General features: G+C 48.2%; 1 protein-coding gene and 2 long non-coding RNA genes across 3 annotated transcripts; 1 reads left to right on the top strand and 2 right to left on the bottom strand.

Moving 5' to 3' along the window:
* The first annotated feature begins 30086 nt into the window (after positions 1–30086).
* Positions 30087–31324, top strand: LOC125548119 (zinc finger CCCH domain-containing protein 1-like). Its single transcript, XM_048711799.1, has 3 exons — positions 30087–30251; positions 30346–30774; positions 30896–31324. Exons 2-3 carry the CDS (start codon positions 30363–30365, stop codon positions 31156–31158), a joined length of 675 nt encoding a protein of 224 aa, XP_048567756.1. The 5' UTR covers positions 30087–30251; positions 30346–30362; the 3' UTR covers positions 31159–31324.
* A 12071-nt stretch (positions 31325–43395) lies between these two features.
* LOC125548121 lies at positions 43396–44677 on the bottom strand. The gene is made up of 2 exons (XR_007300906.1): positions 44601–44677; positions 43396–44038 (listed from the first exon to the last, which is right to left on the bottom strand). It is a non-coding gene; the product is annotated as an uncharacterized LOC125548121 (long non-coding RNA).
* Positions 44678–46645: 1968 nt separating this feature from the next.
* LOC125548122 lies at positions 46646–48761 on the bottom strand. The gene is made up of 2 exons (XR_007300907.1): positions 47172–48761; positions 46646–47015 (listed from the first exon to the last, which is right to left on the bottom strand). It is a non-coding gene; the product is annotated as an uncharacterized LOC125548122 (long non-coding RNA).
* Between the last annotated feature and the right edge of the window lie 23328 nt (positions 48762–72089).

Genomic DNA, 72089 nt, shown 5'->3' on the forward strand with positions numbered 1-72089 from the left:
ACCTCCGATCAAATAATACTAACATCAACACTAAGTTTTAAGACAACAGGTGCATGATCCCATGCCTATGCACAACATCAGGGGTGAACTCTCTCGGTCAAAATATATACATTTTTCAGCAAACACAGTAGTAACATAACTGCTACTTAGGTCACAAGGCCTTCCACCACCTAGCCATGCTTAACCCAGTGGTATTGCTTAATAATAGAGTTGTTGCCGTTGAAGCCGCAGGTCGTCAGCTTGAAGACAATGATGTCGCCAGGCGCCACTTGATGCTTTTGCCATAACTCACTCCAGTTTCGCCCCAACACCACTCGACCGCCAAACTTTGAGAACTGCATCCATTGCGCACACTACCAACAGGCGGCCACCAGAATGGAATGAGGAAGGGGCTGTTAAGACAATCCCTAAGGGGCTTCTCGGACGCCTTTGGGATGACAAGCATGACAACGTCATTCTTGTCCATCTGGACATATACCTATCATGGGTCGTCCTCCATGCTTGGGCAGAGGCATCATCCCCACCTCCTTCGCCACTGGCACATCGGGCTTCCGTGCCCACCGGTCGAACGTGAGCACATCCTCTAAGCCACCTAGATGTCAGCCACCCCCAACACACACACACACACGACGCCCCATTCAGTGTTTATTGCCTTGTTAGTTAAGCATACGTAGGTGAGTTTACACACGACAGTGCATGATGCGCACAAGACTATTGGTAAGTATATCAAGGAATTTGTACAATCATGGACATGAAAGGCTTAGATGGTGAACAACCAATGCATTAGCATTACCACTGCACATTGGCATGAATGCATGAACGAGTTAGCCAGTGAACAATTGATGCATAAGCATAAGACAAAGCAGTGCACATTGCTATGATCATACACAAGGCAGTGCACAATGCATCATGCACAATTGTATTATCCAATACAAAGTAGTGCACACTGCTTTGATCATACACAAGATAGTGTGCAATGCACCATGCACATTTGTATGATCCAACACAAAGTAGTGCACATTGTTGTGATGTAGCATAAGGCAGTGCACATTGCTATTATCTTACACGAATTAGAGCACATTGCTATGAACTAATACGAGGCAGTGAAAAACCTAGCATTTGGTAATTACAAATTTGACTTTGGGTTGACATTAATCCATGAATACCATAAATCTAAGCTTCGGATGTACAATGTAATCTAATCTGCGAATCAATCTAAGCTATGTATCTAAAATACCATAACCTCATACCCAATTCTTGCCGCTAGAGGTGGAGAAGAAACTGCCATGAACTCTAGGGACGAAGATACCACAACTATCAACAAGTCTCCAACAATTATAGGTCCAATCACAAGAAATATGGCCAAACTAAGAAGCCACCAGGTGAACACTAACTTAAGTTTATCTTGTAACCTTTATGACACAATATGCTTTCATCCCCATTGTTTTTGGTTGAATTTAGGTATCACATGGAAGAGATCCAACAACCTATGATCTCTTGAAGAAACAAAGTTGGTAAAAACAAGTTTCGAGTGAAGTTCATGCTCTCAGTTTTTAAATCCGATCTTTGATGTCTCACTCATTTGAAGGAGAGACGATGCCATAGGGTACATCAACAGAAGCTACATCAAATTTACTTTCCAACCCAAAAATGGTGCATCTTTTATCAGCTGGAATTGTGAGATAAAAGTTCTATTCATTCTCGTGGAAGGTGTCTAGGCTGTCAAGGATTTGCGAATTTCTGAGGAGCTCTCCAACAACTCCCAATGTGGACTGCTTATTCCCCCGAGGAAGCCATGCAAAGCTAGTTACTTTTGAAACCTTTTCACACCTAGCTAAGGGGGATTGTCCTTGCTATAAAACCCCATCTCCCCATCCTTTTAGAAACCTTTTGTCAAACCATTCAGCTACAAGCTTATGCAACAAGACTGCTAGAGATCCAAGGGATCCTTACTACCTTTTCTCTTATGAGTTCATTCGAATTCTCGAGAAGGAGCCTCTGGTTCCCCCTAATTCTTGATCTACAGTTCTAGCTTTTTTGTGTGCGTTAGTACTGGTTTGTGGTTATGCGATTTTTGGACCATGGTTTGGAGTTCTTGCAGCTTCAGTTAGCCATCCCCAAGGTACGAGTCACATCCAACCTTGGAAGGTATAAAGCTAATTATCCCTCCCAATTTGATCCTACGACCTAAAGATCGGTCCACCCTCGGGCGTGAACTCATTCAATGGGTTTGCCCCTATCACCTCCTAAAAACCCTCACCTCCTATGCAACCTCCACCCCCATCCCATAATCTACATCTAGGAAGCAGTTGCAGACGGAAAACATTGTTTGTCGCCTCGAGTAGAGTGGGTGCCACCAGAGCCAAAGAAGACACTCTTTTTTTGTAGGAACCGTGATGCCCTGGCAATCCCCACCCCCATAGCTTGGGAAGTACCGCCCGCTGTCGTGGAGGTCTCCTTCACAACGGAACTCCCATCGACATCGACTGAGGTCACTGCCATCGATTGCGCCACCGATGGCCACTCAATACATGTAGATGGGGGATGGGTACCTCAACTTCCTCTCCAACTAACTAGATAGAGACCTACTCAAGGGGGGCATAGATTCGGGTGGTGCGGTGTTGGAGCTTGGTCGACCATTGATGGCAACAAAGCGTTGGGGAGAACAATGGTGATTTTGGCAGTGAGGGGAGTGGCGTGGGGACCTAAAGAGGATACGTCACGTCTCCCATGCTTTCCAAGGCATGCAATGCGTGCCACGAAGCACCTGTTGGAGCTCGGCTCTAGGAAAGCAACAGATTAAGCTGTTCCTCCTTAGCCAGACCCAGTGTTAACAGGAGCAAAAAAATCAATGTAGCTTAGGCTAAAAAAACATGTCTATTTGCATCCCTAGGGCATATATCAGCTACATGCAACTAAACAAACTTAACCTAGTCGTTGATAACTTAATTTATCATTCTGGTTGAGTCATGCACATGTGTAGAATTGATACTGAATTTAGTATGGTACAAGAGATGGAGCATTCCAACTGCTACTTGAAGATGTGCAATATAATAAAATAGATCTAAATGGAAAAATGCTCCAGTTGCTTAACTTAATGTTATGACCGAATGATTCTAGTATGCCACTTGTCGATGTGTAGAACTAACATCTTGTGCACATGCAAAATTACAAATTGAACTGAATAGCAAATGTTCCGCACAACTCAATTGAATGGCAACTATTTCCCATAACTGAACTTGAGTAGAACCAAAGGGCAACTAGTTTCCATAGCTGAACTACATTGAATGAAAAAAATGCCAAAATTATACTTGTTTACACCTTAATTCAAGTTAGAGCACATGATCCCACCACAACCCAGTAGAATATCATCTGTGATTGGTCCTTTAAATAAAATCATCATCGCTAGATTTTAAGCTAACTGTATGAGCCAGATTACCGTCGTCAGTTGAGTGAAGCTGCCTATTGCCCCTAGAAACTCTATCATTTGCAACTTGTGTGTGCTTGTGTACTGCCATGATTTTTCACTTCTAGAACCTCTTGCATGTTGAAAAAAAATTAGGATTTGAGGGCCCGAGAAATGATGAAGTGGATGACAGTACTGGAATACAATTTTTATTTAGCAATGGGCCACTAGAATATGTGCTACTTATATATGCATTTGCACCCTCATTACCTATCTCTTCCCTAAACAACAATGTAGCTTTGTTTTTGTTTCTTTTTCTTAGCCTTGTACTCTTTTTTGAGATAGATTAATTTCTGTTTTGAAAATTTTGTTTGGAACTCCAATATTTTTAGGCATGCATTAGTGAACAGGCAATTTATGGAATACCGTTTGTGTGAATTGTACATGGATACTCATAGGTGCTTGTAGATGCACCAATTTTGGCTTCAGTTTGCTTACCAAGGATGTCAAGAGTGTTGTCTTATATGCATTCTGGAAAGTTTGTGTTTGATGTGCTAAGTTGAGAAATTTGTGAGACACAAATTTTTTAGCGAAGCATGGCATCCATATTTTGATTTTCAATTATTTTTCTCACTGGTTGTCCATTATATTTCCACTACATGCTTCTCTAGTCCATCACTTTAACACACATTGTAGCCGTAGTGACTTGATATTTGTTAAATCATGAACTTAATGCCACATAATATCCCGGTTCTACCAAAGTGTCACCGACCGCCACAAATGCTTCAAATGGTCATTGATAATTTTCTACTCCTCCTCAAAAATAATATCTCCTAATAGGTATCCATTATTATCATCCAATGCCTTGTTGCAAGTTGCGAAGGATAATCCGTATTCACCTTGAAACACTTCAAATATAGCAAGCATGACCCATGTCTGGTGCGCCACGGTCGGTGTCGGAGTAATGGGCCATGGGTAGGCTAACCCCGGCCCAGAACCTTTCAAGACATTGAGGCAGACTGCGCCCCTCGAGACCCCAGGACGAAGAGCCGCCTTCTGAGAGTCGGCGGCGAGGCGGCCGACTGCCCACTCGCGGCCGAGTCCCAGGGACGACTTCAGGATAAGCTGACTCCTGACTGGCGACTTCCAGAGAAACCGGCCTTGGGGAGTCGGCCCGCGACGCCAACAACCCCCATGCCCTCATAAAGAGGGACGGGACGGGGAGTGGCCATAGTAAGGTCCACTCCCACCCCTTTTCCAAGGGCAGGCGTGGCTACAGTACGCCGTACCCGCAGAGATCTCCGCGCGACGCGACACTATTGCCATGCCGGCCTAACGTCAGCCCTAGAGGGTGGAGTCCTGTGCCCATGATGGCCGGTCGGTACGACCCAGGGATGATGGGTCCCACCAGTCGGCGGGCGTACGAAAGACAGCGAGAGCGCCACCAGTCGGCCCGGATGGGAGTCGGCCCCCAGGAGTCGGCCGGCCCCTCCCACGGGCCCCACGCGCCATTAATCAGATGCGACAGGGAGTGGCCACAGTGATCGCCCGCCAGACGGCGGAGCTGTCGCCACGACCTCATGACCGAGCCCGCGTCATTAGAGGCACGGCTACAGTAATCTACAGCCGGCAAGACCCGCCCGCGGCGGACGCGGCCTGTCGGCTCCGTACCGAGCCTGTCAGCGGGGCCCACCAGTCGGCGGGCCCCAGGAGTCGGCAGATAGGACGGCGGCCAGAGAGACTGATGGTTGGGCCCGCGCCCAGCCGGATTACTATTGTACCCCTGGGGGGTAGGCCTATATAAACCCCCCAGGGCATCCATGCAAGGGGTTGGAATCCATTAGCACTAGACCAGGTCATATAGGAAGGAGAGAGCTAGCCTTGCCTTCTCCTACCTCCAGGAAACAGCTCAAGGAGCAACCGTGTAAACACTTTGCCATAGTGATCATGCGGAGACCCCGCAGAGCAGCAGTAGGGGTATTATCTCCCCGGAGAGCCCCGAAGCTGGGTAAGATTCGCCAGCGTGCATGCCTTCGCCTTATCCCGTTTCCAGGCACCAGCGACGTTCTACTTGCCCCCACCATGATAAGCCATCCTTTGGCATATGTCGCACCCAACCCCCGACATTTGGCGCCCACCGTGGGGCCTGGTGCACCGTCGTCCGGAGACCTGCTCTGGACGGGAACCCATTTCCTCCCTGGCGAGCGCAGCCAGCCCGGCACGCCAGACGGAGTTTGCACTGACGCGCTGCACGACGCTGAGATCGCCTGTGTTGCTAGCTGCCTCGCCGATCTTGTCGGCGAGGTTCGCCTCTCCGACGAGCCTGCATCCGACGCAGGCACGGGCAGCCCCGAGAGCCTCCTCGCGGGCCTCCTCGGCCAACTCCACGTCGCCGGCGAGCCTGCCGTGGACTTGGAGTCTGTAGGCTCCACCGACCCGATGCTGGTCGACTCCGACACCGCGTCGCTCGACGCGTTCCCCACCAACGTGGTGGTCTACGATGCGCCGCTCCCTCGCGCGGAGAGCGACGGAAGCACCGTCACTGAGGTGCTCGTCATCGGTCATGACGAGCCTCCCGACGGAGGAGCGCATGACCCACTTGGCGCGGCACTGCAAGACCTGACTGCGCCCATTCCGGAAGACGCTGACGCGGAGACGTTGGAGGCGCACCGCCTTCAGCTCGTCCAAGGCGCGAAGAAGCTGGCTAGCATGAGACGCTTGTCAGAAGCCTACCAGCGTGAGATGGATCGTGCTGTGGGTGGCTCGCCAGCCCCAGCTGGGCCCAGCCGCCTAAGCGTGGTCCAGCAGCGCGGCGTGGCCATCGCCAACCTGTTCGGGGCAAATCACCCTATGTACGCCACACCTGCGGAGAACATTCGAGCCGCCCAGGCGGCGACGGACGAGCTAGACAACTTCGAGGGCGAAGAGCGCCGCCTGATGACGGAGCGAGTCCAGCAGCTCCTCGACGCGGCTGCCGCACAGAACGAGGCCGGCTGCCGCACAGAGGCGCCGCGGCGGCAAAACGACAACCCGCCTCCACACCGAGACCAAGGCACGACGTCTCGGACGCCGACTGGCGGTGCCCGAGGAAGGAAAGACAAGGATCCAGCTGTCAGCTGTAGTCGGACTCGCGTTACCATAGAGCGCGACCAAGACGGCCGCCTGAGAGCAGTGGAACGACGGACAACTGTCCGCCTCCTCCTCGCAAGGAAAGGCGAGTCTCCCCGCCGCCTGTTGACCAACCGACTCTCGGCGACCGCCTCGGCCGCCGAGAGGGAGTCGGAGAAAACCACGCCCGCCACCGGATCGACCGACTTCACCGATCCCTGGCGCTGGAAGAAGAAGACGAGTTGGGTCCGCCTTGTTTCGGGCCCCGTATTTGAGACGAGCCCTTTCCCAAAGGGTTCACGCTCCCAAGAGACACGCCCAAGTACACCGGCTCCGTGAAGCCGGAGGACTGGCTGGTTGACTACTCCACGGCCGTCGACATAGCGAACGGCAACAAGCGTGTCGCCGTAAAATACGTTCCGCTCATGCTCCAGGGCACGGCCCGGACATGGCTGAACAGCCTGAAGCCCCGCAGCATCAACAGCTGGGTCGACTTCACCGATGCATTCGTCCGCAACTTCACAAGAACGTACAAGCGTCCTCCCAAGCCTCGTCAGCTTTCCTTGTGCGTGCAAGGCCCCAATGAGTCGACTCGCGACTACCTCACGCGTTGGGCCGAGCTTCGGAACTCCTGCGAGGGCGTGCACGAGGTGCAGGCTATCGAGTACTTCACCGCCGGGTGCAGAGAAGGCACCCTCCTCAAGCACAAGCTCCTCTGCGACGAGCCAGAAACCCTCGACGAGCTGCTGATCATAGCAAACAAGTATGCCACGACCGACTCCTCCATGAAGGCGGAGATTCAAGTTAGTGCGACTTGCAAAGTGGCCCCTCAGGCTCCTAGAACTCCGGCTGGAGACGCCAGTCGGTGGCAACAGCAGAACGACCACAAGTGCAAGGCCCCGCAGCCGGCTTCCAGCAGCCGGCAGGTGGCGACAGTTGAAGACCAGTAGCCGGAAGGGCAGCCTCCACCCAAGCGACAGAAAGGCGGCAAGCCCAACTGGTTGCCGGCTTTCTCATATGAGCAGACTCTGGATGGTCCTTGCAAATTCCATAGCGGCACGAAGCCGTCGAGTCACACCACCCAGAAGTGCCACTTGCTTACCAAGATCGCCAAAGGAGACGGCCTCCTACCTCCCCCGCCTATTTGGCAGCAGCCTCTGCCTCCGCCCCAGCAGCCGGCTGTCAGGCCAGTCGGCGCAGTACAAGACGAGTACCCCAAAGAGCACTGAGCCTATGTGATATTTACCAGCGTGGCTGATGATCGACGCAGCAGGCGGCAGCAGCAGCAAGAGGTGAATGCAGTAGCATCAGAGACACCAGAGTTCATGCACTGGTCCGAGAAGCCTATCAGCTGGAGCAGAGCTGATCACCCAGAGGTGATGCCGAGTCCGGGCTCTTATGCCTTGGTCTTGGGTGCCACCTTTGCCACGGATAGACGAGCTGCTCGTTTCTCGTGAGTTCTGATAGACGGAGGCAGCAGCATCAACATCCTGTACAAGGACACCATGGAGAAGTTAGGAATCAAGCAAAGACAGCTTTAGAACAGCCGGACTGTGTTCCACGGCATTGTTCATGGTCTTTCCTGCTCACCAATCGGCAAGATCCTGATGGACGTCCTCTTTGGAGACAAAGATCACTTCCGCCGAGAGTCAGTTTGGTTTGAGGTGGTGGATCTCGAGAGTCCATACCATGCATTACTTGGCCGACCCGCCCTGGGCAAGTTCATGGCGGCCCCCCAGTACGCCTACCTCAAAATGAAGATGCCCAGTTCCAAGGGGATTCTAACCGTAGCCGGCGACTACCGGAAGTCGTCTGCCTATGCGGCTGAGAGTAGTCGGCTGGCCGAGTCCCTGGTGATCACGGCCGAGAAGCGGCTCCTTGACCGGGTTGTGGCGATGGCTGGCAAGCAGCTAGAGGTGTCGCCTAACCCCAAGGAGTCGGAGGTTGAGGGTTCGTTCAAGCTGGCCAAAGAGACAAATAAGATACCCTTGGATCCGGAGCACCCAGAGAGGTACGATGTCGTAGGCGCAAATCTCGACAGCAAATAGGAAGGTGAGCTCGTCGATTTCCTCCGTGAGAATCGGGACATCTTCGCATGGTCCCCCAAAGACGCCAGGTGTACCGACGGAATTTGCCGAGCACAAGTTACATGTCCGATCTGATACAAAGCCGGTCAGGCAGCCCTTGCGCCGCTTATCAGAAGAAAAGAGAAGGGTTGTCGGAGAAGAGATAGCCCGACTCCTAGCAGCCGGCTTCATTATGGAAGTGTTCTTTCCAGAGTGGCTAGCCAATCCGGTCCTGGTACTGGAGAAGAACAAGCAGTGGCGAATGTGTATTGACTACACAAGCCTCAACAAGGCTTGCCCCAAGGACCCGTTTGCTTTGCCAAGAATTGATCAGGTGATAGACTCCACAGCCGGATGCGAGCTGTTGAGCTTTTTGGATGCATATTCAGGATATCACCAGATCAAGCTGAACCCGGCTGACAGACTGAAGACCGCCTTCATCACACCGTTTGGAGCCTTCTGCTACCTCACCATGATGTTCGGCTTGAGGAATGCCGGCGCCACCTTTCAACGTTGCATGCAGAAGTGCCTCCTCAAGCAACTCGGCAGAAACGCCCACATCTACGTGGACGATGTGGTGGTGAAGACAGAGAAGCGTGGAACACTGCTGGAAGACCTCAAGGAGACCTTTGAGAGCCTGCGCCGATTCCAGTTCAAGCTCAACCCTGAGAAGTGCGTCTTCGGAGTACCAGCCAACCAACTACCTGGCTTCCTGGTCTCTGAACGCGGCATAGAGTGCAACCCTGTAAAGATCAAGTCCATTGAGAGGATGGAGGTACCCAGCCGACTGCTGGATGTGCAAAAGTTCACTGAATGCTTGGCGTCCATCAGCCGATTCATTAGTCGGGTGGGCGAGAAAGCTCTCCCCTTATACCAGCTCATGAAGAAGACCACTTTTTTCGAGTGGAACCACAAGGCGGACGAAGCTTTTCTCCAGTTGAAGAAGATTTTGACTACTCCACCCGTTCTGGCGGCTCCGACTCCTAAGGAGCCTATGCTCCTGTACATCGCCGCCACCAGCCGGGTAGTCAGCATAGTCATTGTAGTGGAAGGCAAGGAGGAAGGCAAGGCACTACCTGTCCAGAGACCGATATATTACCTGAGCGAAGTGCTGTCGACCTCCAAGCAGAACTACCCCCACTACCAGAAGATGTGCTATGGCGTGCACTTTGCCGCCAAGAAATTGAAGCCTTACTTTTAGGAGCATCCAATCACTATGGTCTGCACGGCCCCACTTGTCGAGATCATCGGAAGCCGAGATGCTTCTGGCTGAGTGGCCAAATGGGCCATAGAGCTGGCTCCCTACACCATCCACTACCAGCCCCGCACCGCCATCAAGTCACAAGCACTGGCCGACTTCCTCGTCGACTGGGCTGAGACCCAGTACCTACCTCCAGCGCCCGACTCCACCCATTGGTGGATGCATTTCGACGGCTCCAAGATGCGCACCGACTTGGGAGCCGGCGTTGTCCTCACTTCTACTAAAGGCGGCAAGCTCAAATACGCACTGCAAATCCACTTTGCCGCCACCAACAACGTCGCCGAGTAAGAGGCGCTCATTCACGGGCTCTGGCTTGCCAAAGAGCTTGGCATTCGCCGGATCCTGTGTTATGGCGACTCGGACTTAGTGGTCCAGCAGTCGTCTGGCGACTGGGACGCCAAAGATGCAAACATGGCGAGTTACCGTTTCCTCGTGCAGCAACTCAGTGGATATTTCGAGGGGTGCGAGTTCCTCCACGTGCCAAGAAATGACAACGACCAAGCAGACACCCTGGCACGAATTGGATCTACCCGCTAAGCAATACCATCCAGCGTCGCCCTTCAACGCCTCCTCAAGCCATTTGTCAAGCCTTCACCAGAATCAGACTCCATATTTGTGCCGGCTCCTCCCGAAGAAGTCGGATCGGACTCTAGAGCCCCGGCAGACGGTACGAGGATTTTGGCAGATGGCTCCAAAGCCGCCACAGTCGAAGCCGACCCAGGGACTGCAGAACCGGCCCGGGGACTGCGGCGGCCAGCCCGAAGACTCCAGAACTCGGCCCGAGGGCTGCACCAGTCGGCCCGGGGACTTCATTAATCCAGCAAGCGATTGCTGACTCTGGCTCGCCGCCTCCCAGCCCAGCCGCCCTCGTCCAGGTCGCAGTTCTGGCAGTTGAAGAAATAGCAGCACCCTCATGGGCCCATCCCATCCTCAAATACCTGGTGAGCAAAGAGCTGCCGACTGATGAGACCTGAGCTCGGCAAGTACAACGCCGAGCGGCCGCCTACACCATAGTCAACAGAGAGCTGGTCAGGCGCAGCGTCACTGGTGTCTACCAGCGCTGCGTAGAGCCAGAGCAAGGCCAAGCAATTCTCAAAGACATACATCAAGGCGAGTGCGGCCACCATGCGGCTTCAAGAGCACTCGTTGCCAAAGCCTTCCGACATGGTTTCTTTTGGCCAACGGCCTTAGAAGAGGCCAAGGAATTGGTCCAAAAATGCAAAGGGTGCCAGAAGTTCCGCTCCGAGCCACATCAGCCGGCTTCTGCACTCAAGACCATCCCCATTGCCTGGCCCTTCGTAGTTTGGGGCCTAGACATGGTGGGACCATTCAAGATGGCACGAGGTGGCTTAACTCACTTACTTGTCGCGATGGACAAGTTCACCAAGTGGATAGAAGCGAAGCCAATCAAGAAACTAAATGGTCCGACTGCCGTGACTTTCATCTCCGACATCACAATTCGGTACGGCGTACCACACAGCATCATCACCGACAACGGCACAAATTTTGCCAAAGGCGCCTTGGCCCGTTTCTGTGCAACACAGGGCATCCGACTAGACCTAGCGTCCGTCGCCCATCCACAGTCAAACGGCCAGGTGGAGCGAGCAAACGGCCTCATCCTGTCCGGCATCAAACCCCGACTGGTCGAGCCTCTGGAGCGCTCGGCTGGCTGCTGGCTCGACGAGTTGCCAGCCATCCTCTGGAGTCTGCGCATGACTCCAAACAAGTCAACCAGCTTCATGCCTTTCTTCCTCAACTACGGTGCTGAAGCCGTCATCCCAACGAACATAGAGTTTGATTCCCCGCGAGTCACCATGTACACCAAGGAAGAAGCAGAAGAAGCACGACAAGACAGCGTCGATCTGCTGGAAGAGGGCCGGCTGTTGGCACTCAGCCGGTCCAGCATCTACCAGCAGAGCCTGCGCAGATACTACAACAGGAAGGTCAGGCCAAGATCTTTCCAAGAGGGCGACCTCGTGCTTCGACTAATCCAGCGAACAGCCGGCCAGCACAAGCTGTCGGCGCCTTGGGAAGGCCCCTTCATCATTAGCAAAGTGCTGGGCAACGACTCCTACTACCTGATCGACGCTCAGAAGCCCCGAGCACGCAAGAGGGATGACTCCGGCAAAGAGACAGAGCGGCCATGGAACGCAAATCTCCTCCGAAAATTTTACAGTTAAACGCAGTATGTACCACGCTACCTTTTGTATTAAAAGTACCAAGACTTCGGGCCCCCGAGACGAGCTCGGGGACTGCCCTCTTTTATCTATATGATAAGAATTATGCCTACGAGTATGTTACTCTTTGTTATGCCGCTTGGCACCGGGTTCGACTAGTCGGCCTGGGGACTTGCCACCTTGCACTATGAAATGCTTCCTGCAGTCGGACAAGTAGTGTGTGGCGCCTAAGCCATCTCCTGTCAGAAGCTGCAGCTCGTAGAGCGACTGTTCGGTGGGCATGAGTAAGGTAGAATGGGCGTTCACACGAAAAATGGCTAAGGACTCAAAGCATAAAACATAGCTTAAGCCGGCTTCCAGCCTTTTTTCGCAAACCGACTATTGAGCAGTCAGCTCGCCACCTTCTATTCAACTTGCTAAAAAACTCTAAAACGGCTAAGTACTTGTCTTCCCAAAAGTAGCCAAGCATTTGATCCAGCGGCAGTCTGCAGAGCGGCTGTCCGACTGGCAAGACGGCAACTAAGGGAAGGCGGCAAAGGAAAAAGCCAAAGGAGCAATGAGCAAGAAAAGATAGAAGTCGGATGAATATTTACATAACAAAGGCCCTTGGCCGAATCTTCGAGCAGAATTTCAAAATACACCCCGTGGGTGGAATTGTGCGAATTAACAAGTTCTTCAAAGACTATTAGAATAGATAAAACAAAGACAAGGTGGCAGCCTAGGGGGCAGCAGACGGGTTTGGAGGATCGGAGGAGATGGCGGTGTTGGATGTTGGGGCGGCCGGCTGGGCGGTCTCGGTTTGATCACCTCTGGCGGCAGTCGGCTCGGGCGGGCATGGCTCGTTGCTGGAGGCGCGGTCGAGCTAAGGCTGGCCGTCCGCTCCGTCTTCCGGTGCCTCCGTCTCGCTTCCGTCCTCCACCTCGTCTTCCTCCTCGACGCTGGAGCCGATCACCTCTGCCGAGTCCTCGTCGTAGTCGGGGTTGAGCACAAACCACTCCGGCGGTACCTCCCCGCCGTCTTCAGCCCGCTCGGGGACAAAGATGCTGGTGTCGGTGTACTCGGCGATTGCCGCCGCACGCTTGACAAGGGCGTCTTCCGCGGCTGCCAGCTCCGGCTGGGCCTCTGACCGGAGTGTGGCCAGCCGGTCTAGGTCCAGCCCCGGATACCACGCCTTGACGAATTCCAAGGCTCGGCGTGCTCCGGCCCGGGCCGAGGAACCCTTCCAGGCCTCAAGACGGCCAGCCGCGACCTCTAGCCAGTCGGCAGTCCGACTGGGGGTGCGCGGAGCCTGCACGTCTGGCCACAGGGCGGTGATCACTTAGGCGCCGACACGTTGAAGCCAGCGCAGCATCTGGTGGGCCGGCTGCAGGCGAGCCCCAATGCTCAGAATATGCTCGTCAAGGGTCCGAGGGGCATCAGCGGCGATCTCCGCGCCATCCGCCCTCCGCTACTCGCGGTCAGCCTCAATAGCTTGAATGGCGGCCTGCGAGTGGCCGGGGAAGAGGTCTGCCAAGACGGAAAGAATGAAGAACAAGTCAAAAACCAGGAGTCAGCTCGAACTATAGTCGGCGGCTCAAAGAAGGAAAGCAAAGAAGCTTACCGTCGACAAGGTCCTGGATCTCGTGGAAGCCGGAGGCCAGCATTGCCTCCTTGTCAGTCTAGGAGGAGCGCTCGCTCGCGAACTCGGCCAGGGGGGCGGCCTCTGCCTCTTCCGCCTCCTTCTGCGTCTTCTTAAGCATCTCCTTTTGCTCTGCCAATTGTGCGGCCAGCATATCGCGCTCTACGGCGAGCTTGCTGCACTCCTCCCCCTTGGCGCGCAACGCAGAGTTGGCTTCGCTCAGCTGCTGTTGAAGAGTGGCGTTGGCCTCTGAAGAGAAAGAAGAAAGAAGGCGTTAAGTCATCAACAAAGAAGGTCGTCGGGGAGATCCAGCCCGACTGCTCAGCAGTCGGCCTGAATCTCGGGGACTACAGCCCGCGGGTGCGCCAGCGCGCCCCCGCGAAGAAGAAAAAGGACTCACTCCGGCTCTCCGACAAGTCAGCGGTCCGCTTGCCCAACTCTTCAACGTTGCGGTTGAAGGCTGTGACACGGAGGTTGTGATAGTCCTGCAACAAGTATTTCAGACAAAAGTTAGTACCTGGAACTCACCAATTGGAGTTCCGGGCCGCCTGCTCAGCAGCCGGCCCGAAACTCGGGGACTACACCCAGTGGGTGCGCTGGCGCGCCCCCACAGAGAGAAACAAGAAAATGGGGACAAAGGAGAAAGCATACCCGGATGGCTGCCCGCGACGCCAGGTGCGCCTTGGTGCAGTTTTGGATGGCGTCGCTCTCAGCTCGCAACTTCGTCTGGACATCCAGAAGCGCCTGGTTCAGCGGGCCCGTGCCACCTCCTCGCACCCACCCAATGGGCGCGGCGCTCGTCGCTTCGGCGTCTGGAATCATCGAGATGGCGGTGCCGGTCTCCAAGGGGCATGGCGCCGAAGTCGCCTTCTCAAGACGGCGGCGTGTTGGTGAGCCGACTTGAAGGAGTAGCCTTGCCACGGCCTCGTCTTCAGTCGGCAGCAAGGGCGGATCCGTCGGGTGTTTGCCTTGCGCGCTCCTAGACGGCGGCGGGGGCGGCAGTGGCGGCACGACCGTGTCCGGCATGGAGGCGTCCCCGCCGCCTCTCTCCACGATCGGGAACTCGCCGCCGGCTTCCCCTGACTGCCCTGTGAACTCCGGGGGGGCGGCGCAGAGTTCAGAGGGGTGACGAACACCGCCGACCGCCGGGGCGCGACTTCCTTAGCCGGCCGCTTTGCCGCAGCGGCGGCCTCGGCCGCCTCCAGCTTCTTCAGGGGAAGGCCTCCGCCTTCTCGGCCCCCGCTTTCTCCCAGCGGGCGGCCTCTTCCTCCTCGCGCTTCTCCTGCGCGTTCCGCTCCATCGCCTCCCGAAGGTCGGCGGCGGGGTCAATCCGCCGAGTAGTGGTAGACGTCTCCGCCGACCCCATAACAGAGGCGGCGGCAACCCTCTCAAGAGTGAGGGGAGCCCTGAAGCGAGGGAAGCATATGAAAGACTCAGACAAGATCAACAAAGTGGAAATAATGATAAGGTACGGAGGCGCTTACGCAGACACCAGTGGCGGCTTCTTCACTTCCTTGCAGAAGCGGTTGGCTTTCGCGGCCGCCTCTTCCCGCTTGGTCGCGGCGGCCGCTCCCTTGAACTTATTCACGCGGCCACCAAGCGTACTCGGCCCGGCCCGGCGCTTCTTCGCGCCGCCTTGAGCGTCCAGGTCGGCAGAGGAACTCGCGCTTGGCTGGCCAGCCTTTGGCTGGTGGCGCGGGGCGACTTCTCCCTCGGCCTCGTCGTCAGGCCAGTCGGCGAAAGTGGCCGAAGGCCTGGAGCCGCCTGCTTCTCCTCCTCCACCCTCGGCATCGGCCTCCATGGCCGCCGCCCCCAAGTCAGGATCGTCGACGTCGCTCTCCGCCCGATCGGTGACAAACTGACGAGCCGGCCCCGCGGTGCTGGCCGAAGGAGGGACGAGAGGGTTCTGATTCAAAACAAAAATGGTCAGACTTGACAAGTCGGACTCGGCAACAAAAGAAACATAAGAAGAAGGAAGACGACTTACAATAGGCGGAGGGTTGGCGCGCGAATATGGCTCCTTGCCGAACCGCCAGTCCATCGAGAGACCGCAGTTCGCGATGTAGTTCACCGTGTTCGCCACCTCCGCGTGAGGCATGTCCTTGGACCACATCCAACTCGGGTCCCGATGACCGCTCATCTGGCAGATCAGGTGAGGTCGGCCTTGGAGTGGGAGGACTCGGCGCGCCACGAAGGCGGCCAGCAAGTCGGCCCCGGTCAAGCCCTCCGACTGCGTCAGCACTTGGAGTCGCGCAACAGCGGCGACACCAGTAGGAGACAACATCTTGCCTCGGTGTGACCAGCTGGGGAGCCTTCCAGCCGGCGCGCCGGCTTCGTAAGCCGGCAGGATGACCCAGTCGCCTTTTGGGGCGACGTTCTTCACATAAAAATAGGACCGCTGCCACATCTTCACCGACTTAATCAGTGCGATGGTGGGAAACGGATTGCCGACCACTGATCTTTGCATCGCGATAAATGCACCGCACTGGGCCGGCACACCGGCGACGTGTGTGCCGAGCTTGGACTGGAAGAACTCACCCTAGAGCTTGATGGTGGGGAGAACACCGAGGAAGCCTTCGCACAGGGTGGCGAAGGCAGCCAGCAGAACCACCGTGTTCGGAGTAAGGTGGTGCGGCTGGAGCCCGTGGAACTCCAAGAAGGGGCGGAAGAAGCCGCTCGCCGGCAGCCCCAGGCCGCGTATAAGGTGCGAGCGGAATATGACCTCCTCGCCCTCCTCCGGCGCCGGCGATATTTCCCCCTCCGGCGCGAGGCGGACCCGCACTAAGCCCCTGCCGGGCAGCCTCCGTGTCTGGCGGAGGATCTCGATGTCGTCGTCATCAACCTCGGAGCCATCCCACACTCCGGAGCGTATAGCAGGAGGCACGGCGGCGGAGGAAGAGCTCATCGCTGCGGGTGCGGCGTGGTTTGGAGCAGCAGCGGCGAGAGGAAGAATAAGCAAGAAGGAGCGAAAGGGAGTGGGGAGAATGGGCGCGCGTGCTTCGCCGCCCCCCTCCCCCCGCCTACTTGTAGGCTTGTGGGCTGAGAAGCCGAGGGGGCGGTCGTGGGATTAACTGCGCCCGAGACCCCACGACCCCCACGATTTACCACACGAAGTTACCATGTGCAATAACCACGCGGGAACCCCAACCGTCCGCACGGCCACAACGGATCCGTTCACATACTGAGGCGTTGTAGTGGCGGGCCCCGCCTGTAGGCTTGTCCCGTCGCGCACGTGGGTGAGCAGACTAGCTCAGCCACATGGCGCCTCGCGACGGGTCCACCACGGACGGCAACCCGGAAGCTTATCAGGCACGCCGCCTGGACTCCGCCACAACGTTCAAACTTTTTTAGGGGCAAGTCGGCCTTGAGCAAGTCCGACTCCAACTAGTCGGCTTGACAGAAGACGGCTAGCGAGGCCCATAATCCAACCACCGGAAAGAAGAAACTGTTGAGGCTCCTCGACATGTCGCCCTCGGTGCCTCACCAGCTTCGGGGACTACCGTCGGAGTAATGGGCCCTGGGTAGGCTAACCCCGGCCCAGAACCTTTCAAGACATTGAGGCAGACTGCGCCCCTCGAGACCCCAGGACGAAGAGCCGCCTTCTGAGAGTTGGCGGCGAGGCGGCCGACTGTCCACTCACGGCCGAGTCCCAGGGACGACTTCAGGATAAGCCGACTCCTGACTGGCGACTTCCAGAGAAACCGGCCGTGGGGAGTCGGCCCGCGACGCCAACAACCCCCATGCCCTCATAAAGAGGGACGGGACGGGGAGTGGCCATAGTAAGGTCCACTCCCACCCCTTTTCCAAGGGCAGGCGTGGCTACAGTACGCCGTACCCGCAGAGATCTCCGCGCGGCGCGACACTATTGCCATGCCGGCCCCGACGTCAGCCCCAGAGGGCGGAGTCCTGTGCCCACGACGGCCTGCCGGTACGACCCAGGGATGATGGGTCCCACCAGTCGGCGGGCGTACGAAAGACGGCGAGAGCGCCACCAGTCGGCCCGGATGGGAGTCGGCCCCCAGGAGTCGGCCGGCCCCTCCCACGGGCCCCACGCGCCATTAATCAAACGCGATAGGGAGTGGCCACAGTGATCACCCGCCAGACGGCGGAGCTGTCGCCAAGACCTCATGACCTAGCCCGCGTCATTAGAGGCATGGCTATAGTAATCTACAGCCGGCAAGACCCGCCCGCGGCGGACGCGGCCTGTCGGCTCCGTACCGAGCCTGTCAGCGGGGCCCACCAGTCGGCGGGCCCCAGGAGTCGGCGGATAGGACGACGGCCAGAGAGACTGACGGCTGGGCCCGCGCCCAGCCGGATTACCATTGTACCCCTGGGGGGGTTGGCCTATATAAACCCCCAGGGCATCCATGCAAGGGTTGGAATCCATTAGCACTAGACCGGGTCATATAGGAAGGAGAGAGCTAGCCTTGCCTTCTCCTACCTCCAGGAAACAGCTCAAGGAGCAACTGTGTAAACACTTTGCCATAGTGATCATGCGGAGACCCCGTAGAGCAGTAGTAGGGGTATTATCTCCCCGGAGATCCCCAAAGCTGGGTAAGATTCGCCGGCGTGCATGCCTTCGCCTTATCCCGTTTCCAGGCACCGGCGACGTTCTACTCGCCCCCACCATGATAAGCCATCCTTTGGCATATGTCGCACCCAACCCCCGACAGTCGGTATAGATTCCAGCAGACCCTTCAATACGATACCGTGACTAGTCAAAAAGTCCAGAGGGGAAATATGAAGCAAGATTACCTAAGTTCAGGCCTTCGTGTCAGAGGTGAAGCCCTACTCACGCTCCTTTTGTATTGATTGGATGGGGAACAAAGAGCACACGGGAGGTTGTAATGATGATTGGTATACCGTAGGGTGTAAATTGATGTGTTCATTGAGTAGCCCCACCCTGGCTTCTAAAGGATGTCAGGCATGCAACATACGATAATGAATTCCAGTCTTCTGTATATACCCATACTTTCATCAATAGGTTCATGGACGATATTCACAATGTCGAGGAGAAGTCGCCAGATACGAGAGCAAGTAGTCCAAAGATAAAAACCCTACCCCTCTCTTCTCCTCTTTCCTTCCCCTTCTGTTTCGGCCTATATCGGGGGCGCAGCAGCCCATGATGGCTGCCGCGTTTCCCCACTTGTCCCATTAGGCCCATATCTTTGACGGGGGTGCCCTAAACCCCTTTCCGGTGATCCGATATGTACCCGGTACCCCCGGAACACTTCTGGTGTCCGAATACTATCATCCTATATATATATATATCAATATTTACCTCTCGACCATTTCAAGACTCCTCGTCATGTCCGTGATCTCATCCAGAACTTCGAACAACATTCAGTCACCAAATCACATAACTCATATAATACAAAATCGTCATCGAACGTTAAGCGTGCGGACCCTGCGGGTTCGAGAACTATGTAGACATGACCGAGACACCTCTCTGGTCAATAACCAATAGCGGAACCTGGATGCTCATATTGGTTCCTACATATTCTACGAAGATCTTTATCGGTCGAACCATAATGACAACATACGTTATTCCCTTTGTCCATCGGTGCGTTACTTGCCCGAGATTCGATCGTCGGTATCTTCATACCTAGTTCCATATTGTTACTGGCAAGTCTCTTTACTCGTTTTGTAATACATCATCCCCTAACTAACTCATTAGTCACTTTGCTTGCAAGGCTTCTTATGATGTGTATTACCGAGAGGGCCTAGAGACACCTCTCTGATACTCGGAGCGAAAAATCCTAAATCTCGATCTATGCCAACCCAACAAACACCTTCGGAGATACCTATAGAGCATCTTTATAATCATCCAGTTATGTTGTGACGTTTGATAGCACACAAGGTATTCCTCCGGTATCCGGGAGTTGCATAATCTCATAGTCGAAGGAATATGTATTTGACATGAAGAAAGCAATAGCAATAAAACTAAACTATCAATATGCTAAGCTAACGGATGGGTCTTGTCCATCACATCATTCTCCTAATGATGTGATCCCATTCATCAAATGACAACACATGTCTATGTTTAGGAAACTTAACCATCTTTTATTAACGAGCTAGTCTAGTAGAGGCTTACTAGGGACACGGTGTTTTGTCTATGTATCCACACACGTTTCAAGTTTCCGGTTAATACAATTCTAGCATGACTAATAAACATTTATCATGATATAAGGAAATATAAAATAACAACTTCATTATTGCCTCTAGGGCATATTTGCTTCAGTCTCCCACTTGCACTAGAGTCAATAATCTAGTTCACATGGCCATGTGATTTAACACCAATAGTTCACATCTTTATGTGATTAACACCCATAGTTCACATTGCCATGTGACCAACACCCAAAGGGTTTACTAGAGTCAGTAATCTAGTTCACATCGCTATGTGATTAATACCCAAAGAGTACTAAGGTGTGATTATGTTTTGCTTGTGAGAGAAGTTTAGTCAACGGGTCTGCCACATTCAGATCCGTATGTATTTTGCAAATTTCTATGTCTACAATGCTCTGCATGGTGCTAATCTAGATAATTGCTCCCACTTCCAATACGTATCCAAATTGAGACTCAGAGTCATCTGGATCAGTGTAAAAGCTTGCATCGACATAAATCTTTACGACGAACTCTTTATCACCTCCATAATCGAGAAATTTTTCTTAGTCCTCTCTAGATAATTTTGACCACTGTCTAGTGATCTACTCCTAGATCACTATTGGTACCTCCCTGCCAGACTTATGGCAAGGTACACAATAGTTTTGGTACACATCATGGCATACTTTATAGAACCTATGCCTGAGGCATAGGGAATGACTTTCATTCTCTCTATATATTCTACCGTGGTCGGGTTTTAAGTCTTACTCAACTTCACACCTTGTAACATAGGCAAGAACCCTTTATTTGACTAATCCATTTTGAACTCCTTCAAAATCTTGTCAAGGTATGTGCTTTGTGAAAGTCCTATCAAGCGTCTTGATCTATCTCTATAGATCTTGATGCTCAATATATAAGCAGCTTCACCGAGGTCTTTTATTGAAAAAAATCTTATTCAAGTATCCTTTTATGCTATCCAGAATATATCATTCCCGATCAATAATATGTCATCCACATATAATATCAGAAATGCTACAGAGCTCCCACTCACTTTTTTTTTGTAAATATAGGCTTCACCATAAGTTTGTATAAAACCATATGCTTTGATCACCTCATCAAAGCAGATATTCCGACTCCGAGATGCTTGCACCAGTCCATAGACGAATTGCTGGAGTTTGCACACTTTGTTAGCATCTTTAGGATCCACAAAACCTTCTGGTTGCATCATATACGACTCGTTTTTAAGATATCCATTAAGGAATGCAGTTTTGACATCCATTTTCCAGATTTCATAATTATAAAATGTGGCAATTGCTAACATGATTTGGACAGACTTAAGCATCGCTACAGGTGATAAAGTCTCATCGTAGTCAACTCCTTGAACTTGTCAAAAACCATTTGTGACAAGTCGAGCTTTGTAGATAGTAACACTACCATCAGTGTCTGTCTTCCTCTTGAAGATCCATTTATTCTCAATGGCTTCCCGATCATTGGGCAAGTCCACCAAAGTCCACACTTTGTTCTCATACATGGATTCTATCTAAGATTTCATGGCCTCAAGCCATCTGTCACAATCTGGGCTCATCATAGCTTCTTCACAGTTCGTACGTTCGCCATGGTCAAATAACATGACTTCCATGACAAGATTACCGTACCACTCTGGTGCAGAATGTGCTCTGTTTGACCTACGAGATCCAGTAGTAACTTGATCTGAAGTTTCATGATCATCATGATTAGCTTCCTCTCTAGTTGGTGTAGGCATCACGAGAACGGATTTCACTGATGTGCTACTTTCCAATTCGAGAGAAGGTACAATTACCTCATCAAGTTCTACTTTCCTCCCACTCACTTCTTTCGAGAGAAACTCCTTCTCTAGAAAGGATCCATTCTTAGCAATAAAGATCTTGCCTTCGGATCTGTGGTAGAAGGTGTACCCAACAGTTTCTTTTGCGTATCTTATGAAGACACACTTCTCCGATTTGGGTTCGAGCTTATCAGTTTGAAGCTTTTTCACATAAGCATCGCAACCCCAAACTTTAAGAAATGACGGCTTTGGTTTCTTGCCAAACCACAGTTCATACGTGTCGTCTCAACGGATTAAGATGGTGCCCTATTTAACATGAATGCAACTGTCTCTAATGCATACTCCCAAAACGATAGTGGTAAATCGGTAAGAGACATCATAGATCGCACCATATCTAATAAAGTACGGTTACAACGTTCGGACACACCATTACGCTGTGGTGTTAAAGGTGGCATGAGTTGTGAAAATATTCCACATTGTTTTAAATGAAGGCCAAACTCGTAACTCAAATATTCGCCTCCGCGACCAGATTGTGGAAACTTTATTTTCTTGTTACGATGATTCTCCACTTCACCCTGAAATTCTTTGAACTTTTCAAATGTTTCAGACTTGTGTTTCATTAAGTAGATATACCCATATCTGCTCAAATCATCTGCGAAGGTCAGAAAATAACGATACCCTCCACGAGCTTCAACACTCATCGGACCGCATACATCGGTATGTATTATTTCTAGTAAGTCATTAGCTCGCTCCATTGTTCTGGAGAATGGAGGTTTAGTCATCTTGCCCATGAGGCATGGTTCGCAAGTATCAAATGATTCCAAAAGCCCATCTGCATGGAGTTTCTTCATGCGTTTTATACCAATATGACCTAAACGGAAGTGCCACGCATATGTTGCACTATCATTATCAACTATGCATCTTTTGGCATCAATATTATGAATATGTGTATCACTACAATCGAGATTCAATAAACCATTCATATTGGGTGTATGACCATAGAAGGTTTTATTCATATAAACAGAACAATAATTATTGTCCGACTTAAATGAATAACCGTATTGCAATAAACATGATGTAATCATATTAATGCTCAATGCAAACACTAAATAACATTTATTTAGGTTCAATTATAATCCTGAAGGTAGAGGGAGTGTGCGATGGTGATCGTATAAACCTTGGAATTACTTCCAACACACATCGTCACCTCGTCCTTAACTAGTCTCTGTTTATTTTGCAACTCCTGTTTTGAGTTACTACTCTCAGCAACTGAACCAGTATCAAATACCGAGGGGTTGCTATAAACACTAGTAAAGTACACATCAATAACATGTATATCAAATATACCTTTGTTCACTTTGCCATCCTTCTTATCCGCCAAGTATCTAGGACAGTTCCACTTTCAGTGACCATTTCCTTTGCAGTAGAAGCACTCAGTTTCAAGCTTGGGTCTAGCTTTGGGCTTCTTCATGGGAGTGGCAACTTTCTTGCTATTATTTTTGAAGTTTACCTTTCTTTCCCTTGCCCTTTTTCTTGAAACTAGTGGTCTTGTTAACCATCAACACTTGATGTTATTTCTTGATTTTTACCTTCGCTGATTTCAGCATCGCGAAGAGCTTGGGAATCGTTTTCGTCATCCCTTGCATATTATAGTTCATCATGAAGTTCTAGTAACTTGGTGATAGTGACTAGAGAACTCTATCAATCACTAACTTATCTGGAAGATTAACTCCCACTTGATTCAAGCAATTGTAGTACCCAGACATTCTGAGCACATGCTCACTAGCTGAGCTATTCTCCTCCATCTTGTAGGCAAAGTACTTGTCAGAGGTCTCATACCTCTTAACATGGGCATGAGTCTGAAATATCATTTTCAGCTTCTTGGAACATCTCATATGCTCCATGGCGTTCAAAACATTTTTGAAGTCCCGGTTCTAACCCGTAAAGCATGGTGCACTAAACTATCAAGTAGTCATCATACCGAGCTTGAAAAACATTCATAACGTCTACATCTGCTCCTGTAACAGGTTCGTCACCTAGTGGTGCATCAAGGACATAATTCTTCTGTCCAGCAATGAGGATAATCCTCAGATCACAGACCCAATCCGCATCATTGCTACTTTTATCTTTCGACTTAGTTTTCTCTAGGAACATATCAAAAATAAAACAGGGGAGCTATACGCGAGCTGTTGATCTACAACATAGATATGCAAATACTATCAGGACTAATTTCATAATAAATTAAGTTCAATTAATCATATTACTTAAGAACCCCCACTTATATGGACATCCCTCGAGTCATCTAAATAATCACATGATCCAAATCAAGTAAACCATGTCCGATCATCATGTGAGATGGAGTTGTTTTCAATGGTGAACATCACTATGTCGATCATATCTACTATATGATTCACGCTCGACCTTTCGGTCTCCAGTGTTTTGAGGGCATATCTGCATATGCTAGGCTCGTCAAGTTTAACCCGAGTATTACGCATGTGCAAAACTGTCTTGCACCCGTTGTATGTGAACGTAGAGCCTATCACACCCGATCATTACATGGTGTCTTAGCATGACGAATTGTCGCAATGGTGCATACTCAAGCAGAACACGTATACCTTGAAATTTTAGTGAAGGGATCATCTTATAATGCTACCGCCGTACTAAGCAAAATAAAGATGCATAAAAGATAAACATCACATGCAATCAAAATATGTGATATGATATGGCCATCATCATCTTGTGCCTTTGATCTCCATCTCCAAAGCATCGTCATGATCTCCATCGTCATAGGCTTGACACCTTGATCTCCATCGTAGCGTCGTGGTCGTCTCACCAACTATTGCTTCTACAACTATCGCTAAGGCATAGTGATAAAGTAAAGCAATTACATGGCCTTTGCATTTCATACAATAAAGAGACAACCATGAGGCTCCTACCGGTTGCCAGTAACTTTTACAAAACATGATCATCTCATACAATAATGTATATCACATCATGGCTTGACCAAATCACATCACAACATGCCCTGCAAAAACAAGTTAGACGTCCTCTACTTTGTTGTTGCAAGTTTTACGTGGCTGCTACAGGCTTCTAGCAAGAACCGTTCTTACCTACGCATCAAAAGCATAACGGTGATTTATCAAGTTTGCTGTTTTAACCTTCAACAAGGACCGGTCGCAGTCAAATTAGATTCAACTAAAGTTGGAGAGACAGACACCCGCCAGCCACCTTTATGCAAAACTAGTTGCATGTCTGTCGGTGGAACCGGTCTCATGAACGTGGTCATGTAAGGTTGGTCCGGGCTAGTTCATCCAACAATACCGCCGAATCAAAATAAGACATTGGTGGTAAGCAGTATGACGATCACCGCCCACAACTCTTTGTGTTCTACTTGTGCATATCATCTACGCATAGACCTGGATCGGATGCCACTATTGGGAAACATAGCATGCAATTTCAAAAAATTCCTACGCTCACGCAAGATCTATCTAGGAGATGCATAACAACGAGAGGGGGAGAGTGTGTCCACGTACCCTCGTAGACCAAAAGTAGAAGCGTTAGATAACGCGGTTGATATAGGTGGGAGGGAGAGGGAGCAGCCAAGGGGGCGCCCCAAGTAGGAGGAATCCTACTTGGGGGCCTTGTCCAATTCGACCCCCTTACCATATTCTGGAGGGGAAGGAAGGAGGAGGGAGGAGGGAAGGAAGGGGGAGGTCGAATCCCTCCCCTTCCTTCTCTCTTCTCCTATTTCCTTCCCCTTCTAGTTCAGCCTATATGGGGCATAGCAGCCCATGCTGACTGCTGCGTTTCCCCTGTTGGCCTATTAGGCCCATATCTTTGCCGGGGTGCTCGGAACCCCTTTCTAGTGACCAGATATGTACCCGGTACCCCCAGAACACTTCCAGTGTATGAATACGATCGTCCTATATATGAATGAATCTTTACCTCTCGACCATTTAGAGACTCCTCGTCATGTCCGTGATCTCATTCAAGACTCCGAACAACATTCGGTCAACAAATCACATAACTCATATAATATAAAATCGTCATCAAACATTAAGCGTGTGGACCTACGGGTTCGAGAACTATGTAGACATGACCGAGACACCTCTCTGGTCAATAACCAATAGCGGAACCTGGATGCTCATATTGGTTCCTACATATTCTACGAAGATCTTTATCGGTCGAACCGTAATGACAACATACGTTATTCCCTTTGTCCATCGGTGCGTTACTTGCCCGAGATTCGATCGTCGGTATCTTCATACCTAGTTCCATATTGTTACTGGCAAGTCTCTTTACTTGTTCTGTAATACATCATCCCGTAACTAACTCATTAGTCACTTTGCTTGCAAGGCTTCTTATGATGTGTATTACCGAGAGGGCCCAGAGACACCTCTCTGATACTCGGAGCGAAAAATCCTAAATCTCGATCTATGCCAACCCAACAAACACCTTCGGAGATACCTATAGAGCATCTTTATAATCATCCAGTTATGTTGTGACGTTTGATAGCACACAAGGTATTCCTCCGGTATCCGGGAGTTGCATAATCTCATAGTCGAAGGAATATGTATTTGACATGAAGAAAGCAATAGCAATAAAACTAAACTATCAATATGCTAAGCTAATGGATGGGTCTTGTCCATCACATCATTCTCCTAATGATGTGATCTCGTTCATCAAATGACAACACATGTCTATGGTTAGGAAACTTAACCATCTATGCCAACCCAACAAACACCTTCGGAGATACCTGTAGAGCATCTTTATAACCACCCAGTTACGTTGTGGCATTTGATAGCACACAAGGTATTCCTCCGGTATCCGGGAGTTGCATAATCTCATAGTCGAATGAATATGTATTTGACATGAAGAAATCAATAGCAATAAAACTGAATGATCAATATGCTAAGCTAACGGATGGGTCTTGTCCATCACATCATTCTCCTAATGACGTGATCCCGTTCATCAAATGACAACACATGTCTATGGTTAGGAAACTTAACCATCTTTGATTAACGAGCTAGTCTAGTAGAGGCTTACTAGGGACATGGTGTTTTGTCTATGTATCCACACATGTATCAAGTTTCCTGTTAATACAATTCTAGCATGAATAATAAACATTTATCATGATATAAGGAAATATAAAATAAGAACTTTATTATTGCCTCTAGGGCATATTTCCTTCAAACCTAACACATAGCATTGACACAAAACAACAAGTAACTATAGAAATCATTCTCAAAGGTCCATTCAACTTTGTAAATGCACACTGACGTCGAAGGTGAGTGGAACTGTGAACGTATTCCTAGTCATCAATATGCTCCACCTCTAGCCCACGTACCATTCATTGCTACAAGGGATATTTTTCATTCTTCTCTTTCTCGTCCTTCCCTACATCTTCTGATTCTAGCCTCTTCGCCAACCATTTTCATTGACGCGAATCAGCAGCATGTCAACATTAGTGTTTTCATCATCAACACCCCTTCTTCTTCTTCTCATTCCTTGCCAGCTTTAGCTCTCATTCCTAATTGTTTTCTAGAATATTCTTTCTTTATTTTTTATTTGCTGGAACACTCTTTCTTCCTCCAACACCGTAGACCACTTGGTGGCTTTAGTTCTTTTTTCCTCTTTATGCTTGGAACACCCCTTTTTTCTACAATAGCATGAATCACCTGACCAATGTTGTGTCATGTTGTCCTCACCCGCGAATGTTTTGACAACCGTAAGCATGTGTACATCCTGTAGGGCATAGTCGTCATCCATCATGGTGAACGCTAGATCATCCATGTCACGAGCTCATTGTGGTCGTTGCCCATGTTGGCAAGCAGTGCTCGGCAATGTCGCTGAGAGATTGTTGATCGCTGTTGCCCACGAGCGCTTACAAAATGATTCGGCGTGATTAACTTCTTTCTTAGTTAATTATAAGTACACAAATAATTAACGGCCTACCTAATACCTGCATGCCTAATTAATTGTTAACCAAATAAATTAATTATCTGCCTAATTGAAAAAATCGCTACTTCTAATTATCTCTAGGCATAATAAATTGTCTACCTAATTAATTAATTAATTGCATTAATGACTCGATTTCCAAATTGATTCAGTGCAAAAAATCCTATTTAAATAGACCTAATTAATTGCATGCGTAATTAACTCTCTAGCTAATTAATTGCATTAATGGTTTGATTTTCAAATTGATTATGTGCTCAATTTCCATAATATTTTCGCGTGAATGGCTGCTATGAATGACGAGGACAACTACCGAGTATTGTTGGGTGCATTTCCCTAACGATATTTTTGACATTCAAATGATCACACTTGATTTGAGAATTTAGCATGTCTGTCTCTCTGTATGACTTATAAGAAATTTAATTTGACAACATTCACATAAGCCTGTATGTGGTGGCCCGACAACCCGCCTTTCGCCACAGCCATCCACACCCTGGCATTCTCGAGAATCGCGCCGGCGTTTTACATGGTGTACGCGTGGATGCACTCATAAGAAAAAAGATATGTTATTTTTGTTGTATTAGGAAACTTGTGATTGCAGATTAATAGCAGAGATAATGATAATAATAAATGGCATAGCATGCGAGAGTAGTGATTTTTTATGCGGGAATATATGATTTTGTATTGGAAGGTTATCAGGAAAATCTTATGTTTGCCTTTTAGGAAGCTGATCTCACATATATGATGTGATTTCTTAATTCTTAATTACCTGTTATTTACATAATTGAATTGAATCAGAATCTGCCAAAGAAAGCACGAAACAAGACCCCCCTTAATGGGATTTGGTTTTTTAATGGGAGGGAGAAAAACCAGCGGAAGGGGTGGTGAGAGGTGAGACGAAATAAAACCAAACGAAAAAAGACCGTACCAGGCTACCAAATACTCTATTAGGAGTAGAGATTGCATTAATGGTTTGATTTCCAAATTGATTCTGTGCTCAATTTCCATAATTTTTTCGCGTGAATGGCTGCTACGAATGACGAGGACAACTACCGAGTATTGTTGGATGCATTTCCCTAATGATTTTTCTTGACATTTAAATGGTCACACTTGATTTGAGAATTTAGCATGTCTAGCTCTTTGTATGACTTATAAGAAATACAATTTGACAACATTCACATAAGTTTGTATGTGGTGGCCTGACTACCCGCCTTTCGCCACAGCCATCCTCGACACAGTGATCCAGACCCTGGCATTCTTGAGAATCGTGCCGGCGTCTTACATAGTGTACGCGCGGATGCGCTCATAAGAAAAAAGATATGTTATTTTTGTTATATTAGGAAACTTGTGATTGCCAATTAATAATAGAGATAATGATAATAATAAATGGCATAGCGCGCGGGAATAGTGATTTGTTATGCGGGAATATATGATTTTGTATTGGAAGGTTATCAAGGAAATCTTATGTCTGTCTTTTAGGAAGGTGATCTCACATATATGATGCGATTTATGAATTCTTAATTACCTGTTATTTACGTAATTGAATTGAATCAGCATCTGTCAAAGCAAACACGAAACAAGACCCCCCTTAATGGGATTTGGTTTTTTAAGGGAGAGAAAAACCAGCGCAAGGGGTGGTGAGAGGTGAGATGAAATAAAACCGGACGAAAAATGACCGTACCAGGCTACCAACTCCTACATTAGGAGTAGAGATTGCATTAATGGTTTGATTTCCAAATTGATTCCGTGCTCAATTTTCATAATATTTTTGCGTGAATGGCTGCTACGAATGACGATGACAACTACCGAGTATTGCTGGATACAATTCCCTAACGATTTTTTGGACATTTAAATGATCACACTTGATTTGAGAATTTAGCATGTCTGGCTCTTTGTATGACTTATAAGAAATATAATTTGACAACATTCACATAAGCCTGTATGTGGTGGCCCGACGACCCGCCTTTCGCCACAACCATCCTCGACATTGTGATCTAGACCCTGGTATTCTTGAGAATCGCATCGGCGTCTTACATGGTGTACACGCGGATGCGCTCATAAGAAAAAAGATATGCTATTTTTGTTGTATTAGGAAACTTGCCAATTAATAGTAGAGATAATGATAATAATAAATGGCATAGCGCGCGGGAATAGTGATTTATTATGCGGGAATATATGATTTTGCATTGAAAGGTTATATCAAGAAAATCTTATGTCTGTCTTTTGGGAAGGTGATCTCACATATATGATGCGATTTCTGAATTCTTAATTACCTGTTATTTACGTAATTAAATTAAATCAGCATCTGTCAAAGCAAGCACGAAACAAGATCCCCTTAGAGATTTAGTTTTTTAAGGGAGAGAGAAAAACCAAGTTGGTGAGAGGTGAGACGAAATAAAATCAGACAAAAAAACCCGAACCAGACTACCAACTCCTACATTAGGAGTAGAGATAATTTATATGACATAAAAAAATGTCCAATTTACCATGTTTAAAAATCCAACATTTTTAATTTAACATTAATTAATGTAAAATAAAACACCACCACCTTCCGCAGGTACGCACGTTCCACGGGACACCCCGCCCGGAGCGGATAGCACCGCGGCGCCCGATCCTCCGATGTCGAATGCCAATCGAAACAGAAACCCCAATCAGTTTCGCAATCCTCAGCACAGCCAGCAAACCGAAGCGATTCCAACCCGATCCCGACCGCGGAGGCCGGAAATCCCCCGAAATCCAAGCCCCCTCCTTTCGGTATAAATCCATCTACGCATCGCAGTCTCTCTCGCTTCCCCTGGTCCTCATCTAGTCAAATCTGTCTACCCGGCTGCGCTAACCTAGGGTTTAGTCAGGCGGCCAGCAGCCATGGAGGGGGAGAGCGCCGCCGCCCCGACGCGCCGCTGGGCGGAGAACGTGATCGTGCTGTCCTCGGGGAGGCCGCCGCGGTCGGAGGAGGCGGCGGTGGTGGCGGGGCAGGGGCAGCACCAGCGCACGGATGCGCCGCCGGAGAAGCTCTACTACAAGACCAGGCTCTGCGACAAGTACGAGGCCACCGGCCGCTGCGTGTACGAGGACGGCTGCACCTTCGCGCACGGCCGCGCCGAGCTGCGCCCGCCGGTCCCTCCCCACGCCCACGCCGTTTGGCGCAGGCCGCCCGACCAGGAGCACGGCGGCAGGATCGTCTACGGCGGCGGCAAGGCGTGGCACAACTTCAGGGACAGGGGCCATTTCGGGGACAAGCTCGCCTTCCCCCACGCCGCCGCGCCGGCACCACCTGGTACGCCCGCTGCCTATGCTACTCTATCTAGATCGCGCTCGCGCGCAAGTGTCCATGGCCGATCGCGTCGGGATCTCGCGAAACAATGCCCTCGATTTGTTGACTCCCCCCTCCTGTCCAGGTCACGCGATTCGCATCACCGGGGACCAGAAGCTGCTGGCGGACGAGCGGAGGAGCGCCACGCCGCCCGCGATGCCATCCCCAGCGCCGCGCTACACTGCTCCGGGCCCGGCCAGGGCGTTTGCGCCGGTGCCTGCCCCGGCCGCGCGTGATCGTCTTGGCCAGATACCCGTGGAGGACGGTGGCAAGAAGTCCAACAGGCTGATGCTCATGAGCCTCCGGAAGACCAGCGGCATCTACGGCGACTGGCCGGAGCAGTTCTGAAACCGATTGATCAGCCGTCACCATGGTCGCATACCCATATATAATTGGCAGTGCTGATACAAAAGAAAAGGGGGATTCATTTTTCTGTGAGAGTGAACAATTTTACCATGGTGGTATTTACCTGTACCGTATAATTCCAATTCTTATGATTAATCGGAGTCATGTTGTCGATCATCCAAAGGTCCAAGCAATCACACGAGGCATGATACCATAATTTGCTAACGAGGTTCACAAATATGGCTACATTTCATGATCTGACTATGGCCGCTCATGGTACCGTTACAATACCACACCTTGAACACCCGGGCTCCGGCACATGCCGGCGCGTGCGTGTGCTATCATGTTGCATAAGTTACATTGTGTGAGCACTACATCATACCCTACCTACACACTGTATGACTTAGAGTTCAATTGTAACTTAACCTGTACACAATTTCGACATAACTCCAACAAATTTCGCTTGCGAATATTCTCGATCACCTTGGATTCACCATGTGTCGAACATCCATGTACATTGTGTCAAGGGTTGAATCCGACGGACCTCGGGTAAAGGGTCCCGAACTAGTGATCTTTTTTAAACATTTATTAATTAGAAATAATTGTTACATCGTCTATAAGAAAAGATACAATATTTTCCATGGGCTCCTAGATCCAATCCCTAATCATGAAACATTTTGCTAGTCTAGCAAGCTCATGATCTACTTTGTTCGCTTCTCTATTACAATGTTCAAAACTAGTAAGAGGAAAATCACAAGCCATTAAAAAAGAACCCTCAAAGATTGCGGCCGTCGCTCCTGCAGAATGTCCTCCATTCTTCATTGTGTCAATGACTCCCGCGTTGTCAGAATTGATAATGAGACGATTGTAGCCCGCCTTTCGTGCCAACAATAAGCCAAACCTAAGTGCTAACGCTTCCGCTGTCAAGGCATTTGCACAACTCAATCTTCCAATTTCCACCTATAATGATGTTTCCTTTGTCATCCCTGCTAACAACACCTGCTACGCCCCTTAGTTGATCATGATTGAAAGAAGCATCTACATTCAATTTAACAAACCCCATAGGAGGTCTGCTCCATCCTCCATTCTCCCTCTTTGCCTTACGTGAGTGGGTATTTACATAATTTTTCGTTATACACCGAATCTGAATCGAGGTTTGGGACACCTCTTGAGACTTTCCCTCATCGACTAGCTTCCGTCTATTCCACCATAAATACCATGCGATTATAGCGATCAGCTCGGGAACCCAATCTCTGCTCCTAAAGGGGGAGTTGGTAGTCTCGTCTCACCTCTCACCAACTCCTCCGCAACATACGCATGCAAGTGTCTTATAGACTTTTCGCTCAAGCCCATCCAATTTGGGATGGCCCATTTGACGCGTGCATTAACTCAATCAAATATGCACTTTTTCAAAACAACGTCGCACATTAACTTATTAAAATCAAATTAAATCTTACCAAAATTGGTTGACCCATTTGAAGTGTGCATTAACTCAATCAAATCGGCACTTTTCCAAAACAAGATTGCACATTATAACTCATTCAAATCAAATCAAGTCTTGCCAAAGTTGGTGACCCATTTGACGCGTGCATTAACTTAATCAAATCGATACTTTCCCAAAGCAACGCCATGCATTAACTCATTCAAATCAAATCAAATCTTACCAAAGTTGGCTTGCCCATTTAGTGGATGCATTAACTCAGTTAAATTGACAGTTCCCAAAACAACGTCGCGCACTAACTCATTCAAATCAAATCAAATCTTATCAAAGTTGGCCGACCCATTTGACGCGTGCGCGTGTGTTATTTTTCGTATGTTTCATTTTTTTATGACCAATCTATTATTTTACACTCGGCATCTCTACTCCTAAAAGGAGAACCCTGTGACGTCCGGATAATTAAGCTACAGTAAAGCTCTGTTAATGATGCCACGTCATCGCGGTTACTGTTCCTAATCTCGCGTTAGTTCGAAACCGATTCAAATTCAAAATCAAGTCAAACGTAAAAGTTTTCAAACATTAAAACTAAAATGTTTGGGTTGTGCCGAATAATGCATAGGTATTTATGATGGAGAAATCACACTTTTATAAAATGTTTAGAACTCTAAGATGAACAAAACAACAACAAAACAATTATTTAAACGCTTTGAAAATATTAAAACCAAATGAAAACTACTTTATTTAAAGTTCCCAATTTAATGCGGTTAAGGTATAATTAGAACTACCAATTTATGATCTAATGCATTAATTAATAAAACTAAATAAACTTAAGAGATAAGTGAAAACAGAAAAGAAATAAATAAAAAGAAAATTATCAGAAAAGTAAAAGAGGAGAAAGACCCCCAAATGGGCCTCGGCCCAGCAAGCCATCGGACCTCCAGGCCGGCCCAGGCCACCCCTACTTACACCCCACCGGTCCACAGAGAAACCCTAGCCCACCCCCACTCACCCATTCCCCCCTCCCCACGATCCCCACTCCCCCTCCTCCCGCGCGATCTGGATCGGGAGCGCTGTGATGGCCTGGCTTATTAGGGATGATAGACTACTCATATCAATAAGGAATTCCTTCTTTTTCGGGAGCCCATTCGGACAAAACTCCAAAGTTAAGCGTGCTTAGCTTGGAGTAGTGTCAGGATGGGTGACCAACCGGGAAGTTGCTCCCGGGTGCGCATGAGTGAGGACAAAGTGCGCAGAAAAGACTAGTATTGATCTGTGGGACCAGTCTAGATCCCGCCAGGAGTAACGACCACCGGCGGGTGTGTCCGGGGCGTTACAAGTTGGTATCAGAGCCGACCCTCGCGGTTACACGGATGGTTGCGGACAGGTGCGTGGTCATGTTCATGACGTTTGTGACCCGTCGTGGCACCCGGCATGGCACATGTACCGGACTGGAAGAACAGACGTTTGTGCCAAGAGGGAACGTTCCTGTGGCCCAACGAGGACGTCGGTTCCTCTGAGTGGGGGTGTATGTGATGGCCTGGCTTATTAAGGATGATAGACTACTCATATCAATAAGGAATTCCTTTTTTTCCGGGAGCCCATTCGGACAGAACTCCAAAGTTAAGCGTGCTCAGCTTGGAGTAGTGTCAGGATGGGTGACCAACCAGGAAGTTGCTCCCGGGTGCGCACGAGTGAGGACAAAGTGCGCAGAAAAGACTAGTATTGATCTGTGGGGCCAGTCTAGATCCCGCCAGGAGTAACGACCACCGGTGGGTGTGTCCGGGGCGTTACAAGCGCCCTAGCGCTCATCGCCTGATCCTGCCGCCGCTGAAGCCCCCGTCGCCAACCACCACTGCTTGAGGTCTCCGCCGATGCCGCCATCGCCCCGCGTGCCTCGGCCCCCTCCTCGTCCCGTGCCGAGGCCGTCGTTCCTGCGCCACGCCCTCGACCCCGTCGTCCCGCCGCACTCGTCGCCCGCGATCCGGACGTCGTCCCTTCCTCGTCCTCCTCCCCGTGCCCCGCTGCCCGTGCCCTACTTTCCCCAGTGAGCCCCGCCTCTCTTCCCCTTGCTCACTGCGCACTTGCGCCGCTCGCTCGCCGTCGCCAGCGCCTCTGGCCGTGCTCGTCTACGCCCGCTGTGGCTCCCGTCCCGCTCCGGCCGTGCCGCCCCACCTCCGCCGCTCCTGCCGCACGCACCCGCTGCCTACCTCCCGCTCGCCCCTGCTGCGGGTGCCGCATCGCCGCCCTGCGCGCCCGCCTCCGTCCGCCGCGTTCTACCCGCGCGCACGCGCGCTTGGCTTCCGCCGCGGCCGTCGTTGCTTCGTCGCGTCCGCCATTCCCCCTCCCCGCAAGTTGCTGCCCCGCACCTCGGCCATGTCCGACATGCGCGCACGCCCCGCCGCCAAGTCTGGCTCAGCCACACCTCCACCTACCGACGCTGCTCGCGCCTAGCGCGTGCCTCGCCGCCAGCGTCCGCCTCCACCTGGCCTCGCCTGCCTCCAGACGTCGCTCCGCCACCTGGCCGACGCCGCGTCCACCGGCCTGCCCCTGCTCCGGCGCCCAGCCGGGTACCCCCGCGCCCTGCGCCCGTTTCCCGTTCGCCCGCCCCGGTTGGGCTTGGTCCCTGACCAGTGGGGCCAGCCCCGGATTAGAACGAAATGGATTATAAAAAATAATAAAAATAAAAATATGTTAGAATAAATAAATTAATAATTAATTAATTAACAAGTTAATTAAGTTAATCAATCATGTTTAACTAATCTAATTAAAATAAATTAGCCTAATCACTTAGTTAGCCTAATTAACCCGATTTAGTTAACCTAAGTCTATGACGAGTGGGACCCACGTGTCAGTTTGACCGGTCAATGGTCAGAGTTGACCGCTGGCGTCATAATTTTATTTTCTAAATTAATTAATTCTGTTAATCCTAAAAATGATTAAATCCTTTTAAAGTTAATATAAAATAAACCGTAGCTCGGATGGAAAAACTTTGTACATGAAAGTTGCTTAGAACGACGAGTCGAATCTGGTTACGCAGCCCGTTCGTCTGCCACGCATCCCTAGCATAGTGAACACGCAACTTTCCCCCTCCGAGTCATTTGTCCGAAAACGCGAAACACCAGGGATATTTTCCCGGATGTTCTCCCCCTTCACCGGTACCACCTCATACCGCGTTAGGGCACACCTAGCATCACGCTTTGTCATGTCATGCATCGCTATGCATCTGTTTGCTTAATATTTATTGTTTCTTCCCCCTCTTCTCTCGCTAGACACCGAGACCGACGCCGCTGCTATCCAGTACGACTATGGTGTTGATGGCCCCTCTCTCTTGCCAGAGCAACCAGGCAAGCCCCAGGCTTTGATCACCAGATATCGCCTATTCTTCTCTCTACTGCTTGCATTAGAGTAGTGTAGCATGTTACTGCTTTCCGTTTATCCTATTCTGATGCATAGCCTGTCATTGTTGCTGCAGCTGTTGATACCTTACCTGCAATCCTAAATGCTTAGTATAGGATGCTAGTTTATCATCAGTGGACCTACATTCTTGTCTGTCTGCCATGCTATACTATCAGGCCGTGATCACGTCGGGTGTTGATCACGGGTATATACTATACCTATTACACCTGATATATGTTATGACTAAAGTCGGGTCGGCTCGTTGAGTACCCGCGGTTGATTCACGAATTGGGAGCTGGAAGGACATACTTTCGCGACGGCCCTCTGTGTGGATCTTTGTGGCGGAGCGACAAGGTAGGTGGAGACCACCTAGGTGAGAGGTGGGCCTGGCCCTGGTCGGCGTTCGCGGTTACTTCAAGATAACATGCTTAACGAGATCTTGGTATTTGATCTGAGTTTGGCTACTGGCCTAGACGCACTAACCAACTACGTGGGAACAGTTATGGGCACTCGATGTCGTGGTATCAGCCGAAGCCTTCGTGACGTCAGTGATTGAGCGGGGCGCGCCAGATTGGACCGTAATCCTGCTCTTGTATTACGGGGGCTAGGTCTGCTTCCGGCCGCCCTCGCAACGTGCAGGTGTGCAATGTGCGATGGGCCCAGACCCCTACGCCATAGGATTTAGACCGGCGTGTTGACCTCTCTATTGTGCCTAGGTAGGGCTGCGACGTGTTGATCTTCCGAGGCCGGGCATGACCCAGAAAAGTGTGTCCGGACAAAGGGGATCGAGCTTGTTGGGAAATGTGGTGCACCCCTGCAGTGAAGTTAATCTATTCGAATAGCCGTGATCTTCGGTAACAAGACGACTTGGAGTTGTACCTTGACCTTATGACAACCAGAACCGGTTACTTAATAAAACACACCCTTCCAAGTGCAAGATACAACCGGCGATCGCTCTCGAACAGGGCGACGAGGGGAGGATCATCGGTTAGGATTATGCTATGCGATGTTACTTGGTGAACTTACCATCTACTCTCTTCCTCTGCTGCAAGATGGAGGTTACCAGAAGCGTAGTCTTCGATAGGACTAGCTATCCCCCTTCTTTTCTGGCATTCTGCAGTTCAGTCCACATATGTTACCCCTTTTCCATTTGATACCAATGCATACATATGTGGTGTAGCTCCTTGCTTGCGAGTACTTTGTGTGAGTACTCATGATTTCTTTGCTCCCTCTTTTCCCTCTTTCTACCCGATTGCTGCGACCGTGCGATGGAGCCCAGGAGCCAGAGGCCACTGTTGATGACGACTACTACTACTCGGGAGGTGCCTACTACTACGTGCAGCCCGCTGACGATGACCAGGATTAGTTTAGGAGGATCCTAGACAGGAGGCCTGCGCCTCTTTCGATCCGTATCCCAGTTTGTGCTAGCCTTCTTAAGGAAAACTTGTTTAACTTATGTCTGTGCTCAGATATTGTTGCTTCCGCTGACTCTTCTATGATCGAGCTCTTGTATTCGAGCCTTCGAGGCCCCTGGCTTGTAATATGATGCTTGTATGACTTATTTTATTTGTAGAGTTGTGTTGTGATATCTTCCCGTGAGTCCCTGATCTTGATCGTACACGTTTGCGTGTATGATTAGTGTACGATTGAATCGGGGGCGTCACAAGTTGGTATCAGAGCTGACTGCCTGTAGGAATCCCCCTTCCACACTCCTTGGCCGAAGTCGAGTCTAGACATTACAAAACTTTTACTAACATGGCTGTGTGCCTTACGGGCCCACGTCGCCATTGGGTGGTATTTGGATCTTTTATTCCTCGTCTATACTCTGGGACTCTAATCTCTTTTCTATTCGGGTTAAATGAATTTTGCTAAACCTAACTTTAGGATCTCGTGATAACTTTCATCCGAATAGCACCTTATTACCGATGATCGTTTGCTACACCAGAAGATTTAAGGGTTACTCTACGATGTTCTCCCGAGACCCTTGTGCCCACCGACATTACAATTCCCTACCACCGATATACCCTTATGGATAACTACCTACATTTGTCGTTCATACATTCATCCTCAGTTGCTCTTGTTATTACAAGATGCCCTGAACTGCTCTCCGTTGTTCCGAAAATCCTTTGAGCTTACTGCCTTACAGTTCCTTGCCGCAGAAATACCCCTACGAATAATTCCTCGGAATTATCGAGTATCCACTCATTCCCATTTGTTCTTGTGTTCCGCAAAAGACTTCGAAAAACTGTTTGATCTTTCGAAAATCCTCAACAGCCTGTTGTTCTTGGAATTATTGCATACTTGCATTCTGGTTAATTCCATTGGTCTAGCAAATTACTTTAAAAACCTTTGTGATTGTCATTCTGATCCTTTTGATTCAACATGTGTGTGAATGCACACAATCATCAGTCGCAATTAGAGTTCATCCTTCTGACTCAGACGTCATTTTTGAACATGAGCTGGTTCTCGACCAATCAAATTGTCGTCGATTGTACCCCTAAGCTTACTCATCTTATCCTTTCTTAATCAGAGCGTTTGCTTCTGATCCCTTGATTTGGAAATCATAATTCCTTTGATTTTTGAGCTTTTAATCAATCAGATGTTTCTTTAATCCGATGCACATGCATTCCTTCTTCCTTTCATAGAGTACCGATACTCACATTAGCTCCGTTGTAGACCACCGGACCTCTTGTTGGATTATTATCCGACATTGTCCTTCATATTCAAGTAACCTTGTGAGCCTTTCCACGGATATAAAGCCTTTGGTAAATTGTATCCTATGCTTTCTCAACCATGCTCTGTTTTCGAGCTGGTGGTATTTACTATTGAAGCTTGTGGTATATGTTTCCATGATACCCTGACGGGTTGAACCTATGCCTTCCTTATTAAGTGTGAACTCGAAAGTTTTCACGAGTCATACTCTTCTGGTATTTTGCTAGATAAAATTTCTACACTATAGCTTCACCAAAAGCGAGAAGTAAAATGAAAGGTTATGCATGGAAGAAGTGGGAGTCGGCCTTGAGCCTTTGCGTTCATGCCCATGGACCCGATGTGAAACTTATCATCCAAGCTTCTTGTAAATGATAATAATCCCCTTGTTATAAGTTCGTCCAGTATCTATGTTCGGTCCCTTGCAATCATGGTTCCGACCATATTTTCTCATTATTACCATTTATCGGACAAGTTGAAGTACTTGTCTTGTGTAGATCATTGCACCTGTCCAACCTTTACTTTGATCTACCGTCGAGTATTACACTATGATATCTTGATATTGTCTTGGAACTGCATAACTTCTTATGGGTTCTTCATCAACTATTATTTCTCACCTATTCCAATTTTTCCCTGGGTTTCGAGTTGTTAGACACTCAGGGAAACCGATAGTGAATCGATTCCGCACTCCGATTCAATAACTCTTAAATAATTTTCATTGCTTACGAGTTTAATAATCCTTCAAGTCATTCCTTGCCTGTTTGGCTATATCATTATTGTGCTACCTGGTCCTTCTTTACGGAGCACAATTTTGGACGATGAGCTAACCTTACGTCGATCTTCCTGGTCTTATGATTTCACCTCGAAGGGCAAGCTTAACTCCGTGTTGGCGTCGTACCCTTGATTCCAATAACCTTCGGCTTCATCATTCCTATGACTTGATGTCATCGCTGACCAAGTACATCTTCATAAAAGCTCGCAACAAATGTGTCGTGATCATTATCAACATTTTGATTCCTTCCATGATATCAATCGGATTAATGATGAGAAATGCCATCCTTGACCTCGATGAGTTGTGTTATCATCGACTACTTTATTGCCTTCCCTCCAACACAAACTTGTTCGTGTTTTGTGTTATACCTTGAGTTCCTTGCTACCAATGCATATGTTCTTATTTACCTTGGAATATTGCCACCTTTTATGTCAAGACTATCGTGAGAATTTCACCACCTCTTGAGAATTCTTGATACAAGTGATACTTCTCACCATCACCATTCCTTCTTGTTCCCCATATTGTTTATAACCAGAATATCAACAAATGGACTGTGAGGTATAAAATTCAAAACCTCTAGCAACCCTATTGCTTGTAAGTTAATGAATGATAGTTTCATTCTTTGGGTATTGGTTATTGAATCACCATTCTAAACATTGATCTTACACCTAAGCCCATATTATGGGTGCACCTTTCAACCAATGTCTAATTGTGTATGTTTTCCTCGAGCATACATCATTATACCATTTGATCTAACAAATGTTATCTCCTTGTTCACATAAGTGTGGAAATCCATCTTTTGAAAATCTCAATGAATTGTCGCTGAGTTCATCAGCCATCTCCTCGTCCTCTCCTTGGTTAATTGATGAATGTTGGGGAACGTAGTAATTTCAAAAAAATTCCTACGCACACGCAAGATCATGGTGATGCATAGCAACGAGAGGGGAGAGTGTTGTCTACATACCCTCGTAGACCGGCAATGGAAGTGTTGACACAACGTAGAGGAAGTAGTCGTACGTCTTCCCGATCCGACCGATCCAAGTACCGAACGTACGGCACCTCCGAGTTCTGCACACGTTCAACTCGGTGACGTCCCTCGAGTTCCGATCCAGCAAAACGTTGAGGGAGAGTTTCGTCAGCACGATGGCATGATGATGGTGATGATGTTCTACCGATGCAGTGCTTCGCCTAAGCACCGCTACGATATGACCGAGGTGGAATATGGTGGAAGGGGGCACCGCACACGGCTAAGGAACGATCACGAGGATCAACTTGTGTGTCATGGGATGCCCCTTGCCTCAGTATATAAAGGAGGGAGAGGGGGAGGTGCGGCCGGCTCTATGGATGCGCCTGGAGGAGTCCTACTCCAACCGGGAGTAGGACTCCCCCCTCTTGCCTTATTGGAAAAAGAAGGAGGAAGGGAGAAAGAGGAAAGGGGGGCACCGCCCCCCCTTCCTTGCCCTATTCGGACTAGGGGGGAGGGGGCGCGTGGCCTGCCCTGGCCGGCCCTCCTCTTCTCCCTTATGGCCCATGTAGGCCCAATAACCCCCGGAGGTGTTCCGGTAACCCCCCGGTACTCCGGTAAAATCCCGATTTCACCCGGAACGTTTCCGATATCCAAATATAGGCTTCCAATATATCAATCTTTATGTCTTGACCATTTCGAGACTCCTAGTCATGTCCGTGATCACATCCGGGACTCCGAACAACCTTCGGTACATCAAAACACAAAAACCCTAATTACGATCGTCACCGAACTTTAAGCGTGCGGACCCTACGGGTTCGAGAACTATGTAGACATGACCAAGACACGTCTCCGGTCAATAACCAATAGCGGAACCTAGATGCTCATATTGGCTCCTACATATTCTACGAAGATCTTTATCGGTCAGACCGCATAACAACATACGTTGTTCCCTTTGTCATCGGTATGTTACTTGCCCGAGATTCGATCGTCGGTATCTCAATACCTAGTTCAATCTCGTTACCGGCAAGTCTCTTTACTCGTTCCGTAATACATCATCCTGCAACTAACTTATTAGTTGCAATGCTTGCAAGGCTTGAGTGATGTGCATTACCGAGAGGGCCCAGAGATACCTCTCCGACAATTGTAAGGCTTATTCTTTAAGTTGTTCCTAATGGATCCTTTGCGTATCCAAAGTCTGATCTTTACCCAGTGACCATGTCAATGCTATCTCGAAGCTTGTCTGTGGTACTCCGATTTTTCAATAAGAACATTTGAAGCACAATACTAAATTTTATTCATCAATTATCCAAACACCATTGCATGTGTAATGTCATGAAATTTCTTTCCCCCTTACCTAAAGAGTTATCTACATTATATCCTGTCATGGATATCATGCTCTGCTTGTCCTTGGGAAGGATATACCCTTGAAATATGTGTTTAAACACATTTTCCTTCCCATTGTTCTGTTTAATCTGATAATCATATTTTCTTTTCCATTGGTTGGTTTAACGTTGCTTTTGATCTATAAGATCTAAGCAATACTATTCTCCTGCTTTTGTAAACACCTTGTTCTACACTTCTGTCAGAAAGACCCTGTTACTTTTGTTGATGACATTTCGGTAACCACCAATGATGAGAACTTTGCCTACTGGTCTGCCTCGTTCAACGAGCAGGAAAATGGTTCTCTTTGACCCTCGCCCTTGGTACCGACGTTGTTGCCGACATAATCGACATGCTAGCCTCTGACATGCCATTGCTATCATGACCATGCAAAATGTTAGCCCCTTCCTACTTTTAACCCACATGGTGGGCCCATAACCCATAGTTCCACAGGATCGAAACCTGACTCTCCTGTACACCCCCTGTTCCCAAAGCTATTCCTCGTGCGTGGCCTCATATGTAATTCACGAGCCACCTTCCGATGAGACCATTAATTCCGGTATCAGACGCAATACTTATTCTCGTTGCTCTAGGCCCCCTTTCACACTTTCTTTAGGCATCGAACCATTGCCTACCCGCTCGAAACTTCTCATGGTATCTCCTTACTTTGCTCTCGACAATTTCTTAAGTTTCAATTCGAGAGTTACTTTCCGCCACCTTCCCTGATGTTATCTACCCGATAAGCAACCTTGTAGCGCTCAGTTCTTCCCAAGATACCCCTTAACCTTTTCGTAAGTACGAGGGAACTTCCGAAGAAAATATGACGACTTCATCATGATGGCCTGAAACATAGGAATGAAGACATCAACGTAATGGATCGACCTCTTCGAGAAGAGCAACCAAGACCGAGTAGATCCGTTAGAATTTCATAACTACAAATTTCCCCCTTACACCACTTCTTAAATCTCGGGACGAGATTTCTTGTAGTGGAGGAGAATTGTGACGTCCGGATAATTAAGCTACAGTAAACCTCTGTTAATGATGCCACGTCACCGTGGTTACTGTTCCTAATCTTGCGTTAGTTCAAAACCGATTCAAATTCAAAAATCAAGTCAAACGTCAAAGTTTTCAAACATTAAAACTAAAATGTTTGGGTTGTGCTGAATAATGCATAGGTATTTATGGTGGAGAAATCACACTTTTATAAAATGTTTAAAACTCTAAGATGAACAAAACAGCAACAAAACAATTCTTTAAACGCTTTGAAAATATTAAAAACAAATGAAAACTACTTTATTTAAAGTTCCCAATTTAATGCAGTTGAGGTATAATTAGAACTACCAATTTATGATCTAATGCACTAATTAATAAAACTAAGCTAGTAAGATGCCCGTGCTACGGTACGGAATGACAAAAGATGAGGACCAACACAAGAATGTACATTTATCAAATTGATGTCATATAGTTGATAGGTACACATCTAGCACAATCAAACATACGGTTACCATCCGATAAAACGCTTCTTATGAACAAAATATTTAGATCATACACCAAATTCTCATCAAACCTACAAAACAATGGACAATCGGCAAACATAAATATTTGCAAATGACGTGGGTCAAATAGTAATCAAATAACTACAGGAGAACATCTTTGCAAAAAATGACAAAATGTTAAACTACAAGTGGCCACAAGGACACATATTCCTTAAACTAAAATACATCTACTCACAACCAGAATGCACTAAACATGCTAAGTTGCAAATTTTATTGTAGCGGTTGTTGTCTCGCAAACTCGAAATAGTATTCAACATTAACACAATGGTATTATTTTTTGAGGGGAATCTAAATCTGCCAATAGACTATATAATGTGGCTCCATGCCGAGCACTTGGTCTAGTCTCCGACCATGGTATGCCAGCCCACGACATGGTGTGTTGTTTGGGCGACTATCTGCAAAATGAGAGTCAGATAAGATTTTCTCCGCCAGGGAGCTAAACTAATTAAGATATACTTCTTTAAAAACATTTCCAACAATTATGCCGGTTCATGTAGGTATATGAGTAAATCACATAAGTAGTATTGGGGATGAAACATATGTGCGCACACCTCCCAGCGGATGGAATCGCAGGGCGAAGCATGGAGGCAGAACACATCAGCATCGGCGCGAACGACGCGGGGTGTTGTGCCAGTGTGACTGCGCCACCATGGCAGCACTTATCCCTGGAAGCCGAGAACTGAGACATGGCAGACTCTCATGGTAATATGTAAAGTTCAGAGCTTGTAATGCTCGTCAGAGTAAATGTGGGATACTCCTCATCTCCCATAGACGCTGGTGATGTCCATGAGCACGCAAGGGACACAACCAGTGGGAGACGGGTGTTGGCGTACACACCATTAAGCAATCAAATTTGCAAAGAAGGAAAATCTTACCAAACCATATAATTTGGAGACTGAATGAAGACCAAACCCAACACCAGGGATATTCAAAGTAGACGTTCTAGATAAAATACTTCATGTAACAACTTTCATAGAGATCCATCACAGGAATTTCTTCTTCTCTTTATTTCATCCCCTAAAACAAAGCAGTATAAACAAAGTACTAAATTTCCCAAATGAACCACACCAGTAACTTGTTCTTCTCTCTATCTCTTCTCCTAAATCATTTAGACAAAGAAAGAATAACTGGATAATATTTAGATAGAAACATTCCTTTCTTATCTAAGCCACAAATGCATAATGCAGAACCAATCTGTATTAGAGGGTGGAGATGGAGAAAGCTCACCGGCTCATATCACCAAAAGGAGGACCGCCCATGGTGTATGGGGCTTACATCTAATATATCATGATCAAAGTCTTCTCTGCCGGCTAGTTTACGTAACTAAGTAGTGTCTGCCACGGTATGGCCACCAGACGCTATGGCTGCAACACCGATCCCTTGTCACCATGCTCACGAGTACCTAGCAGCATACATATCTACAAATCATGAGCAGTACCTAATATCAGCAGTTGTAATCAGTAAGCAAGTAATAGCATGAACAAAACCGGTAGAAGCATGGAAATAATTGCAGCAGTAGGCTGCTGCTTTCCTCCATGATCTCTTTATATATGCAATAGCAGTATATCAGGGTAGAGCAGCAAAATTAACAACAGCCATCCCAGCGTTCACGCCCTCCTCCGCACGCAACCTCTCCACAATGTCCACGCCTGCTACCTGACTGTTTTCCTCCTCTGCCCCCAAGAACTCATGCTCAGCGTCCCGCCCAGCTCAAGCTCCACCTCGAGTACCGGGAGAGAGGAAAAGGGAGGAGAAGGAGGAGCTCCTGCACGCCACCCTAGCGTTCAGGCGCACGCGCGCACACATATAGCACACGCTCCATCGATCCAATAGCGACGCCTCACGCGCGCTGGCATGGAGAAGGCAACAAACGAGAGTGGTGCAAGTTATGAATTCATCGGTTATAGGATTGGGGCGGCGTTAGTGCCATCATGGGCGGCGGGCCGACCACCGTGGAGGCGGGGATGGGCTCGATCCGGCCTCTCACATCTGTGTGCTCCTTTGGGTTGGGACCGTGTTCTCTGCTGGTGTGGAGATGCAGGGTGGGGGATGGCTGGGGCAGTGGGAGCATTCCACCAGCGGGGGAGAGGATGGGCTCCGATGGGCAGAGATAGGGTGGGCGGCAGCGCTAGAGATTCCGTTTCGCCAGAGAAGGAGAAACCTCCAGAGTATCCCCCTATTTTGGTGGTTGGCTTGGCACTACGTATGTCAGTCTCAATCTCAACCTTAGATTTAAGATCGAACGGTACACATGATCCGAAGGCAGGCACACCATCACCACCAACTTCCATTTTTATAGGAGATTGTTTAGGCATCGAACCATTGCCTACCCGCTCGAAACTTCTCATGGTATCTCCTTACTTTGCTCTCGACAATTTCTTAAGTTTCAATTCGAGAGTTACTTTCCGCCACCTTCCCTGATGTTATCTACCCGATAAGCAACCTTGTAGTGCTCAGTTCTTCCCAAGATACCCCTTAACCTTTTCGTAAGTACAAGGGAACTTCCGAAGAAAATATGACGACTTCATCATGATGGCCTGAAACATAGGAATGAAGACATCAATGTAATGGATCGACCTCTTCGAGAAGAGCAACCAAGACCGAGTAGATCCGTTAGAATTTCATAACTACAAATTTCCCCCTTACACCACTTCTTAAATCTCGGGACGAGATTTCTTGTAGTGGAGGAGAATTGTGACGTCCGGATAATTAAGCTACAGTAAACCTCTGTTAATGATGCCACGTCACCGTGGTTACTGTTCCTAATCTTGCGTTAGTTCAAAACCGATTCAAATTCAAAATCAAGTCAAACGTCAAAGTTTTCAAACATTAAAACTAAAATGTTTGGGTTGTGCTGAATAATGCATAGGTATTTATGGTGGAGAAATCACACTTTTATAAAATGTTTAAAACTCTAAGATGAACAAAACAGCAACAAAACAATTCTTTAAACGCTTTGAAAATATTAAAAACAAATGAAAACTACTTTATTTAAAGTTCCCAATTTAATGCAGTTGAGGTATAATTAGAACTACCAATTTATGATCTAATGCACTAATTAATAAAACTAAGCTAGTAAGATGCCCGTGCTACGGTACGGAATGACAAAAGATGAGGACCAACACAAGAATGTACATTTATCAAATTGATGTCATATAGTTGATAGGTACACATCTAGCACAATCAAACATACGGTTACCATCCGATAAAACGCTTCTTATAAACCAAATATTTAGATCATACACCAAATTCTCATCAAACCTACAAAACAATGGACAATCGGCAAACATAAATATTTGCAAATGACGTGGGTCAAATAGTAATCAAATAACTACAGGAGAACATCTTTGCAAAAAATGACAAAATGTTAAACTACAAGTGGCCACAAGGACACATATTCCTTAAACTAAAATACATCTACTCACAACCAGAATGCACTAAACATGCTAAGTTGCAAATTTTATTGTAGCGGTTGTTGTCTCGCAAACTCGAAATAGTATTCAACATTAACACAATGGTATTATTTTTTGAGGGGAATCTAAATCTGCCAATAGACTATATAATGTGGCTCCATGCCGAGCACTTGGTCTAGTCTCCGACCATGGTATGCCAGCCCACGACATGGTGTGTTTGGGCTACTATCTGCAAAATGAGAGTCAGATAAGATTTTCTCCGCCAGGGAGCTAAACTAATTAAGATATACTTCTTTAAAAACATTTCCAACAATTATGCCGGTTCATGTAGGTATATGAGTAAATCACATAAGTAGTATTGGGGATGAAACATATGTGCGCACACCTCCCAGCGGATGGAATCGCAGGGCGAAGCATGGAGGCAGAACACATCAGCATCGGCGCGAACGACGCGGGGTGTTGTGCCAGTGTGACTGCGCCACCATGGCAGCACTTATCCCTGGAAGCCGAGAACTGAGACATGGCAGACTCGTCATGGTAATATGTAAAGTTCAGAGCTTGTAATGCTCGTCAGAGTAAATGTGGGATACTCCTCATATCCCATAGACGCTGGTGATGTCCATGAGCACGCAAGGGACACAACCAGTGGGAGACGGGTGTTGGCGTACACACCATTAAGCAATCAAATTTGCAAAGAAGGAAAATCTTACCAAACCATATAATTTGGAGACTGAATGAAGACCAAACCCAACACCAGGGATATTCAAAGTAGACGTTCTAGATAAAATACTTCATGTAACAACTTTCATAGAGATCCATCACAGGAATTTCTTCTTCTCTTTATTTCATCCCCTAAAACAAAGCAGTATAAACAAAGTACTAAATTTCCCAAATGAACCACACCAGTAACTTGTTCTTCTCTCTATCTCTTCTCCTAAATCGATTTAGACAAAGAAAGATTAACTGGATAATATTTAGATAGAAACATTCCTTTCTTATCTAAGCCACAAATGCATAATGCAGAACCAATCTGTATTAGAGGGTGGAGATGGAGAAAGCTCACCGGCTCATATCACCAAAAGGAGGACCGCCCATGGTGTATGGGGCTTACATCTAATATATCATGATCAAAGTCTTCTCACCATTGCCAGCTAGATTACGTAACTAAGTAGTGGCTGCCACTTTATGGCCACCAGACGCTATGGCTGCAACACCGATCCCTTGTCACCATGCTCACGAGTACCTAGCAGCATACATATCTACAAATCATGAGCAGTACCTAATATTAGCAGTTGTAATCAGTAAGCAAGTAATAGCATGAACAAAACCGGTAGAAGCATGGAAATAATTGCAGCAGTAGGCTGCTGCTTTCCTCCACGATCTCTTTATATATGCAATAGCAGTATATCAGGGCAGAGCAGCAAAATTAACAATAGCCATCCCAGCGTTCACGCTCTCCTCCGCACACAACCGCTCCACAATGTCCACGCCTGCTACCTGACCGTTTTCCTCCTCTGCCCCCAAGAACTCATGCTCAGCGTCCCGCCCAGCTCAAGCTCCACCTCGAGTACCGGGAGAGAGGAAAAGGGAGGAGAAGGAGGAGCTCCTGCACGCCACCCTAGCGTTCAGGCGCACGCGCGCACACATATAGCACACGCTCCATCGATCCAATAGCGACGCCTCACGCGCGCTGGCATGGGGAAGGCAACAAACGAGAGTGGTGCAAGTTATGAATTCATCGGTTATAGGATTGGGGCAGCGTTAGTGCCATCGTGGGCGGCGGGCCGACGACCGTGGAGGCGGGGATGGGCTCGATCCGGCCTCTCACATCTGTGTGCTCCTTTGGGTTGGGACCGTGTTCTCTGCTGGTGTGGAGATACAGGGTGGGGGATGGCTGGGGCAGTGGGAGCATTCCACCGGCGGGGGAGAGGATGGGCTCCGGTGGGCAGAGATAGGGTGGGCGGCAGCGCTAGAGATTCCGTTTCGCCAGAGAAGGAGAAACCTCCAGAGTATCCCCCTATTTTGGTGGTTGGCTTGGCACTACGTATGTCAGTCTCAATCTCAACCTTAGATTTAAGATCGAACGGTACACATGATCCGAAGGCAGGCACACCATCACCACCAACTTCCATTTTTATAGGAGTAGAGATAAACTTAAAAGATAAGTGAAAAGAGAAAAGAAATAAATAAAAAGAAAATTAACAAAAAAGGAAAAGAGGAGAAAGACCCCCAAATGGGCCTCGGCCCAGCAAGCCATTGGACCTCTAGGCCGGCCCAGGCCACCCCTACTTACACCCCACCGGTCCACATAGAAACCCTAGCCCACCCCCACTCACCCATGTTGGGGAACGTAGCAGAATTTTAAAATTTTCTACGCATCACCAAGATCAACCTATGGAGTCATCTATCCGCGAGGGAGAGGGGAGTGCATCTACATTCCCTTGTAGATCGCGCGCGGAAGCGTTCAAGAGAACAGGGTTGATGGAGTCGTACTCGTCGTGATTCAAATCAGCGATGACCTAGCGCCAAACGGACGGCACCTCCGCGTTCAACACACGTACGGTTGGGAAGACGTCTCCTCCAACTTGATCTAGCAAGGGGGAAGGAGAGGTTGATGAAGATCCAGCAGCACGACGGCGTGGTGGTGGAAGCAACGGTGATCTCGGCAGGGCTTCGCCAAGCACAGGGAGAGGAAGGAGTGTCACGGGAGGGAGAGGGAGAGGCCAGGGGCTAGGGTGCGGCTGCCCTCCCTCCCCCCAATATATATAGAGTCCCTAGGGGGGGCGCCAGCCCTAGGAGATCCAATCTCCAAGGGGGGGCGGCGGCCAAGCGGGTGGCTTGCCCCCCAAGCCAAGTGGGGCGCGCCCCATCCTAGGGTTTCCAACCCTAGGCGCAGGGGGAGGCCCAAGGGGGGTGCACCAGCCCACTAGGGGCTGGTTCCCCTCCCATTTCAGCCCATGGGGCCCTCCGGGATAGGTGGTCCCACCCGGTGGACCCCCGGGACGCTTCCGGTGGTCCCGGTACAATACCGAGTACCCCCGAAACTTTCCCGATGGCCGAAACTTGACTTCCTATATATAAATCTTCACCTCCGGACCATTCCGGAACTCCTCGTGACGTCTGGGATCTCATCCAGGACTCCGAACAACTTTCGGGTTACCGTATACTAATATCTCAACAACCCTAGCATCAACGAACCTTAAGTGTGTAGACCCTACGGGTTCTGGAGACACGCAGACATGACCGAGACGACTCTCCGGTCAATAACCAACAGCGCGATCTGGATACCCATGTTGGCTCCCACATGCTCCTCGCTGATCTCATCGGATGAACCACGATGTCGAGGATTCAATCAATCCGTATACAATTCCCTTTGTCAATCGGTATGTTACTTGCCCGAGACTCGATCGTCGGTATCCCAATACCTCGTTCAATCTCGTTACCGGCAAGTCACTTTACTCCTACCGTAATGCATGATCCCGTGATCAACCACTTGGTCACATTGAGCTCACTATGATGATGCATTACCAAGTGGGCCCAGAGATACCTCTCCGTCATACGGAGTGACAAATCCCAGTCTCGATTCGTGCCAACCCAACAGACACTTTCGGAGATACCTGTAGTGTACCTTTATAGTCACCCTGTTATGTTGTGACGTTTGGCACACCCAAAGCACTCCTACGGTATCCGGGAGTTGCACAATCTCATGGTCTAAGGAAATGATACTTGACATTCGGAAAAGCTATAGCAAACGAACTACACGATCTTTGAGCTATGCTTAGGATTGGGTCTTGTCCATCACATCATTCTCCTAATGATGTGATCCCGTTATCAATGACATCCAATGTCCATAGTCAGGAAACCATGACTATCTTTTGATCAACGATCTAGTCAACTAGAGGCTCACTAGGGACGTGTTGTGGTCTATGTATTCACACATGTATTACGATTTCCGGATAACACAATTATAGCATGAACAACAGACAATTATCATGAACAAAGAAATATAATAATAACCATTTTATTATTGCCTTTAGAGCATATTTCCAACAGTCTCCCACTTGCACTAGAGTCAATAGTCTAGTTACATTGTGATGAATCGAACACCCATGCAGTTCTGGTGTTGATCATGTTTTGCTCTAGGGAGAGGTTTAGTCAACGGATCTGCCACATTCAGGTCCGTATGTACTTTACAAATATCTATGTCTCCATTTTGAACACTTCCACGAATGGAGTTGAAGCGACGCTTGATATGCCTAGTCTTCCTATGAAACCTGGGCTCCTTGGCAAGGGCAATAGATCCAGTGTTGTCACAGAAGAGAGTCATCGGGCCAGATTGCCTCCTAGGTCGGTAATGAACTCCTTCACCCAGATTGCCTCTTGTGCTGCCTCCGAGGCTGCCATGTACTCCGCTTCACATGTAGATCCCGCCACAACGCTTTGCTTGCAACTGCACCAGCTTACTGCCCCACCATTCAAAATATACACGTATTCGGTTTGTGACTTAGAGTCATCTAGATCTGTGTCGAAGCTAGCATCGACGTAACCCTTTACGACGAGCTCTTCGTCACCTCCATAAACGAGAAACATATCCTTAGTCCTCTTCAAGTACTTCAGGATATTCTTGACCGCTGTCCAGTGTTCCATGCCGGGATTACTTTGGTACCTTCCTACCAAACTTACGGTAAGGTTTACATCAGGTCTGGTACACAGCATAGCATACATGATAGACCCTATGGCCGAGGCATAGGGGACGACACTCATCTTTTCTCTATCTTCTGCCGTGGTCGGGCATTGAGCCGTGCTCAATCTCATACCTTGCAATACAGGCAAGAACCCCTTCTTTGACTGATCCATTTTGAACTTCTTCAATATCTTGTCAAGGTACGTACTCTGTGAAAGACCAATGAGGCGTCTCGATCTATCTCTATAGATCTTGATGCCTAATATATAAGCAGCTTCTCCAAGATCCTTCATTGAAAAACACTTGTTCAAGTAGGCCTTTATGCTTTCCAAGAATTCTATATCATTTGCCATCAACATTATGTCATCCACATACAATATGAGAAATGCTACAGAGCTCCCACTCACTTTCTTGTAAATGCAGGCTTCTCCATAAGTCTGCGTAAACCCAAACGCTTTGATCATCTCATCAAAACGAATGTTCCAACTCCGAGATGCTTGCACCAGCCCATAAATCGAGCGTTGGTGCTTGCACACCTTGTCAGCATTCTTAGGATCGACAAAACCTTCCGGCTGCATCATATACAATTCTTCCTTAAGGAAACCATTAAGGAATGCCATTTTGACGTCCATTTTCCATATCTCATAATCATAGAATGCGGCAATTGCTAACATGATTCGGACGGACTTCAGCTTCGCTACGGGTGAGAAAGTCTCATCGTAGTAAACCCCTTGAACTTGTCGATAACCCTTAGCAATAAGCCGAGCTTTATAGATGGTTACATTACCATCCGCGTCTGTCTTCTTCTTAAAGATCCATTTATTTTCTATGGCTCGCCGATCATCGGGCAAGTCAGTCAAAGTCCATACTTCATTTTCATACATGGATCCTATCTCGGATTTCATGGCTTCCAGCCATTTGTCGGAATCCGGGCCCGCCATCGCTTCTTCATAGTTCGAAGGTTCACCATTGTCTAACAACATGATTTCCAAGAAAGGGTTGCCATACCACTCTAGTGCGGAACGTGTCCTCGTGGACCTACAAAGTTCAGTAGCAACTTGATCTGAAGTTTCATGATCATCATCATTAACTTCCTCTCTAGTCGGTGCAGGCACCTCAGGAACATTTTCTTGAGCTGCGCCACTTACCGGTTCAAGAGGTAATACTTCATCAAGTTCTACTTTCCACCCACTTATTTCTTTCGAGAGAAACTCTTTCTCTAGAAAGGACCCATTCTTGGCAACAAAGATCTTGCCTTCGGATCTGAGGTAGAAGGTATACCCAATAGTTTCTTTAGGGTATCCTATGAAGATGCATTTTTCCGATTTGGGTTCGAGCTTTTCAGGTTGAAGTTTCTTGACATAAGCATCGCATCCCCAAACTTTTAGAAACGACAGCTTAGGTTTCTTCCCAAACCATAATTCAAACGGTGTCGTCTCAACGGATTTCGACGGAGCCCTATTTAAAGTGAATGCGGCAGTCTCTAAAGCATAGCCCCAAAATGACAACGGTAGATCGGTAAGAGACATCATAGATCGCACCATATCCAATAGAGTGCGATTACGATGTTCGGACACACCATTACGCTGAGGTGTTCCAGGCGGCGTGAGTTGTGAAACTATTCCACATTTTCTTAAGTGTGTGCCAAATTCGTGACTCAAGTATTCTCCCCCACGATATGATCGCAAGAACTTGATTTTCCTGTCACGTTGATTCTCAACCTCACTCTGAAATTCCTTGAACTTTTCAAAGGTCTCAGACTTGTGTTTCATTAAGTAGACATACCCATATCTACTCAAGTCATTAGTGAGGGTGAGAACATAACAATAGCCACCGCGAGCCTCAACACTCATTGGACCGCACACATCAGTATGTATGATTTCCAATAAGTTGGTTGCTCGCTCCATTGTTCCTGAGAACGGAGTCTTGGTCATTTTACCCATGAGGCATGGTTCGCACGTGTCAAATGATTCGTAATCAACAGACTCCAAAAGTCCATCAGCATGCAGCTTCTTCATGCGTTTGACACCTATGTGACCAAGGCGGCAGTGCCACAAGTATGTGGGACTATCATTATCAACCTTACATCTTTTGGTATTCACACCATGAATATGTGTAACATTACGCTCGAGATTCATTAAGAATAAACCATTCACCAGCGGAGCATGACCATAAAACATATCTCTCATATAAATAGAACAACCATTATTCTCGGATTTAAATGAGTAGCCATCTTGAATTAAACGAGATCCTGATACAATGTTCATGCTCAAAGCTGGCACTAAATAACAATTATTGAGGTTTAAAACTAATCCCGTAGGTAAATGTAGAGGCAGCGTGCCGACGGCGATCACATCGACCTTGGAACCATTCCTGACGCGCATCGTCACCTCGTCCTTCGCCAGTCTTCGCTTATTCCGCAGCTCCTGCTTTGAGTTACAAATGTGAGAAACTGCACCGGTATCAAATACCCAGGAGCTACTACGAGTACTGGTAAGGTACACATCAATTACATGTATATCACATATACCTTTAGTGTTGCCGGCCTTCTTGTCCGCTAAGTATTTGGGGTAGTTCCGCTTCCAGTGACCACTTCCCTTGCAATAAAACACTCAATATCGGGCTTGGGTCCATTCTTTGGCTTCTTCCCGGCAGCTTGCTTACCGGGTGCGGCAACTTCGTTGCTGTCCTTCTTGAAGTTCTTCTTACCCTTGCCTTTCTTGAACTTAGTGGTTTTATTCACCATCAACACTTGATGTTCCTTTTTGATTTCCACCTCCGCTGATTTCAGCATTGAATATACCTCAGGAATGGTCTTTTCCATCCCCTGCATATTGAAGTTCATCACAAAGCTCTTGTAGCTCGGTGGAAGCGACTGAAAGATTCTGTCAATGACCGCGTCATCCGGGAGATTAACTCCCAGCTGTGTCAAGCGGTTATGCAACCCAGACATTTTGAGTATGTGCTCACTGACAGAACTATTTTCCTCCATCTTACAGCTGAAGAACTTGTCGGAGACTTCATATCTGTCGACTCGGGCATGAGCTTGGAAAACCATTTTCAGCTCTTCGAACATCTCATATGCTCCGTGTCTCTCAAAACGCTTTTGGAGCCCCGGTTCTAAGCTGTAAAGCATGCCGCACTAAACGAGGGAGTAATCATCAGCACGTGACTGCCAAGCGTTCATAACGTCTTGGTTCTCTGGGATGGGTGCGTCACCTAGCGGTGCTTCTAGGACATAATCTTTCTTGGCAGCTATGAGGATAATCCTGAGGTTCCGGACCCAGTCCGTATAGTGGCTGCCATCGTCTTTCAGCTTGGTTTTCTCTAGGAACGCGTTGAAGTTGAGGGCAACATTAGCGTGGGCCATTTGATCTACAAGACATAGTGTAAAGATTTTAGACTAAGTTCATGATAATTAAGTTCATCTAATCAAATTATTCAATGAACTTCCACTCAGATAGACATCCCTCTAGTTATCTAAGTGGAACATGATCCGAGTTAACTAGGCCGTGTCTGATCATCACGTGAGACGGACTAGCCAACATCGGTGAACATCTTCATGTTGATCGTATCTTCTATATGACTCATGCTCGACCTTTCGGTCTTCCGTGTTCCGAGGCCATGTCTATACATGCTAGGCTCGTCAAGTCAACCTAAGTGTATTGCGTGTGTAAATCTGGCTTACACCCGTTGTATTCGAACGTTAGAATTTATCACACCCGATCATCACGTGGTTCTTCGAAACAACGAACCTTCGCAACGATGCACAGTTAGGGGGAACACTTTCTTGAAATTATTATGAGGGATCATCTTATTTAAGCTACCGTCGTTCTAAGCAAATAAGATGTAAAACATGATAAACATCACATGCAATCAAATAGTGACATGATATGGCCAATATCATTTGCTCCTTTTGATCTCCATCTTCGGGGCTCCATGATCATCGTTGTCACCGGCATGACACCATGATCTCCATCATCGTGTCTTCTTGAAGTTGTCTCGTCATCTATTACTTCTACTACTATGGCTAACACTTTAGCAATAAAGTAAAGTAATTACATGACGTTTATGTTGACACGCAGGTCATAAATAAATAAAGACAACTCCTATGGCTCCTGCCGGTTGTCATACTCATCGACATGCAAGTGGTGATTCCTATTACAAGAACATGATCAATCTCATACATCACATATATCATTCATCACATCCTTTTGGCCATATCACATCACATGGCACATGCTGCAAAAACAAGTTAGACATCCTCTAATTGTTGTTGCAAGTTTTTACGTGGCTGCTATAGGTTTCTAGCAAGAACGTTTCTTACCTACGCCAAAACCACAACGTGATATGCCAATTTCTATTTACCCTTCATAAGGACCCTTTTCATCGAATCCGATCCGACTAAAGTGGGAGAGACAGACACCCGCCAGCCACCTTATGCAACTAGTGCATGTCAATCGGTGGAACCAGTCTCACGTAAGCGTACGTGTAAGGTCGGTCCGGGCCACTTCATCCCACGATGCCGACGAATCAAGATAAGACTAGTAACGGCAAGCAAATTGACAATATCGATGCCCACAACTGATTTGTGTTCTACTCGTGCATAGAAACTACGTATAGACCTAGCTCATGATGCCACTGTTGGGGAACGTAGCAGAATTTTAAAATTTTCTACGCATCACCAAGATCAATCTATGGAGTCATCTAGCAACGAGGGAGAGGGGAGTGCATCTACATACCCTTGTAGATCGCGCGCGGAAGCGTTCAAGAGAACAGGGTTGATGGAGTCGTACTCGTCGTGATCCAAATCACCGATGACCTAGCGCCGAACGGACGGCACCTCCGCGTTCAACACACGTACGGTTGGGAAGACGTCTCCTCCAACTTGATCCAGCAAGGGGGAAGGAGAGGTTGATGAAGATCCAGCAGCACTACGGCATGGTGGTGGAAGCAACGGTGATCTCGGCAGGGCTTCGCCAAGCACAGGGAGAGGGAGGAGTGTCACGGGAGGGAGAGGGAGAGGCCAGGGGCTAGGGTGCGGCTGCCCTCCCTCCCCCCACTATATATAGGGTCCCTAGGGGGGGCGCCGGCCCTAGGAGAACCAATCTCCAAGGGGGGGCGGCGGCCAAGGGGGTGGCTTGCCCCCCAAGCCAAGTGGGGCGCCCCCCACCCCTAGGGTTTCCAACCCTAGGCGCAGGTGGAGGCCCAAGGGGGGCGCACCAGCCCACTAGGGGCTGGTTCCCCTCCCACTTCAGCCCATGGGGCCCTCCGGGATAGGTGGCCTCACCCGGTGGACCCCCGGGACCCTTTCGGTGGTCCCGGTACAATACCGAGTACCCCCGAAACTTTCCCGATGGCCGAAACTTGACTTCCTATATATAAATCTTCACCTCCGGACCATTCTGGAACTCCTCGTGACGTTCGGGATCTCATCCGGGACTCCGAACAACTTTCGGGTTACCTTATACTAATATCTCAACAACCCTAGTGTCACCGAACCTTAAGTGTGTAGACCCTACGGGTTCGGGAGAAACCCAGACATGACCGAGACGACTCTCCGGTCAATAACCAACAGCGGGATCTGGATACCCATGTTGGCTCCCACATGCTCCTTGATGATCTCATCGGATGAACCACGATGTCGAGGATTCAATCAATCCATATACAATTCCCTTTGTCAATCGGTATGTTACTTGCCCGAGACTCGATCGTCGGTATCCCAATACCATGTTCAATCTCGTTACCGGCAAGTCACTTTACTTGTACCGTAATGCATGATCCCGTGATCAACCACTTGGTCACATTGAGCTCATTATGATGATGCATTACCGAGTGGGCCCAGAGATACCTCTCCGTCATATGGAGTGACAAATCCCAGTCTCGATTCGTGCCTACCCAACAGACACTTTCGGAGATACCTGTAATGTACCTTTATAGTCACCCAGTTACGTTGTGACGTTTGGCACACCCAAAGCACTCCTACGGTATCCGGGAGTTGCACAATCTCATGGTCTAAGGAAATGATACTTGACATTAGAAAAGCTTTAGCATACGAACTACATGATCTTGTGCTAGGCTTAGGATTGGGTCTTGTCCATCACATCATTCTCCTAATGATGTGATCCCGTTATCAATGACATCCAATGTCCATGGTCAGGAAACCGTAACCATCTATTGATCAACGAGCTAGTCAACTAGAGGCTCACTAGGGACGTGTTGTGGTCTATGTATTCACACATGTATTACGATTTCTGGATAACACAATTATAGCATGAACAAAGACAATTATCATGAACAAAGAAATATAATAATAACCATTTTATTATTGCCTCTAGGGCATATTTCCAACAACCCATTCCCCCCTCCCCACAATCCCCACCCCTCCTCCCACGCGATCTGGATCGGGAGTGCCCTAGCGGTCACCGCCCGATCCTGCCGCCGCCCAAGCCCCCGTCGCCAACCACCGCTGCCTGAGGTCTCCGCCGACGCCGCCATCGCCCCGCGTGCCTCGGACCCCTCCTCGTCCCGTGCTGAGGCCGTCATTCCTGCGCCGCGCCCTCGACCCCGCCGCCCCGCCGCACTCGTCGCCTGCGATCTGGACGCCGTCCCTTCCTCGTCCTCCTCCCCGTGCCCCGCTGCTCGTGCCCTACTTTGCCCAGTGAGCCCCACCTCTCTTCTCCCTGCTCACCGGGCACTTGTGCCGCTCGCTCGCCGTCGCCAGCGCCTCTGGCCGCGCCCGGCTATGCCCGCGGTGGCTCCCGTCCCGCTCCGGCCGCGCCGCCCCGCCTTCGCCGCTCCTGCCGCATGCACCCGCAGCCTACCTCCCGCTCGCCCCTGCAGCGGGTGCCGCATCGCCACCCTGCGCGCCCGCCTCCGTCCGCCGCGTTCTGCCCGCGCACACGCGCGCTCGGCTTCCGCCGCGACCGCCATTTCTTCGTCGCGTCCGCCATTCCCCCTCCCTACTCCGGCGCCCGGCCGGGTACGCCCGCGCCCTGCGCCCGTTTCCCGTTCGCCCGCCTCGGTTGGGCTGGGTCCCTGACTAGTGGGGCCAGCCCCGGATTAGAACAAAACAGATAATAATAATAATATGTTAGAATAAATAAATTATTAATTAATAAATCAACAAGTCAATTAAGTTAATCAATCATGTTTAACTAATCTAATTAAAATAAATTAGCCTAATCACTTAGTTAGCCTAATTAACCCGGTTTAGTTAACCTAAGTCTATGACGAGTGGGACCCACGTGTCAGTTTGACCGGTCAACGGTCAGAGCATGCTGACATCATGCTGACGTCATAATTGTATTTTCTAAATTAATTAATTCTATTAATCCTAAAAATGATTAAATCCTTTTAAAATTAATATAAAATAAACCGTAGCTCGGATGGAAAACTTTGTACATGAAAGTTGCTCAGAACGACGAGACGAATCTGGTTACGCAGCCCGTTCGTCCGCCACGCATCCCTAGCATAGCAAACATGCAACTTTCCCTCTCCGAGTCATTTGTCCAAAAACGCGAAACACCGGGGATATTTTCCCGGATGTCCCCCCCTTCACTGGTACCACCTCATACTGCGTTAGGGCACACCTAGCATCACGCTTTGTCATGTCATGCATCGCTATGCATTTGTTTGTTTCATATTTATTGTTTCTTCCCCCTCTTCTCTCGCTAGACACCGAGACCGACGCCGCTGCTACCCAGTATGACTACGGTGTTGACGACCCCTCTCTCTTGCCAGAGCAACCAGGCAAGCCGCCCCTTTGATCACCAGATATCGCCTATTCTCCTCTCTACTTCTTGCATTAGAGTAGTGTAGCATGTTACTGCTTTCCATTTATCCTATTCTGATGCATAGCCTGTCATTGTTGCTACAGCTGTTGATACCTTACCTGCAATCCTAAATGCTTAGTATAGGATGCTAGTTTATCATCAGTGGCCCTACATTCTTGTCTGTCTGCCATGCTATACTATTGGGCCGTGATCATGTAGGGTGTTGATCATGGGTATATACTATACCTATTACACCTGATATATGTTGTGACAAAAGTCGGGTCGGCTCGTCGAGTACCCGCGGTTGATTCACGAATTGGGGGCTGGAAGGACATACTTTCCCGACGGCCCTCTGTGTGGATATTTGTGGCGGATCGACATGGTAGGTGGAAACCACCTAGGTGAGAGGTGGGCCTGGCCCTGGTCGGCGTTCACGGTTACTTCAAGATCACACGCTTAACGAGATCTTGGTATTTTATCTGAGTCTGGCTACTGGCCTATACGCACTAACCAACTACGTGGGAACAGTTATGCGCACTCGACGTCGTGGTATTAGCCGAAGCCTTCGTGACGTCAGCGACTGAGCGGCGCGCGCCGGATTGGACCGTAAGCATGCTCTTGTATTAAGGGGGCTAGGTCTGCTTCTGGCCGCCCTTGCAACATGGAGGTGTGCAATGGGAGATGGGCCTAGACCCCTTCTCCATAGGATTTAGACCGGCATGCTAACCTCTCTATTGTGCCTAGGTAGGGCTGCGACGTGTTGATCTTCCGAGGCCGGGCATGACCCAGAAAAGTGTGTCTAGACAAAGGGGATCGAGCGTGTTGGGAAATGTGGTGCACCCCTACAGGGAAGTTAATCTATTCGAATAGCCATGATCTTCGGTAACAGGACGACTTGGAGTTGTACCTTGACCTTATGACAACTAGAACCGGTTACTTAATAAAACACACCCTTCCAAGTGCCAGATACAACCGGTGATCGCTCTCTAACAGGGCGACGAGGGGAGGATCATCGGTTAGGATTATGCTATGCGTTGTTACTTGGTGAACTTACCATCCACTCTCTTCCTCTGCTGCAAGATGGAGGTTACCAGAAGCGTAGTCTTCGATAGGACTAGCTATCCGCCTTCTTTTTTGGCATTCTGCAGTTCAGTCCACATATGTTACCCCTTTTACATTGGATACCAATGCATACATATGTAGTGTAGCTCCTTGCTTGCGAGTACTTTGGATGAGTACTCACGGTTGCTTTGCTCCCTCTTTCTACCCGATTGCTGCGACCAGACGATGGAGCCCAGGAGCCAGACGCCACTGTCGATGACAACTACTACTACTCGGGAGGTGCCTACTACTACGTGCAGCCCGCTGACGATGACCAGGAGTAGTTTAGGAGGATCCCAGGCAGGAGGCCTGTGCCTCTTTCGATATGTATCCCAGTTTGTGCTAGCCTTCTTAAGGCAAACTTGTTTAACTTATGTCTGTACTTAGATATTGTTGCTTCCGCTGACTCGTCTATGATCGAGCTCTTGTATTCGAGCCTTCGAGGCCCGTGGCTTGTAATATGATGCTTGTATGACTTATTTTATTTGTAGAGTTGTGTTGTGATATCTTCCCGTGAGTCCCTGATCTTGATCGTACATGTTTGCGTGTATGATTAGTGTACGATTGAATCAAGGGCGTCACAAACCCATACATCATTTTGTTAGTATTCCCATCAATCCCTCCTTTCACCGATCCCCTTGAACCCACCTTCTGAGCTATTTTTACTCGATCCTATCCTTCCATCGATTTTCATTAGATCGTAAAGCCCCACCCTATCGATTTTTATTCAGTGCTAAGACCCATCTACCGAAGCCATCGGTCGTAGAACCATTACCCCATGCCCCCCTCGCATTCTCCTTGATCTCCCCTGGCGAACCAAACTCTAGGGTTCTGGCACCGCCAACACTGCCTATGCTACCGTTGACGACCCTGATGAAGAAGGATGGCGAGACGCCCAGGAACTGGAACATCTTTATCTCTTATTATGTAACAGCGCCATGACAGATTCGAGATCCTTTGCACCATGGTGTGGTGCTAGGTGAGTATTCTATGCGTGCCAACGTCACTAGATCTGGTGGTACGTCAGCTAACAGGACGGCATAAGATCGCCCGTGTTTGCCCAATGGAAACCAGGGTACCATTGGCCACTTGCCTATGGGCCAGGAAGGGCGCCGTGGCCCAACTCATGAGGCTTCCCACCAATGGGAGCCACGAGCCAACAACCTCATGAGGGCTTTACCCCACAAGGGGTTTGCTTCTTCGAAGGGCTTCACCGAAACTACCATCACAGTGAGCTGCCCCGCGAGGCCTCCCTCGCGAGGTGCCCTCTCTGGAGGCCTCCCGAGGAGCCATGCAGGGCGGGTGCCACCCGTCACATGGGTGACATCGATAAAGCAGTCGCCAGTCTGTGTGGCTAGGAAAGTTTCCCCTTTGGTGCTAAGGGAGCAGCTGTGCCTACCTGACCCCAAAGCAAGTGATGTCCACTACACAACTTGTTCATGCAGACTTGTGTAGGGCCTCCAAGCGCAGAGTTTTGTAGGAAAGTAGCAAATTTCTCTCAAGTGGATGACCTAAGGTTTATCAATCCGTGGGAGGCGTAGGATGAAGATTGTCTCTCTCAAGCAACCCTGAAACCAAATAACAAAGAGTCTCTTGTGTCCCCAACACACCAAATACAATGGTAAATTGTATAGGTGCACTAGTTTGGTGAAGAGATGGTGATACAAGTGTAGTGATGATAGTCGATATTGATTTTTGTAATAGGAACAATAAAAAACAACAAGGTAGAAAGTAACAAAAGTGAGCACAAACGGTATTGCAGTGCTTGAAAATGAGGCCTAGGGTTCATACTTTCACTAGTGCAATCTCTCAACAATGATAATATAATTGGATCATATAACCATCCCTCAACGTGCGATGAAGAATCACTCCAAAGTTCCTATGAGCGGAGAACATAAGATAGAAATTGTTTGTAGGGTACAAAACCACCTCAAAGTTATCGTTTCCGATCGATATATCGAGCTATCCCTATAAGTGTCACAAGCATCCCAAGAGTTCATACTAAAATAACACCATATGATACACATTAACCAACTCTAATGTCACCTAGAAACCCCAATGTCACCACGGGTATCCGTGAGTTGATTATACGTTATTCATCAAACAATTTCAGATTCATAATACTCAATCCAACACAAAGAACCTCAAAGAGTGCCCCAAGATGTCTACCAGAGAAAGAAGGACGAAAACATGCATCAACCCCTATGCATAGATTACCCCAATGTCACCTAGGGAATCCGCGAGTTGAGTGCCAAGACATACATCAAGTGCTCTCAAATCCAACAAAGTATTCAATCCGATAAAAGTGAAATCTCAAAGGTAGAACTCAATTCATCACAACAAGATAGAGAGGGGAAAATACCATATGATCCAACTATATTAGCAAAGCTTGTGATACATCAAGATCGTACCAAATCAAGAACACGAGAGAGAGATAGAGAGAGAGAGAGAGGTCAAACACATAGCTACTAGTACAAACCCTCAGCCCCGAGGGTGGACAACTCCCTCCTCATCATGGTGGCCGCTGGGATGATGAAGATGCCCTCTGATGATGATTTTCCCCTCTGGCAGGGTTCCAGAACAGGGTCCAGATTGGTTTTTCGTGGCTATAGAGGCTTGCAGCGGCGGAACTTCTGATCTAGGTTAACTTCCGGAGGTTTATGAATATATAGGATTTTTTGGCGTCGGTTTCACGCAAAGATGGGCCTCAGGGGCCAACTACCCACCAGGGCACGCCAGGGGGGGGGGGGGTGGCGCGCCCTGGTGCCTTGTGGGTAGCTGGGCCCCCCTCTAGTGGTTCTTTGCTTCAGTATTTTGTCTTTTCTTCCCAAAAAATCATCAAAAAGTTTCGTCCAATTCCGAGAACTTTTATTTCTGCACAAAAACAACACCACGGTGTTCGCACACGAACACGTCACCGTGTACCTCCAACGCCGAGGGTGATGCACCGCAGCTCACGTCGAAGGAGACCCATCCGGAAGTGCGGTACGCAAGCAATCTGGTGGGTGCTTTTGAGGACCCGAAACCCCACGCGCCCGGGAGGGGCCCCGTCTGGATGCGCGGCGGCTATGGGATGCCCTAGGTCGGTTCGCCCGCCCCTCGAGTCTCTAGGATCGCTGCCCTTCAACGAAGAACGAACGAAGAACGAGAGAGAAATAACAAGGGAGAGATGTAAAACTAGGGTAAAAAGTAGATTGATTGTTCGATTGTGTGTTGTTATTCAATCGGCCGTCACCCCTTACATATATATGAGGCGGCTGGACTTTCCTTACAAGAAAAGGACTCAAATCCCGTCCAATACATCAAAAGTTAACCTAATTCGTAATACGGGAGCCGAAGACAATCCGTGTAGAAACTTTTCTCATATGAGGCCATCTTGGGGGCGTAATCAGCCGAATAGTGTTCTGAATACAAAATCTGAGTACTTTGAACACAACTTTGGCCTTAGAAATGAGACCGGATGGCTATGGCCCAAATATCAAAGTTTCTCCTTTTGACGATACAGAACTTTCTCACTTTGAACACTTCTCCATTTGAGGCCATCTTAATTAAGTTCTTGGTTGTGCCAAAATCTGGTGTCAACACATGCCCCCTGTTTTTCGGCAAACTTGTGTGCCGAAAAATAACTTGCATGATGCTTTTCCTAAGGACGATGTCAACACTCCATCGGCCATTTTTTGTGCTTAGGGCGATAATTTCTATACTAGCCATTGATTTTAACTTCTCGTTCACATCATAGCTTGGAACCGATTATCACCAATCGGCTTTAAAGAGAAGGGAATGAACCTGTTCCTCATAGCACTAAGGAAATCAAACTCCGAGAGGTCACGCCCTGTTTGGCAAGTAACATCGGGATGATTCCAATCCAATGCCAAAGCAAAACAAGCCAAATCATCCGCATGAATGACTTCTACCTCATCATCGACCCATTGTATTAAGAATTGATGCATGGTAGATGGCACACATTGGTTAGCATGAACCCCATCGCGACCTAATATAACATTATAGTTACCTTGCACCTCGGCGATGAAGAATGTGGTAGCCAAAGTTTTGCTTCCCACGGTGAGTTCCATGCACATCACACCTTTGGCCTTTGTCTTTTCTTTACCATCAAACCCATTAAGTAACATATTGGTCTTCATCAATGCATCATCATCTAACCCCAACTTCTTGAAGACCGAGTAGGGCATAAGATTTACCACAACACCACCATCAACGAGCATCCTAGCAATCAGCGATCCGTTAATATGACCTTTGAGGTACAACGGCTTCAAGTGTTTCACCGGTTCTTTTAGTTTCTCGAAGACAGCGTTGTTAGGACCAAAATCTAGTTGGGCTACCTCCCCTTCTTCACCTATAGCATGAAACTCGGCAGGTAAGTAATACACCATATTAATATCCATACCTTCCCGAACCGGTGTAGATTCGTAATCCACCATCTCATCTTCATCTCCCAATGTGTATATTGGGCTTAAAATCTCCTCAATTAAAGGGGATGTTTCAGGTGGTGTGGACGATGTAATAGGGGTTGCATCATCCTCTTTTGGTGGTGAATGTGTTGCTGTAGCTAATGTAGAAGCATCTGTGTTTTCTTTTTGTTTAGGCCTCCACACTTGTTTTGTGAGTGCCATGGGTCGAATTTCACTTAACAATTTGTCCCTTTGCCTCTCCTCTTTGTGCTCTACCTTCTCGTGGTTCCTCATGCGTTGTAATCTCCTTTTCATGGTCTTGGTTAAACCAGGAGGACACCACTTAGGTTGAGTATATTTGGGATCCCTTGGTTTGGACTTGCTTGTGCTCGCCTCATGATCACTAACCATGGAACCCTGTTGAACAATAACAATATCACCATTAGAAGTAGCCAGATTACCAACAACCGGCTTTTCGATCTCCTTTTGCTTGTCGCATTCTGAAATTTCCACATTAGATGAGTTAACACGCCACACTTTTTTATTGGCCTTACTTGGAGAAATTTTTGTTGGACGATTAGCACCATAGCTCGAACTGTCAGGACCCTGATTCCAAGTCACATCGATCTAGCCGGTAACACCTCATATCACTTTGCGGCCTCACGCACGGTATTCCCACGGGTGTCGCCTTACCATGGCCCGGGACCGTTTGCGCCTTTTGGCTCACGTATATGATAGTGTCGCTAGCATCCATATGACAGAGAACCCGGGCCGGCATGGCTAGTCGTGAACCAAAAGCGGCACCAACCTATGGGGACAGGCATACATGATTCACATCGAGCATGTCGGTCAGCAGTGTGTGAATCCAGGCTGTAGCACTGGGCTAACAGGACTCCGGGAACCCGGGCTGTAGCAGCCTAGGCAGGACTCCGGATGTCACCGCATGACATTTCCCCGAAGGGACAGACACAGGAACGAAGTGAAACACATGCCGGCCAGTCAAGTGTCCTGAGTAGTAGTGCTGGGCTAGCAGGACTCCAGTGAACCGGGCTGTAGTGTACTACTATGGCTCATGGAAGCACTAGACTACATTTCCCCATAAGAGAGGCTGCCAAGGATAAACAACTAGATTGTCGGATCCCACACATACCAAGCATTTCAATCATACACACAATATGCTCGATATGTGTAAATACAACATGGCATCACAACATAACTCTACGACTCAAGTATTAATTCATTAGGCTCTGAGGGGCGAGATATTACAAACATGGGTCTCATGACCCAACAATCATAGCATACAAATCAAAACACATGCGGAAGCTTAACATGTCTGAGTACAGACATCTATAAATGAAAAAGGCTAAGAAGCCTGACTATCTACCAGATCCTGCCGAGGGCACAAGATCGTAGCTGAGGTATCAAGCTAAACGTCGAAGTCCACACGGAACTACTAGCGAGACTGATGTCTCTCTGCAAAACATAAAATAGGCAAACGTGAGTACAAATGTACCCAACAAGACTTACATCAGAACTATCTACATATGCATCGGTATCAATAAAGGGGGTGGTGGAGTTTAACTGCAGCAAGCCAGCTTTGACTCAGTGGCTAACCTGAACTACGACTGCAAGCAACTCTTTTGAAGTGGCGCACACGAGTCCACATATTCACCATTCAATACACCACTATGGATCCGCTCCCGTCTCCCTACGAGAAGGCCATCCATAGCACTCACACTTATCTTGCGAGTTTTAGAGTATCCACTTTCACTTGTCTATGAATTGTTATAGGCAACCCAGAAGTCCTTTACCGCAGACACGGCTATTCGAATAGATCATTTATAACCCTGCAGGGGTGTACTTCTTCACACACGCTCTCGCCACTTACCACCATGTACACGTCATGTATCTCGGCAACCTTCAAGTGGAAGCCTGGCGAGGGAGTCGGCCACGACCTGACTAACCACACAAGTCTCTAGTCCAGGTTTATCGCCTATTCGGGTTCCATCCGCGAGGAGATCCGGCCGGAGTTTCGCTCACAACCCCAAAGGATGTGTGCAGGGTTCCCGAGACACCAAACGGGCGCCCGGTACACTGTGCCACGGTGTATCTACCGCATCATAGCCCACCCCTAGGGTCAGCGCTACGCATGGCCGCCAACACATGTCCTACAAACACCAAAAACTAGTTGCAACTCCTGGACAGAGGACAAGGGAAGTTAATAAGTCGAGAGGGTCCATTGGTTTTGGGCCCAATGCGTGGTAGTAGCTGGTCATGGATCACAAACACAGAACTCAGTTCCTAAGAGCGGTTTCAATGAGACAACCCACCATGTACTCCTACATGGCCTCTCACCGCTACCTTTACCAAATCGTGTTCACACACTTAGCTCACACACAGTAGGACATGTTCATCATTGTTCCAATTCGTCCCCGATGAATCAGACCTGACTCAACTCTAAGCAGTAGCAGGCATGACAAACAAGCATGAATGAGTAGGCACATCAGGGCTCAAACAACTCCTACTCATGCTAGTGGGTTTCATCTATTTACTGTGGCAATGACAGGTCATGCAGAGGATAAGGGGGTTCAACTACCGCAGCAAGTAACAGGTGAATCGTTGTTGTCCTAATGGAGTAAAAGAGAGCAGGAGCGAGAGAGTGGGATTGTATCGGAATGAACAAGGGGTTTTGCTTGCCTGACACTTCTGAAGATAGCACTGAGTCTTCATCAGTGTCAACGATCACAACATCGGAACAACATCTACCGAGGGGGAACAACACCGACAACAGAGAGGAAACACCATCAATGCAATGCAACAATATGATGCATAATGTGACATGGCATGATGAGTGTGTTTTGGCTAATGCAGCTATAAACAGGGTGTTTTGAGTTCATTTGAATTAAAGATTCAAATGCAAACTCAAAATATGAACTCATATAAGTGAATTATCTAGATTTATCTAAACAGCAATGTTAAGTTGCTCTAACATGCATGAAACTAGTACAGATGGATAGATTGGATTTTTCTGATCATTTTTCATATATAAATCTTTTCAATCTGAGCTATAGATTATTTTTTGTGATTTTTAGAAGTTTTAGCTATTTTTTGGAATTTCCTGTATAAGAATAAATCCAGAAAAGGGCATTAATGCGTCAGCACTACGTCATTGTGACGTCAGCTGGTCAACAACGCCTAACCAAAGTCAAACCTGACAGTGGGACCCATATGTCATCCACTCAACTAATTAATATAGTTAATTAGCCTTAAATTAAACCTAACTAAAATGTCAGTGGGGCCGGGGCCCACATGTCAATGACCCAGGATTAGATTAGCAGGGTCATTAGCCTAATTAACTTGTGGTTAGGCCGGAGTTTAGCCAGCGGCGACAGCACGCACGGCGGAGGCTCACCGGAATTCCTCCTCCGGCGGCCTGAAGCACGGCGGAGGGCATCTACGCGTTGCTCGTGCTCGCCCGTATCGAGCAGTGCAAGCAGCAGTGGCTAGGGCGGCCCGTAGCAATGGCAACGGCGACAAGTGCGGTGGCCGAAGCTCGGCGTGAGCGCGGGCAGTGCTGCAGTGCACGAGCTAGCGAGCTGAGGCGCTAGCGGGGGCCTACGTGATGCGGTGAGTGGGTTGGACGCGTCGGGCGGACCATTTGGTCGCCGGAGTTGCATCGGCGGCGAGCGCAGGCGGCGGCGGGTTCGGGCGTAGGCGGTCCGGTGGCTACGGAGGCCTACGGGGAAGAAGAGAGGGATGGGCAGGGTCAGAGGCTCACGGCAAGTCGGACGAGGAGGTCAGCGAGCTCGGAGACGGTCCGGAGCAGTCGGGGCGGCGAGGGGGATCTCCGGCGACTGGCGAGGAAGAAGATGATGTTGGCGGCATCACAGGGCGACCCAGCTCCTGTGACTCGGTGAAGAAGATGAGGACGATGTGGCAGAGCTCTCGGACACGTCAGGGGAGCAAGGGGGTGGCTGTGGCCGCGCGAGCGCTGGTCGGCGGCGACGGCTTCGCTCGGGTGAGCTAAAGGGAGAGAGCCAGGGGAGGGGAGAGAGAGCGGCGAGTGAGGGAAAGGGGACAGGGGCTTCGGGGCATCTCCGTGGCGTCGCTAGAAGGGGTCGGGGAAGCAGGAGGTGGCCAGAGCAGGGTGGAGGTGGCTCGCGCGTGGCGAGCACACGCCCGGCGTCCTCCTGGCAGCAGCTGGAAGAAGACAAGGGAAGGTCGTGGGCTAGGCCAACAGTGCTGGGCCATAGCTGGGCCGCCAGGTTTTCTTTCTCTCTCTCTCTGCTTTCTGTTTTTTATTTATGTTTCTGTTTTCTATTTTTTTTCTGCAATTGTTTTGACTTAATTAAAATTCTAAGACATTTCCAAAAATCATGAAACTAATCATGGCTACTGTTTATAATATAACCAACAGTAAACATTTTAGTTTATGATTATTTGAGCATTTAAAATATTTTATAGCTTTTAAATGCCCAAATGCAAATAGAGTATGATTTAATTCAGAGCCCAAATATGTCATGGAAAAATGTGCATCACCTCTGGTTACTGTTTACAGCATTTTCCATAAATGATGAACATTTTTTAAAGCCATTTGGATTTATTGAAAATATTTTAGTTGAACCTAGTGACTTCCTTTGATGCTAGGGGTTTAGGCAATCCCCATTTCAAGTTTCTTTGGAATTTAAACATGATGGCATGATGAACAAGCAAAGTCAAGCAAGGGCTGAACTGGGGCTGTGACATGAACAGCCTTGTGTGTGATAATAAAGCCTCTCGCGAGCAGGCCTTCTGGGTGCTGCCCACCCCATATGGAAAGCATAAGGAGCCATTGGGGGCTGCCCCATCCTCCACTGAAGCCTCTCATGTAATATGGCGCATAGGAGGGTTGTGACATCCATGGTGTCGGTGCATATCGTCGAAACTCTTGCTCCGGAGGCAAGCTTGAACGCTTTGAATGTGATGGCCGATTAGAGCTAGAACCGGCCGCTTGACTTGCATATTTGGATAGCAACATATCAAAAGTTGGCCTGATTCGCTTGCGCTTAGCTTCGCTCTTTTCCCACTTGCCAACTTCTGAATTCTTGGGCTTGATAAATTTAACATGAGTATTGTCTTGTACTTGTGGTTGCCCCCCGAGCGAAGGATTTTTTTATGGTGATCTTCAATACTTCTTTGCCATCGAGTTGCTTATCAAGCACAACCTCTCGTCCCAAGACTTTGTCGCCCTCCTTGCCTTTCCTGGGTTCACCAATAACAACATTATGTTTATTAGAAGATTCGGCTATGCTAGGCCGAATCAACATTTTCTTCCCCTCCAAGTCCATGGTGTTTATCGGGAAGGGCTATTTATCAACTTGCATCTCAGCAAAATTCAATCGTCCGTCATTAATGGCTGATTGTATCTGTCATCGGAAAACATTGCAATTGTTAGTAGCATGAGAAAATGAATTATGGTACTTGCAATAAGCACGCTGTTTCAGCTCCTCAAACGACGGTATGGTGTGTGATATTCTAATCATCTTATCTTGCAAGAGAGCATCAAATATTTTATCACACTTTGATATATCAAAAGTAAACCTCATCTCCTCATCACGATTCTTGCGAATCGGCTTAAGAGCATTACACATATAGGGTTTGGCCTTTGAGGACCAAACAAATTCAGTAGTATAGACATCAACCCCATCATCCGAATTATCATCATTGTGTTCAACCATATGCATTCTAGGACGATCGGTTGTAGACCTATGGACCGATTTACTTCGAGTCGCTTGGGCCAAAGCTTTTTGTAAGACTTGATTAATGCTCAAAAACTCATAACTTTCTAGCCTCTCTTTAATGTGAGTTTTCAAACCATTAAGAACAAGATCTGCCAAGTCTCTCTTGGTTATCACTAAGCTATAACATCGGTTTTTTATATCTCTTGACATAATCGGTGACTGATTCATCATGTTTCTACCTAACCGATGTAAGATGTGACAACTTTAGTTCATTATCGCCTCTATAAAAGTGATCATGAAACTTTTGCTCTAATTGCGACCATAAGAGAATTGAGCCATGTGGTAAAGCAGCAAACCATGAAAATGCGGTACTAGTTAAAGATAATGGAAATAAACGCACTTTCAATTCTTCTATGGAACCTACTTCACCCAACTGTGCTAGATACTGACTCACATGCTCCCAAGTTGTTTTCGTACCCTCACCACTAAATTTAACAAAATCAGGAACCTTATAACCTTGAGGGTAAGAAATTGCATCGAAGTGTTCAGGATAAGGCTTTTGGTACACACGACTCTTTACTTTCGGCTCGTTTCCGTAAGTTTCTAGAAACATCTTATGCAAATCCTCCCTTAATTTAGCTAAAATTGGATCCAAAGTAGCTGAAGATGTTTGTGGCAATGACATAGGAGCAACCTGAGTACTAGCTATTGGTGCAACTCATGGGCATCGAACCATAATTCAGTGGTGTGACAAAGTGATTCGGCGTTGACGCCGAATTGGGCACACTCATAATAGGATTAGGGTATGTAGGTGTAGCCACAAGCTGGTTGGTTTGACTAGGGCAAAAATTCAACGTCATACTATATTGTTGTTGTATAGGAGGTGCCGATGAAATAGGTAAAGTTGGACTAGGGTTTTCAGATATACCAACAGTACCACTAGATGAAGGAGGCATATTTTTCTGAGCATTAGCACTAGCCTTAAAAGAATTGTATGCCATCACATTACCCTTACTAACAAGACTTTCAATCATAGCCACTTCCTCTGCAGAAAAAACTTTAGTCACAGTGATTACATCTTGTTCATCGATGAGGGGAGGAAAATTGACATTTCCAACCGGAGTGATGTTGCCTTGACGGTCCTTCTTGAAACTTGAAAGAAACGCTTCCAAATCCTCCTCCTCGCACTTCTTCTTGAGCGCCTCAAAAGCCTCTTCATGCTGCTTCTTGCCCGCTTCATAGGCCTGGCGATGTTCATCCGATACTTCATCAAGACCGGGCTTAATGATGTTATCGGCGTCAACTTCTGAGGGCTTGGGGAGATTAGACATGGTTGATGATGATTCTTGATCTTTTGTCCCCAACGGAGTCGCCAAAAAGTGTGTTCGCACACGAACACATCATCGTGTACCTCCAACGCCGAGGGTGATGCACCGCAGCTCACGCCGAAGGAGACCCATCTGGAAGCGCGGTACGCAAGCAATCCGGCGGGTGCTTTTGACGACCTGAAACCCCATGCGCCCGGGAGGGACCCCGTCTGGACACGCGGCGGCTATGGCCTACCCTAGGTTGGTTCGCCTGCCCCTAGAGCCTCGAGGATCGCTGCCCTTCAAC

Source organism: Triticum urartu, chromosome 3 (genome assembly GCF_003073215.2).
Source record: "Triticum urartu cultivar G1812 chromosome 3, Tu2.1, whole genome shotgun sequence".
Lineage (NCBI taxonomy): Eukaryota > Viridiplantae > Streptophyta > Magnoliopsida > Poales > Poaceae > Triticum > Triticum urartu.

Bases quoted from the DNA above. Each gene is read 5' to 3' on its own strand.
- LOC125548119 (XM_048711799.1), top strand. From the start codon at position 30,363: ATGGAGGGGGAGAGCGCCGCCGCCCCGACGCGCCGCTGGGCGGAGAAC. The intron at 30,775-30,895 runs GTACGCCCGCTG...CCTCCTGTCCAG, and splicing joins CGCCGCGCCGGCACCACCTG to GTCACGCGATTCGCATCACC.